Genomic DNA, 72,089 nt, shown 5'->3' on the forward strand with positions numbered 1-72,089 from the left:
TCCCAACTCGAGATTGGATCTCATTTTTGACTAAAAATAAAATTCATAACGCGTAGATTATGAATAAGTTTCTAAATGGATCGAATTACCGTTTCCAGAGAATGGCTCATTTAAAATTCCAATATCAATACATACCCTATAGTGATTTTAGTCATTCTACCACACAGCTAATTGGCCTGACACTTGCAGTTAATGCAGTTAACACTCAATAAAATGGTTTTTGGTATTAGTTTTACTGTTTGTTTTATTGTTAAAGTAAATATTGTTAAAAAAAAAGAAGGAAGGAAACATATATGGTGTAAATTATTGAGATACGGATTAAAAGGCTATTTTCTCTGGAACGCTAACTTGATCTATCTGAAAACTCTCATATTCGTAATCTACGCATCATAAACTTTATTTTAAGTCGAGAAAAAGTAAAGTCTAATCTCGAGTTGGGAAAATTTTGGGCAACAATTATCCGTACTCTTTGTATATTTATAATGAATGCTTTCCATTTACATGCACTTGTGTCGACTTACGTTAACTTAAGTGAACTCAAGTTAGTAACCTCAATACGATAAATGAAAAGCCACACTTGACCACATTTGACCACGCTTGACTCACCATCTAAGCAAAATCACTCGAAGTCGACTTGTGTCATCGACAAAAAGCGACACAAATGTAATGGAAAGTATAGAAATGATCCTAGGGCCTGTTTCGACCAAAGTTCAGATACGTTCTTAAAAAGAGACAAAGAATTTAACCGGAGGTTAAAGTTAACCGATGTTGGTAAAAACGGGCCTAGGAGTCAGATTGTGTTAACTTGCGTCACTAAATGGAAAGTAAATATATACCTGCGAGTTCTCGATGTTCTTCTGGTACTTTGCTTGGTGCCTGGATCATAGGTATGGAACCGACTATACCATTCGTAAGGCCAAGCAACCAGGAGAACAGAAGCGGATATCCCTCGCCGGAGAGAATAGGAGCACCACGTGGAATTGCGCAAAGCAAAAATAGAGGAATAAGTATGACCCGCGCGCTAGAGAAATAGAGTAACTGAGTGCGCTTCCATTCGTAAGGTATTAAAGCGAATACCTATAAAAGAAATCCAGATAATCTATATTACAATTCTGTAGAAACATTTTTTAATCTTATCGCAATCTTTACACACATACACAGACATTCGCGACTCGTCTCTTTACTTAAAAAGAAATAATAACTCTATATAAAAACGTAACTACTTTAACATTATTAATTTAACAATTTTTTTATCGATTTTCTATCTTTTTCATTTTTGCATTAATATTATTAATATATTAATATTTGTTGTATTAATATTCGAGCAATATCTATTATATTCCAATTAAAATTTCTAAAAATATTAAAATATAAGTACCATAACAATATAATTGCAATATCAGAATAAAAGTATTTTAAGAATAAGTATAAAGGTGCCTTTTCATGCTGACGCTCGACGCTCATTTTTAGCGGCAAAAGACGTCACGTGACCAAAATTGACGAATTGGTATCTTTATTTTTGGTCACGTGACGTCTTTTGACGCTAAAAATGAGCGTCGAGCATCAGCATGAAAAGGCACCTTAAGTAAATAAAATATTTAAAAAGTGTTAAACTAACCTAAAAACGTATATTTGAATACGAATAAAAATAGAAAAAAAGAACAGAAGAGCAGGATTAATATTATAAACAATTTGAATAATTGACAATAACCTTGCCGATTAAATCGGAGACATTGAAGGCGGTCATCAGAATAACCGGCATCCACGACTCGAATTTGCAGGATATTATTTCTGATACGATTCCTGGATACAAGCAAAGCGTTACGAAGTAAGCGACTCCAATGCTGGCCATGTATGGGAAGATCAATTTAGCAACTTCGAGTCTTGCGAGTAAACCTCCTAAAAAAATTATTTTAAATTTTCGCTATGAATATTAATTAATTGATCTTGTTAAAACTTGTTGTTCTGCAACAATAGTTCACCGAATCGTATAAAAACTAACACCAAATATTATATATTTGTGTATGTAAAAAATGAATTAATTATTCTCACTTTTTTGAATAAACTAAGAAAACTGCATTCTCTTACTTTTTATACCGGACCATGGTGTACTTGTGCTTTGTGTGCTTGCGTAAGCGCCTCTCATAACCACGACATCTTCGACCTTATAAGTCGGTCCAGCGCTACCAGGGGGATTCCCTGAAGGAGCGCTAGGCTCGTAAACTGGATTGCTGAACGAGAATGCAGAATACTGTCGAGACGCTAAAACAGTCCAATCATATATTGTCGTAATCTCGATATAGTGGCACTTTCTCGAGAGTGCACAATTCGAAAATATATTCTTTTATAAATAAACCTAGTATCATTCTACTTAAATCGGGATGTGGCCTAGCGTGGAAGTCGTGGACTGATAAGCAAAAGGTTCCAGGTTCGATCCTATACACCTGTGATGTGCCTCTTAAAATGTTTTTGGAAAAGGATTGTGGAAGGAGAAGAAGGCAGTTAAGGAGAGAAAAGGAGGACGAAGAAAAAAGGAGAGATGATATGTGAGAGAGGAGAAAAAGAAGAAATTGTGTAGATGTAGTAAGGAGGTCGCTTATGGCCAAGTTAAAAGGAATTAAAGAGATATTGTAAAAGGGTTAAGGCCCTGCGCACAATAGAAAAAATATTAGGAATAAATATTAAATATTAGGAATAAGAATTATTTTAAAATAATAAAATCGGAAAATCTGATATAAAAATACAAATTTGGGTATAAAGGACTCTTACTAGTTTATTAGCCCTTACTAGTCCTTTATACTCGAATTTGTATTTTTATTTATATCAGAGTTTTTTCGATTTTATTATTTTAAAATAATTTTTATTCCTAATATTTAATATTTATTCCTAATATTTTTTCTATTGTGCGCAGGGCCTAAAGGTTCTCGGGTATGCTCCTTGCAAAAACAGCGCCTTGTAACCCCAATGGGATCAAAATAAACACTATATTCTATACTTAACATGTAAAATTCATTTCTTACTTACCATCAGTGCCACTGGTGGATTCTGTTCCCAATGGACTCGTTTGGATCTTCAACACTCCATATTGGCCTTTCGAGGGATCACCGACTTGATCTAATGGGTCCATCTGAATACACAATGATATACATTAATCATACATATATGCGCATCACTGGATTATTGCACACAAAAATACGTTATAGATAAGTTCGATAAGAACTAAATAACTTGAGATAATTTCAGTTACAATTCTCTTTTCTTAAAATGTATATGTGCTTGTATGTTATAAGTTTTCTCAAATGTGTTTGTTTTCTCAAATCTTCCATTGGAAGTTTTATATAAACGAAGAATACAGTATGATTACGTACCAAACCAACATCTTCAGTTGGTTCTAAAGTAATTCGATTTCTCTCCTGGCATAATGTTATGTAAAATTGCACAAAGTCGGTCTTTCGTACTACTTGATGTAAAACGAAACATAACAGAATCGTCATATTCGACAGGACGAAGAACATGGACGTATTACCGCGCTCATCATTGAGTAACGACTTTGTTATTATTCGATTAATCGATACCCAAAAGCCAGCAACACCTGGAAAAGTACAATAAAAATTTTTTTATACATTACATGATGTGTCGATCCAGAGTTGCCGGAAAGAAATACAAAGCGTATTATTTGCAATAATATTTTATTATTCGCAATAATATATGTATAAATAATTCATAATATATAAATGAGTTTCTTTTTAAAAAAATTGAGAGAAATTATTTCTGATTTCTGAAATTTCAACATTTGATACATTTTAACGACTAAGCCGTAAATTAAAATTCAGTTAAAGTAAGTTTTTGCTGAAATTTATAAAAGTTCACTGTTTTAAATTCTTTATATCATAAAGTCTTTTATTAATATTCTCGTAATAATAATAATGAATAACCTTTTATTATTCATAGAATGCACTCAAATACTTACTTTCTCCAGTCATTACAGCTTGCGTATATCGACTGGGAAGCATTGATGTATATCCATAAAAGCTCGACTGCTGAACTGTAACATCAAACAGCAGGAATAAATAAGATCAAATTTTAGCAGTATGTTAACAATTAAAGGAATTTGCTTAGAGAAATGTTGCAAGTTTCAAATTCAAATCAGATCTAATGTAGAACGGGAAGATTAAGACAAAGAGCTTAAAAAGTTATCAATACCTAATTATAGAGTGAGTTACTATAAATTGTTTTCTAAGATATCTTTTTATAAATATTGATTTTAGACAAAGAGATTTAAGACAAAAGTTAACTAATTTTGAAAAAGCTACGTTTTTATAGTTTTAATTTTTTTCTAGATGAAGGCGCCAAAAAGTTTTGAAGGTCTTAATTAAGTTTTTTAAACGGAAAACCCTAATATTTTTAATTAACTATAATAATAGAGGATAAAAAGAATCGAACGACCTATGACACTTTGATCATAGAGTAACTTTGAAATGAAAAATCTAGAAAAGTAGGAGAAGTAATAGATAGGTGATAAAAGTAATAATTTTTCAAACAAAATGAATTAATTTTATAGCAGCTACTTGACAAAAGTTTCGTATCTGTTCCAACCGATTTAGTTGATTAGTACGTAATACAAATAATGAAACTTATATAAAACTAGCGTCCAATATCGAATTTTTCATTATCAGTTTACATTCGAATCTTGCTTTGCACGAAATTTTATTTAGTAATTTATTTAATTAATAACTTTTTAATAAACACTGAGACTAAAAACATTTCAGAAGTTATTCAGGATCATGACCTTGGCAATATATGTCAAGATCGTGACTCTGTTATAAATATATGTCAAGATCATTTGAGGTGAATTCTCGGCATATTTGTTATATTTTACATTAAATATTTGTTAAACTATATTTATTAAATAAATTATAATTTATTAATTAATCAGAAAATTATTATTTTCCCGGATATTCCTTCAATTGTCTTGTGTATTATTCAATAAATAATCAATAATTTTTTTAATTCTGTACCTGTACAACCAAGCGATACTATCGCCACGGCAACTAAATTAATAGTATAGGAAGTTGCAACACCAAAAAGTTCCCACCAAATCTCGCAGATCACCACGAAGTTTAGAGTAACAAAGGATACCAGATATCCTAAGAAAATAAAAATTAGATTATGTATATTTCGTTATATATATTTTTTTGCTATAAATAAATAAATTGTTATCGCGACGATAATTGTAGTTTGATACAATCCATTTTTGTTAAGAAATGAAGATATAAAGTTAATTTACTGAGAGATAGATATTAATATATGTATATTAAAATAATCGCTATATTATCAAATTATTTCGAATTAATGCACAAATTTAATAAAAACATACAAAAAACCTTTTATACATAAATTATGTATAAAAATTACATTCTTAAAGCATATACAAAATTTTACACATAAATAATATTATTTAAAAAATCCAAAACTCATTTAAAGCTGACAATGTTAAATTATATTATTAAAAATGTTGCATTGTCACAATGTTTATCCTAGTATCGATTAACTTTATACACTTTTAGCGCATCTTACCAAATGTAATTCGTGTATTCAGCGATAAGGTTTCGACCAGTATATTATTTGCAAAGACTGCGAAGAAAGCCATAATAATGTAAACGACAGACATATCGAATATCACGGTAGTTCCTGGATATCTCGCTTGAAAATAATCCACCGCTATAATGAAACTGTAAAGAATAATGATTACAATTATCAATTGTAAATTGCTAAGATTTTATAATAAAAATTTAATATGTGTTGATACATCAAAATTTTTTATGTATCGAAAGAGAAAGAGCCATGTGTTATAAACAATAAAATTCTTTTACAGATTAATTATTAAATGAGCTTTGCTGCAAAGGTTATTAGAAATCGCTTGCAATGAGACAAATTATAGCAATCGTCAAATATATAAGTCGACTTTGCGATCTTTTGTACAGCATTAAAAGTGTATTTACAATTTTTAAGTTTTGTTAATTTACTCATTTATTTTTTATTAAAGAAAAGATTAGAAATATGTCGATTAAAACATTGGAGAAATTTATTCTTATTGAATTATAGGATAAAATCAATTTTCCCGATTAATTGTGTTATCTACCCCTTCAAACGATTAAAATTTATACAGCAAATTCTATCAGATATATTCTTTTAATGTACACTTTTTAGAACCAATTTGGAGATAATTTCTCTAGCAAAACAAATTTATAATATACAATTTTATGAGTATTTAAACTTTAATTTTGTATATTTTTAATTTGATTTTTTTAAATAAAACTTGTTGCATTCTTTTAAAATTTATTTAAAATTAACTGAAAAATATATTCAAGATTATATATATTTAACTAAAACTTAATGACCAGAAGTGCTTTATTTTCAATTTTTAAAAACTATGAGTGCTTTGACATTTCTATCGAGAAAAGATCAATTTCAGCAAAAGAATCTATAATAGAAAGAATTCCGATAATTTTTGTTGAACTAATAAACATAAAATTATATTAATTTTTGCGAATAATTTGACTTAACACACACACACATACACACACGACAACACGAATGCACTAATTAATTAAATTATCATCAGCCAAATTATCTTCAAGCAATCCAGATTGCTGTTAAAAAGTAAATAAGCCATAGTATTGTCTGAAAAGATTTTCGATCAAATCACAACACGCACGACGGAGCATGATATGCACATATGTATAAAGCGTAATAAAATATACACAAGAGTTGTAAAGGACCTGTTGTAAGGCAGAAGAAATCCTATGCCGCCGAGGATCAGGGCCATGTAAATGAAGTTGCACTTATCGACGGGCGGCGAAAGATGCGTGAATCCATTTGAAAATTTGAACTCATTCATGCCCCTGGCCTTGCCCAACTGGACGTATCCCCGGCTCAGATTCTCGTCCATATTGCCGAGGCAAGGTGAGAAGAAAAATCGGCAGGAGAATGAATTCTCGAAGTGATCGACGACGATTTGGCTCGGGGGCTCGGACTCTCTCGATTGGTTTTTTCTTTTTCCTTATGAGTCCATGATACGCAAACGCGGACGCGTGTTCGCGTTCAGTACTCGTTTCCTGCCTCTGCCGGGGTTGTTTTAATTTTCGCACCTGCTATGTCGCTATGTTATTTATTCCCTCGTACTGCGTACGCCGGGTTCTCCTGTTCTCTTCTTGAGCGCATGCTTTGACAATATTATATGGGCATTGATTTCTGCGCGCGCCGCGAATTTCCATTTTCTTCTGGCCGAGATGCCCGGGTATTCCAGTGTCTTTTCTTTATCAATGAGAAGAGATGATACGGCGCGCGAAAACACGAATTCGTGGCGAGTTCGTAAAAAGATATATCTATATTATAACAATAAGATAAAATATACATTAGTTTATAGCCAAAAATCATTTTAAACCAGACAAAGTATTCCTTATAGATTTTTGGGTGCTAAAAACGATGCCGCAAATCAAATTTCATCAGCACGTCAGATTTTCAGGATAATTTAATGAGATTTAATGTATAAAACAATGACTTTTTTGCGATATTTGAAATTTTTTGTAAAAAAAAGTTAACGTTATCTTACTTTTTAGTCATGTTATGAAAGATTAAAGCTGAGAACTGCTCATGTGGAGATGCTCCTGAAGAAAAGTTTTTTTTGGAAAAAAATTATTTTTTCCAAAATTGATTTTACCGTTACTTGTCCTTCTTTAGATCACAACTTTTGTGTGAAACATTTTTTCAAAAATGCATTTGTTTCGAAAAATTCAAGCTGAGCAATTAAAATGAGACACTCTATGTATATGTATAATACCCTATGTATATAAATATACATTTAGTGAAATATATCACGATAAGTTACACTGTGTATGTGTATCGATAGCTTTAAACTACAAATTATGAGTATAATTATATGACTTCATTATTATAGGTGAAATGTTTGCTATCTCAGCAAAACTCTGTATTTAAATCCTTTCTAACGATTAAAAAAGTAAGATATCAAAATAAAATGCATGTTATAGGGGATGAATAATACATTTACGATATCTGATCAGAATTTTCAGATAACGTTAACCTTTTTCACAAAAAAATCTCAAATATCCCAAAAAATTCAAGCATTTTTTGCATATTAAACCTCAATTATTTCGGACCTGACGCTGGTGAAAATTAGTTCGACATTGTTTTCAACATCCAAAAATCTATATAGGAAACGCCTTGTCTGGTTTAAAATAATGAAAAAAAATTTTTTTTATAGTGTATATCTTTCATGTTTTCGTCTTTATTGTTAAAAAAAATGCCCCCGCTTATATAGAATCCGATAAAATCGGATAAAAAAGAATCACTGCTGATTTTCATTGCTGAAAGACATGTACTTAACTTCGAAATATCGCCAATAGAATTTTGCGATTATTTGCAAAAATATAAAAAAAAATTTTTCTTGTTTATATAATTTATTATACAATTCATATAATTTTAATTGCAAAAATTCTAAGACTACTATGCAGAATTTTGTTATAGCTTGTTAGCTTATTAGCTTTTTTCTAAGAATATTATATTATTATTTATTCGATAACGTTTTCCTTAGATAAGTTTAAAATCATAAAGATAAAATATAATATAAGATATAAATAGTAGATAAAAATATATTATAATATAAATAAATACATATAAATAAATATCCCAAAAGTAGCAAACTGACGTCATTAGACGTCAAAATGACGGACACTTGCTATCTGGGATAAATTTAAGAGAAGAGAGGTCAAGATAATCCTGCTTTAAATTTAACCTGAATAAAAGATTAAATTATTATAAATTATTATAAAGTTTTATATCTAGCTACTCTTAAAATAATAAAGTTTTTAAAAAGTGTTTCATATAGAATGTAAAAAATATTTAAAATATAAAAACAGTATACATTCAAACTTTTATTTTTTTATAAATCTTTTTATTTCCTAAAACCAAGAACTTTTTAAGTCGATTGTCTTAAGTTGCACAATGCATTTTATTAGTTAATATAGCACATTAATTTACTATGTATACAATGTACCTATGTATCGGTAAAAAATTCTTTATGTATAATCATATACATATATAAATTGATTATATATATATATAATTATACAAAACTATATAGGAAACATATCCATACATAATTAGTTATAATTATATATATAATTTAGATATATAACACAGAAAGATTGCAGGCATAATTAAAATAAATACAAATTAAACTAATTGGCTCATGAATAATCAATGATTAAATACAAAAATAAATTGGCAATTAGAGCCTGGCATGGACGGTCGAACGCAAAAATAAAAAACGAAAAAGAAATTAAAATTCTCACGTAACTTATATTAGATAATGTGTACAGATTAAATTACATATCCGCGGACGTTTCGGACCCATTTTTGAGCCATCTTCAGCGCAAATGACATATAATTCGTAAAATTATAACATAAAAAATAAAAATAAAAAACGGTTACTGTAAGTTACACATCGAGATACTTTCTTTTATCGTCCTGTCCGAGGAAAGCCGTGAGTTCTTATGTTAAATTTAAGGTCATCATCCATATTTGTGGGTCTCTATAGCCACATCGTTCCAAGGTTTACGCTGGGTCCACAATAGGTGATTTAAGCCCTAAGCCTTAAGAAATTGATCAATCGCAATCAAGTATGAGGAGAAAACTCGACTGTGATTGGTCAATTTCTTAAGGCTTAGGGCTTAAATCACCTATTGTGGACCCACTGTTATAAGCCAACTAACGACAAATCAGAATGCGTGATAAGTCCATCATATTCATTAGTGTCCGATTTTAAAATTCGTCAGACAGGTGATCATATTAAACGCAGTTTATTAGATGTATATGATTATTAGTGTATATAATTCGGTGTGATAAAACGGTCGTAAGAAAGAATGTTAGATTATTCAAAGTTGTTTTAACAAAGATCGTCCGTTAACTCATAATTAAAATGTTACAGTGATGCAATAAAATTAGTCTTTATTCCTCGAGAAGGGTGAAGATTTTATTTTATTGGTATTATGTAACATTTTTTGTTCTTCAAAAATTATTAAATGTATCACGTACGCTGTGGAGTTAAGGAATGTATGTTTTCTTAATTTTGTGTAACTTATTGTCAAATGTTGTTCAAACTTTTGTACGAAAAAGGAAAAGAAAAAATGCGAATTACATTATATTGTAATAAAACTAATGAGATATGAATATCTGCATTTATTTTGTTTGTACATAAATAAACATATAAATAATAGTAATTGCATATAAATATATATTTAGTATAATATTAGTCATAGACCTTATAGATATGGGGTGTAGTTCCGAAAAGCCGATACCTCCGATTGTTTTGAAATTTCGTATACTTATGTATTTTGACGCGCTGATTACGAATATGACAATGAAAATTGGCGACAAGGTCATCTTCAAGGTCAAAATGAAAGAAAAATGGCTTTTTTGTACATTTTCTTTCATAACCTTAATAAATATTTATCCTAGTAGAAAAAGTTTCAAATAAAAGTTGTACTTTTAAAAACGCAACTTTTATGTTCTATACACTATTAATGTAAAAGCAGTACTTTACGACAAAAACGCAAATTAACATTTTGAGTGTTCTATCGACTGGGACACTGTTTCTACAATTCTCGTGGAATTTTTATCTTTGAAAAGAAAATCCTATCTTCTTCTTCTTCTTTTATGGCTGCTTGAGCTTTAGGGATTACTCATACACCATTAATTGACTTAAATAATTCAAACTGCTCTCAGATCACAGATCTGAGGATTTCCAAAAAATATACTTTATGCGTAAAAACGCGATGAAACACGTCTGCACACGTCGAAGGACGCCAACGGACTAAGAAAATGTTATGATAAATAAGCATGAACTAAGAAAACTGTAGAGCAGAAACGCATTAGAAGTCGACTGATCGAATTCGATTGTGCACGTAATTCCACTAAAGGCCATTGCACGTATAAAAATTTTAATCGTAATCGTAAAGCCATAAGCAAATCGTCCAATCATAGGCCGGTATTCACAGACTACGTTTACACAGCTTCTAACTTCGACTTAATAACGCTGATGTTATAACTCCTACTTAAGGGTCGGCAGGCGACCCAGGCAAACTCCGAATTGATGTTGGAGACCTCGCGCGGTGACAACGCGAAACTCCGGTTTCAGTGTTACCAACGTTGAAAAACCAATTTCAGGTTCTATGTAGTGGTGTATATCCGTACACGTACACACTATTGCATTGCTCACGCGGACGCACGGTAGAGAGACAAGGATAAATAATCACGTTATCCTTGTTCCTCTACCGTGCTAATCACGTGACATGCTACACGCGAGATACGGCCTGAAAATGCTTTCTGGCCTTTCGTAGCAGAAGGCAGGAATGTAGCAAGGCTAATAAGCACCCACTTTTTGTAAATTTTATATATGCTTATGCACATATGTGCGTATATATAACAAATAGTATCAAAAATTTATATATATTTCTCCAAATTGTACAATGATAAATAATAATGATAAAATAATAATTCGCGAGAGTGAACTAATATACAACATGTAAGACACGGGCGCTTATTAGACTTGGCAATTTATTGCTTTTTTACTTCTACTTTTTTATCGATATTTTATGTATCGTCAGCGCGATAGAGAGACAAGGAGAGAACGAGTATTTTAATTCTTGTCTAACATGTAGTGGCAATTGTAGATTTATAGGCTAACAAATATATATTACTTAATTACTTTTTGATTATATTGATGTTACTGTATAAGAATACTTGCTCCATATAAATCGTGATGTAAAGAACATACGAGTAACATATTATAAATAGCTCAATGCAAGGTGTTCGGTCTGTCACCCTGAAGACTCAAGTTCAAGTCTATCAATATGATTTTTTTTAATAATATATTAGAATATATAAAAATTATTTTAAAAAATATATTTTTAAAGGCGATTAACTTTAAGAATTTTTAAATATTGAAAAGATCAATTATTTTACAACTATCATATACATAAAAATCCAAAATAATTCCGTGAATAAATTAATGTATCCTGTAATAAATCAATAATTAATAAATATATATATATATATATATATATATATATATATATCAGGGACCCGGACCAAAACCGATAACCGTTTCATAACCGTTTTTTTAGTAGAACAGAAACCGTAAACCGTATTGAAATTCTGATAAATTTATAACACCGGAACCATAACCGGACCGTTAAATTATTTTCGGTTTACGGTTCTTTTCGGTATTTTTTTCTGTTTTTGCGCAAATGACGGAAGTGTCATGATAACTGTCTCCTCGAAGTGCAATATTATACAATTATAATTATAAGAGTATTTTTGTGTCGCCAGTGAAGAATAAAATTAAGCAATTATTGTAAACGACCCAACTGGCTTAATGATCTTTATTAATTCGATATCATATATAAATATACAGACTACGTTTCGACCTTTGGTTCAGGTCTTTATCAAGTCTAAAATTAAAGGATAATACTATATAGAAGGAATCATTTTATAAAAGCATAGCGCAAACCAAGTTGAAAACAACAATTATTATAAAGTAAATGATTAAAACATACCTTACTTAAATTTTTTTTCTTTTTTCAACATGTTACAATTCTCTCTGTACTAAACGTTTCGTATAGATGGTAAAAAACGAACTAAGTTAGACATCCTTTATTATTCTATCATAAATAGGGTTTAAATTCTCTGTGTCTTTATGTAGGTTAATCGTGTTGTTAAATTTTTTTATATAAAACATTTCAGCTATCTCTCTTTTCCTAGTATGTGTTTCACGATGTAAAATATTAAAGGTTGTCCATTTAAAGTCATGTAAATATTCATTTCTATGTTTGCTTATAACGCTTTGGTTACATCATTAACAACTTACAATTAGTCGATCACGCTATTTTATTATCTGATGAACATTTCCATAATAAGAACTTACATATTGTTAAGGGAATCTTGTCTAATAATTGCTAAAGCAAACATAGAAATGAATATTTACATGACTTTAAATGGACAACCTTTAATATTTTACATCGTGAAACACATACTAGGAAATGAGAGATAGCTGAAATGTTTTATATAAAAAAATTTAACAACATGATTAACCTACATAAAGACAGAGAATTTAAACCCTATTTATGATAGAATAATAAAGGAAGTCTAACTTAGTTCGTTTTTTACCATCTATACGAAACGTTTAATACAGATGAGAGAATTGTAACATGTTGAAAAAAGAAAAAAATTTTAAGTAAGGTATGTTTTAATCATTTACTTTATAATAATTGTTGTTTTCAACTTGGTTTGCGCTATGCTTTTATAAAATGATTCCTTCTATATAGTATTATCCTTTAATTTTAGACTTGATAAGGACCTGAACCAAAGGTCGAAACGTAGTCTGTATATTTATATATGATATCGAATTAAGAAAGATCAATTAAGCCAGTTGGGTCGTTTACAATAATTGCTTAATTATAATTATTTTTTAAATGTTCTGAAACGTGTATGTATTATCGCAATAATGATAGCTGTGAAGATATTATATTTTCTAAAAACAAGGTTAAGAGTATTTTATTGACCAACACTGGCTAAAGCAATAATTCTTTTATTACGACGTTTCGACCCTAAATTGGGTCCTCTTCAGGCTACAAAAATTGATCACAATACAGAGTCGTTAATACATTTAGATAACACTTTTGATTTATAATAGTAATATTGTAATTAGTAGTACCTATTCTTTAATGTAACGTGGTAAACCCTATACGCACATGATGTTATGTTAGAATGTGAGTTAAAATTGACAGAATTATAGTCAGTATCAAACTGAGATATGGTGTTTATTTTTGACGTGTATAACTAACAGTAAGTCAGAGACATTGTTTTGAGAGCATTAAAAGTCAAATAATTAAAATAGAAATAAACACAATTACAATAATAAAGCTAAAGGACTCTATAAACCCATAATAGGATATGTATCGAAAGAATTATAAGTAATATTAAAATTGAATAATTAAAAGTAATTTTAATTAAAAATATAATTAAAAAATGCGTTGGATGGGACTAAAATAATTTGAGAATAGTGTCATAAATTGAATTTAAATTTTCCGTGTCCCTTTGCGAATTTATAGAATTCTTTTGCTTTTTAATAAAAATCATTTCGCTTATTTCTCTCTTTTTCAAGTTAGCTTCATTATGTAGAATCGATACATTAGACCAATCGAAATCATGATTAAGCGACGATCTATGTTTACTAATCACCGAATAATTACTTTCATGTTTTTTGATGTTAGAGTTATGTTCTTTTATGCGCGTTTCCAAATGACGTTTGGTTTGCCCAATATAACAGGAAGTGCAATTCTTACAAGAGATCCCATATACGACATTAGTTCTCTTATAGGGATGAAGTTGGTCTTTCCCTTTCTTAATTAATTTGTCTAGTCTGTTAGGAACAGTATATACGACTTCAAGGCCACACTTCCCCAATAATCGCTGTATATCTTCACTTAATCCCTTGACATATGGAAAAATGATTACATTAGATGTGTCAAAAGATTTTTTTCCCCCGGATGGATAATTATCATATGACTTAGATTGTAAAAACTTAAGTCTTCTATTAATGATTGAGTTAATTAAAGTAATTGGATAGCAATTATTGGAAAGAATCTGTTTGACCAACGAAATATTCTGTGAATGAAACTTCCTGTCCGAAAGAATAATAGCCCTATCAGTGAGGCTAAGAATAGTACTGATTTTGTATTTGTGAGGATGGTTAGAATAAAAGTTAATATATCTTCCCGAAAATGTAGATTTCCGGTACCAATTAGTTGTTAATTTCTGATTTTGCCTTATAATGGATGTGTCCAGAAAATTAATACAATCATTTGATTCTATCTCGCAAGTAAATTGTAGTCTAGGATGATAGCCATTAAATTGCGATAAAATATTGTCTATCTGATTTCTCGGAACAATAGCGAAAATATCATCAACATATCTGCAATAAACCGACAGTGAAAAAGATAGTGCATTCCGGCAGTATGACTCCAAATCATCCATAACCAGGTCTGATAGAATCGGAGAAAGAGGGGACCCCATAGGCATTCCGAAAATTTGTTCGTAATAACCATTTTCAAAGGAAAAACTCGTGGAGTCAATAACAAATTCCAACGCGTACAAAAATTGATTCAGGTTAATGATCGTATTTTGAGAGATATCTTTCCATCTATCTTTGATTGCCGAAACAACCAAGGATTTAGGAACATTTGTGTATAAAGACTTAACATCCAAGGATATCATGCATTCATTATCTTTAATATTAGCGCTCTTAATGCCTCTTCCAAACGACCAGCTATCCCTTACATGTGACATTATATTTTCTGTTTTATATATATATATATATATATATATATATATATAAGTATATATATAAAGTATATATAAATTATATTACTTTAAAAAATTATTATTAATTTTTATGACATATGAAAATATATTTATATATGTATCTATATTATATATACCTATATCTAAATATATTTTTATGTATAATATGAAGTGTTGTTTATTTATGTCATAAAAATTAATAATAATTTTTTAAAGTAATATAATTTAGAAATTAATTTAATTAGAAAAACAAAAAGTAAAAATTTTTAAAAACCGGAACCGTAACCGAAAAAATCATAATTTAAACGATTTCGGTTTTTTTATTTATCAAAAAACCGAAACTGGAACCGGAACAGTTATTCAATATTTTATTAAACCGTTACCGAAACCGAACCCTAATTTTGTTTCGGTCCGGATCCCTGATATATATATATATATATATATATATATATATATATATTGATTACTGATTTAGAGAGAGATTTATTACTGGATTAATTTATTTACCGAATTTTTTGCATTTATATATACAATGTGTTTGTAGTTGTAAAATTATTGAAATATTTTCAATATTTAAAAATTCTTAAGTATCGCCTTTAAAAATATATATTTTTAATAATTTCTATATATTCCAATAATAATAAATATAAAAATATATATATATATATATACCGATAGACTTGAACTCAAAAGTTTTCAGGGTGATAGACCGAACACCTTGCATTGAGCTATTTATATGTTATTCATAAGTTCTTTATATTATTCTTTATGCAGCTGATATTTTTATACAGTAACATCAATAAGAAATCAAGATAACACATACTTGTCAATCACATATATATATATATATATATATATATATATATATATACATATATATATACATATATATATATAAACTTATAAATATTTTAAATATTCTTTCTAAATTATACATATAATAATCCTTAAAAAATATATATTTTAATATTTAATAAATCATTGTTCTATAATTTGAGATACATAATATATGCGAGATACGGCATACAATAAGATACAATTATTGGAAGATATTGTTAGGAGCAAGATCTAAGATATCGTTATCCTCGTTTTACATATACAGAGAAACAAAGGTAATACGATAGCCGGTTCTTGTTGACATTATCTTTCAATAATCGCATCCGTGTGCTCAACATATTAGTATTTGTGCCTACATGGACGCTACTACATACGCGATGCAAGAGAGACAAAGACAGAACGATTATCTCTCTCCTTGTCAAGCTGTCAGTATGTTACCACGAAAATTTCCCCAGTTCCTTAGATCTAGTGAGAATGGTATTGTCCAGATTTCTCATCAAATAAGTGACATAGCTTCGTGATTTTTTTTTTAATATATTCTTTATATAATGAAGCAAGTCGGTAAAGAGCCGGATTTTGCATTTTCGCTCTTAAAAATTTATAATAAATTAAATACGGGCTCGCAGCTAACCCAACCTTACCCGCTGCTAGCTGCGCATTTCCCCAAGTTTTATGTAAATTTTATTTTCATCTTTTTTTCAAAAAAATAGCTCTTTACCGACTTGCGGACAATCCTACTAATTAAGAATCTCCTAAATTTAATGAGATTCATTCAGTATTTTGGCTAAAATATGGAATAAACGAATCCGTAGTTCCCGGCCGGCCGCTGGAGGTCTCCACCATGTCGCCTGCCGACCCTTAAGGGGATCCTAGTCGGATCCTAAAGTTAGTTCTGTCGGTACGGCAGAACCAACTTTATTATTTTGGGATATCTTTTTATTGACTATACAGATCAATAAATCCTTTTCCACGATTAAAGTACTTATAAAAACGGACCGCGTTAGCTATAATTCCATATATAAATCATATAAAAATCAAAAATTACAGTTTTGTTATCGGCTTCTTTCATGTCAGCTCGTAATAATACTTATTTAATAAAAATAGTTCTGCAGTTTATCTGTGCATAAAATATAGTATACGCGATAGGGTTAACATGAAGAAATATTAGTAAACAATAAAAAGTGAGATTGCAAGTCTAATAAAAAAGTTAAATATTAAAAACATTTTCACGCATATGTGTGCATACGTGCATATGTTGGATATGTGTGGTGCTAACCTATCGTGTGTATATGTGTATACGTGTATATGTTTGGATATGTGTGGTGCTAACCTGTCGGAGTTCGACCATCCGACTAGGATCCCCTTAAGATGAGTTGCGTTTACACGTTCAGACTTATCTTATTGCCATCAAGCTGAAATAGCTTAATAACTTTCGTTCTGTACGTACTATGGTATGGAATACAGAATAACCAACTCTGCAAACAATGGAGAATTAAAATATTTAATTTTTATGGTTGGCATTATTGCCATCGTTACACTGCGACCGTTTACACGTCCTTTTTACGTCGATGTAATAACCCTAAGCCTCTTCATCAAATGACTTTGAGTTACTACATCGATGTAATAACTTCGTCATAAAAGAGCGTTTACACGGCATCTACCGTCGGTAGTTATAACATCGATGTTAAAACTTCGGCTTAAATCGGGCCGTGTAAACGTAGTCATAGTCCGTTCTTATTTCAAGACCGTCTTAAGTAATGTCTTAAGATGCAAATACAGCTCTGTGATTGGTTAATCACATCTTAAGATTGTACTTAAGACATTCTTAAATATAAGAACCGACTATGAATACCGGCCATAGAGAAGAATTATCATAACGTAATAAGAATAATGCTTGACTATGATTGGACGATTTGCTTACGGCCTTGCGATTACGACTAAAATTTTTATACGTGAAATGGCCTTAAGGTCTGCTTTATGTATTGCCCATGAAGAATAGAGATAAGGAGGCCGAACTAGCATTGAGGAATTATCAAAATGTGCGACCAAATGTCGAGCCTAATTGTAGTTTATTAATGCTCCGCAAGGTTGCGCTTTTGCCTCACGGGACTCACACGTACACGGTGGACTTTTGTGTTAGTCATTCTCTATCCTTCTTGCTCTACATCCTGCAATCTATCCTCTTTCTCAAACTAACGAACATCTTGTGATTGCAATGCCATTTATAAGTACTTATAGGTACTACTATCGGGCCTCGGTCACAGTATAACTACATACAGTAGTGACAGTGCTAGAAAATCAGCGAGTAAATTTTCTTTTACGCATGCGTTAGCGGTAAGGCTAAGAACATGGCGGACCGTCACGTGATTGACTCACGGCTACATCAAAGGAGCCGACAGCTACTGTCACTACTGTATGTATCACGTTTTATATACTGTTTTATAATTTTATTAATACATTTTTAAAATATACTAACATTAAAAACAGAAAATAATTTGCATTATTATCTTTATCTTATTAAAAAAGACTTTGCGTAAGACGTTATCGCGATTCTTAATGTTCAAATGAAGCGCCCGTAAGGCTTACAACATGGCTGACCGTCACGTGATCGACTCACGGCTACATCAAAGGAGCCGACAGCTACTGTCACTACTGTATGTAGTTATACTGTGCCTCGGTTTTGGTCGCACATCCCAAACACATAGTTCGGCCTCCTTATCTCTATTCTTCCTGGTATTGCCATAGACATTAATATAGCTGCTCATAAGGTGGTGGGAGGTGTCCTCCTGAGGGAAAAAGACAGCACGAACAGTCCTGACTTGCTGTCTTCTTCTAATGATATACTGCGCATACTGGTGCGCAGATTACGTCATAAGTCACGTCCACTAGAAGAAGACAGCAAGCCAGGACTGTTCGTGCCATCCTTTACTTCAGAGGAGGACGATTCCACTGCCTCATGAACAGTCTATATTAATATGTCTATGCACAGTATACTTACATACAGTAGGGACAATCCTTTGTTCTCAAATCAGCCGCGCAGATTTGCTTGCGCATCGTAAGCGACCATTTTTATAAGTCATGCCAATCCCATTCAACATAAAGAACCCAATAACTCCATTACTGTGATTACATTTATAGTAAAATATAATCTGTAAAACTACAATACTATCATTTTGATTTCGCGTTTTATGCAATATTTAATTTTTACTCAGAAAAAATGACTATAAAATAATATATCGAAAATATTTCGCGCAAAATTGTTTTCATAGTAATGGGTACAACAAAAATATTGATACGGTGCTGCAACCTAAAGACATGGCGGACTGCTGAAAGGTCAGCTGAAAAAGATCTAAGGTTCCGACGCTGTGTGTCCCTACTGTATATAAATATACTGTGGTCTATGTGTATTGCCAGCAATGATATATATATATGTCATTGCTGGCAATACACATAGACCACAGTATATTTATATACAGTAGGGACACACAGCGTCGGAACCTTAGATCTTTTTCAGCTGACCTTTCAGCAGTCCGCCATGTCTTTAGGTTGCAGCACCGTATCAATATTTTTGTTGTACCCATTACTATGAAAACAATTTTGCGCGAAATATTTTCGATATATTATTTTATAGTCATTTTTTCTAAGTAAAAATTAATATAGACGAAGCATTCCATCTGTGGAGTGAAGCCGGAAATTGGCAGAATACGACAGAGTGAGATAGTTGTTTTGACACTCTTCTTTCTCACTCTCGTACAGAAAAGAATATGGCCGCCCTCTAGTTGTCAAAGCTGTCAAGTATACTGTCATGACCATGGAGGTAAGAAATAACAGGAGGGAGTGTAAAGCCTTTTAAGTAGGGGGGGTAACAACACCAAATGTGATTGGTTGGCCACAGTAATATGGCATTTTGTATTTTTTTTATCTTATCTAACCTAACTGAACCAAGTAAGTGAAAAACATGTTTGGCGAATAAATCGGATCTCACATTAATTTTGTTTTAAAAAGATATAAAAGTTATAAAATATTATAAAACAAAATGCCCATGCTACTAAATACATACAGATTCGCTTACAATAGGCTTGTTTTCTATTCCTGAACTGATGCAATAAGTTAGAATGAGACAATAAAGTATATTTTGTCTCACTCTAACTTATTGCACCAGTGTGCATAGTTCAGCCAGTGCAGGAATAGAAAACAAACCTTATATGGCATAGCACAATATATATATTACTATTATATATACAATATATATATATATATATCATATTTATAAATATTATTATAAGTGATAGGGCCTTAATATATCATATTTATAAATATTATTTATGAATTTTTCCTTTTTTTGTGTGTGCTTTCATCACTTTTCAAATGTCGCGCTTCGATAAGCCACACCAATATGGCGCTTAATGTTCCCCCCTTACGTCTGCTTGCCTGGCAAGGGGGATATATCCTCCCTCCTGTTATTTCTTACCTCCATGGTCATGACAGCCAAAAGATAGAGTGAGAAAGAGCTATAGAATGAGAAAGAGAAAGAAAATAGAGTGAGAAAGAAGAATGTCAAAACAACTATCTCACTCTGTCGTATTCTGCCAATTTCCGGCTTCACTCCACAGATGGAATGCTTCGTCTATAGTCTATATCATGAAGAATAGAGATAAGGAGGCCGAACTGTGTGTTTGGGCTATGCGACCCAAACCGAGGCCTGGCAATAGTACCTGTAGATACCTATAGATGGCATTGCAATCACAAGATGCTCGTTAGTTTGAGAAAGAGGAGAGATTGCAGGATGGGAACAAGAAGGATAGAGAATGACTAACACAAAAGTCCACCGTGTACGTGTGAGTCCCGTGAGGCAAAAGCGCAACCTTGCGGAGCATTAATAAACTACATTTAGGCTTGGCATTCTGTCGCACTTTTCGAAAATTCCTCCATGCTAGTTCGGCCTCCTTATCTCTATTCTTCATGGTCTATATATATATGTCATTGGTCTGAAGTACAAACTTAAATGCCCTTGCACAATGTCAGGCAACAGGCAATAGGAACAGGAAATAAAAAATATCCACCAATAAAAGCAGGGAATAATATCTATTCCCTGCTCTTATTGGTGGATATTTTTTATTTCCTGTTCCTATTGCCTGTTGCCTGGCATTGTGCAAGGGGCTTGAGATGTGATTAACCAATCACAGAGCCGTATTTGCATCTTAAGACATTACCTTAGAACATATATAAATGGAAGGGGAATAGCAATCTGAAATGTGTCCCAAGGAAGTGAGACAGAAAATATAAGCCTCTCTCTCGTGGCTTATTGCTCGAAAGTGCGCATGCGCGGCTATTTAATCACGAGAGAGAGGCAACCATATTTTCTGTCTCACTTCCTTGGGACATGTTTTTCTGTCGAGAACAATAGGCATTCCCATTCCATTTATATATGTTCTAAGGTCAATCCGAATATTCTCGTTTCTTCTTTCTCTCTAATTCGCTTTGGATGCGTTCCTTTTCACGCATGAACTACATAAAACGCAGCGCATCGCATGAGCGCATTGGCTCGTTCCCTTTTTCCCATCACTCTTACTGCGCATAGAGAAACGGAACAGACCCTTTACAGACAGTCTCCTTCCCGCCTAAATAACTCTCGCGCATGAACCACGCATGGACTACACCACCTCGGGAGCTGAGGCAGCTCGTGCGCTCTCAAGGCTATAGCACACACTTTCCGTAACCGTAAACATAACCGTAACATAAGGATTTGACCAATCGCGTTGCTTGATTCATTTGACATTGGTTGCATGTCAAATGAATCAAGCAACGCGATTGGTCAAATCCTGTTACGGTTATGTTTAAGGGGATGCCGGAGGTATGTTTTTACCGACCGAATGCGAATATTTTTTTGGGATATCTTTTTATTGACTATACAGATCAATAAATCCTTTTCCACGATTAAAGTACTTATAAAAACGGACCGCGTTAGCTATAATTCCATATATAAATCATATAAAAATCAAAAATTACAGTTTTGTTATCGGCTTCTTTCATGTCAGCTCGTAACAATACTTATTTAATAAAAATAGTTCTGCAGTTTATCTGTGCATAAAATATAGTATACGCGATAGGGTTAACATGAAGAAATATTAGTAAACAATAAAAAGTGAGATTGCAAGTCTAACAAAAAAGTTATATATTAAAAACATTTTCACGCATATGTGTGTGTATATGCGTATACGTGCATATGTTTGGATATGTGTGGTGCTAACCTATCGTGTGTATATGTGTATACGTGTATATGTTTGGATATGTGTGGTGCTAACCTATCGGAGTTCGGCCGTCACTCCAGCATCCCCTTAAGGGGATCCTAGTCGGATGGTCGAACTTCGATAGGTTAGCACCACACATATCCAAACATATGCACGTATACGCATATACACACATATGCGTGAAAATGTTTTTAATATATAACTTTTTTATTAGACTTGCAATCTCACTTTTTATTGTTTACCAAAATTTCTTCATGTTAACCCTATCGCGTATACTATATTTTATGCACAGATAAACTGCAGAACTATTTTTATTAAATAAGTATTGTTACGAGCTGACATGAAAGAAGCCGATAACAAAACTGTAATTTTTGATTTTTATATGATTTATATATGGAATTATAGCTAACGCGGTCCGTTTTTATAAGTACTTTAATCCTGGAAAAGGATTTATTGATCTGTATAGTCAATAAAAAGATATCCCAAAATAATAAAGTTGGTTCTGCCGTACCGACAGAATTAACTTTAGGATCCGACTAGGATCCCCTTAAGGTTACGGAAAGTGTGTGCTATTGCCTTCATGCGCGGCGCGACATGGCGCGGCGTTGTGGTGAGAGACCGTTCCCATGCGCGCATGAACTGCGCATGGACTGAAACGGAACGATCTCGTGCGCTCCTATGCGCATCATGCGAGAAACGAAACGCACCCTATGGCTGCGTTCGGAAACGTCACCCGAGTGCATTCCCTCTCTTTCTATATCACTGAGAGAGTAGTGATATAGAAAGAGAGGGAATGCACTCGGGACGTTTCCGAACGCAGCCTTTGACTGTTCTTTAACAGTTCCTAAAGCCCGATGTCCACGATGCTAGAACTCGGTCCAAGTTCTCGGACCGAGACGTTTGTAGCCAATTAATTTGCAGCTTTTACGGAAAAGCGGCAATTTTATTGGCTACAAACTTCTCGGTCCGAGAACTTGGACCGAGTTCTAGCATCGTGGACATCGGGCTTAAAAGAACTTGACGACACTGGTAGAAAAGTTTATTATCCCTCGTACGTTGTACGTTTGACGTAAAAAAACAATGTCGTTGAACACGGCACATACCAACGGTGGAGTTCTTCTCCATGCTGGCGAAGGGTGAGTCGCATTTTACAATTTATAGGATTTATTGCAGAATTATTTCTCTCGGAGATTCTCTAGATATGATGTTCTTTTGCAATACGCAATACCGCATATAATCTTCAGCAGCAATTATTGCCAACGTCCTTGTCGATTTTATCGGAGAATCAGTCTAATAAGACAATCATTATAATTTAGATCATTTAAGCGCTATACATATATTCTTTTTATATAATTTTTATATTTATAATTTATAATTTACATTTATATTTATAATTTATATTTCATAAATATATTTATGTTATATATATAATATATTTATATTTTATATCTTACTCATACATATATACATTTATTTTATACTTTACAAATCATGCTTATGCTAATCTCATCAGTACAAAATTACAGTACAAAAATTTTTATTGCTGATTTTTAATGTATATAATTACTTTCAGCATCATACTCTTCTGTGACAATGTTACTATGGAGTTTCACGGACAGGAGCAGGCAGAATTCATTGGGAAGAAACAAGGCAGATTATACTTGACGACGCACAGAATGATTTTCAACTCTAAGGATCAAAAAGATAAGATGCAGTCATTCAGCTTCCCCTTTGTCACATTGAGCGAAGTTGGACTGGAGCAGCCAGTCTTTGGCGCAAATTACATAGGGGGCAAGTGCCGTGCCCAGCCAAATGGTAACTGGATCGGAGAATGCAAATTTAAGTTACGATTCAAGAGCGGAGGAGCGGTGGAATTTGCCCAAGCTTTGCTGAGAGCTGCATCAATGGGTAAGATATAAAAATAAATGCAAAATATATTTTCTACATATTAACAATATGTAATGAAATTAAGCTCTATATATTTCAATTTTGTACTGTGTATAATTATATATTTCAATTTTGTATTGTATATGTATAAAAGACATCCGTATGTATTCTTTGCATATCAGATAACAATAGGATCAATATTATCAAGTATACTGATAAGAAGAATTTATCAATTTAGTTCTTATAAAAAATATGTTTTATGTGACTTTTAGCTCAACGTAATAACCCTGCCAATGACGCGCCGCCACCATATACACCTCCATTATCCGATTGGTATCCAGCGCAGCCTGCAGCTTATCAACCCCCACCAACTGGATATTATGGATGGATGCCTCCGACCAACGTATTTCCCGAGGTTCCACCAGGTCTAATATCGAGAAGCGTTCAGTTTCCAATATTTATTCGCTATTAAAATAAAAGAAATATTTAACATTATCTTAAATATATCTTACAGTAGTCATAGTACTATTTTTTTTAATAGTCAAATTTTACTTGATTTTTCAAAATAGTTGAGTAATTTTTTATTAATACTCTGAATTTTAATTACTATGCATGTTATAAATAAAACATAGACAATAATAGATTTTTGCATGTTATAAAACATAGACAAAACATAGACAATGATAGATTTTTGCATGTTATAAAACATAGACAATAATAGATTTTTATAATATATAACGAGGTTTGATAGTCAACTAATATAAAAAAAAATGAATAAACAAATCTTATTTTATGAAGTATTTAAATTTTTTCCTGACAAGTTTTATTTTTACACTTGCAAGCATAAAAGATATTTAGGTATTCACATTTATACATATATAATGCACTTGGTATACAAAATCAAAGTGCTTGTTCTCAATGGAAATTCTTCTTATATATTTAAAATATATTTTTTATATATATTGTTTAAATGTGCTTGATCTCATATTACGATGTTAAGAGCAAAAATTTTTAAATTTTGCATTATTAATGAATTTTGTACAGAATGAATCTTGTGTTCTTCGTTATTCACATGTGAATATATATTTATATTTCTTCATGACTATGTCGAAATGGCATTTGTATTAAGTAGTTCACCATATAATACTTATATTTGTTAAACTGCTCATTTTTTTCCAGGAAATACGGTCTTTATGACGGATAGTCCGCCACCGTATCCCGGTATACAGTCGGGATATGGATATGCGAGCGGACCGCCGCATCAAGGGATGGCTGGTGGTACAGTAGCGGGACAGCCAGGAGCTCCCGGATGGGCTAATCCGAATTACAACGGCCAGCCGATGTCTCAAGCAGGTGCGTATCCCGGTGGTTACGGACAACCGCCTTATAGCGGTTATTCACCTAACCCACCACCGTACTCGGCGTATCCGCAAAGCAGCTATGCACAACCTGGAGCTTATCAACAGCCGGGACATTATCCATACCCGCCTCAATACTAACGAATTGTATAACAAAGTGTATATCTGTAAATGATGTGCTTCTCGTTGAAATTTATGAGAGTTTTATGAAGAGAATATCGATATATATATATAAATTAATATATATTATAAATGTTCTATCTCGGAGATTCTAAAATCGTTACGATTTATTTGTGTGTTCCGAATATTATTTGTGTACGAATGCGCAATAACATTCGGAAGAAAGAATACATTAGATATTCTTCGAGAACAATATATTTGTTTGCAAAGTACAGATTTTTTAAAAATATATTAGCTTGTACATCTTTTGCAATTCCATTGAATATAATAATTATATTTGTATCTGTTAATTTCACGAGATTATAGTTATATTAGACGTATTATTAACGTATATATAACATATATACTTATTATTTATATATATTTATTATAATTATATATATAATATATATATAATTATATATAAAATTTTATATATATATATATACAATTATATATATGATGATATATAAAAAGTAACTTATATAATATATATAATATTAAATATGATAAATTAATTAAAGATAATTTGCTGTTTTTATTCAAACCTATCAATATAAAACTTCTCTTTATTTCAAAATGATAATAAAAAATATATATAAAAAAGAATATACAGAGTGTCCCAGAATGTTTGGGACTAAATTCGTGTGCAGGTAGAGCGAAATAAATTGAGTCGAAAAGTCCTCTACCATTTTGCAATTTTTGCAATAGTTAACGAATTATTAATTATTAAAAATCGCCGTATTAGCCCGGCCTACTATCAAATGCAAGCGCGCGGCAAGATGCGGCTGCCCAGTGATCGAGGTTGCTAAGGCTTGTAATTTTTGTAATAAACATTGCTGCTTGTAATAAACAACTCCTCGCGCGCCTAATAGGCCGGGCTAATACGGCGATTTTTAATAATTAATAATTCGTTAACTATTACGAAAATTGCAAAATGGTAGAGAACTTTTCGACTCAGTTTATTTCACTCTATCTGCACACGAATTTAGTCCCAAACATTCTGGGCACCCTGTATAAGACAGCTAAAATAAATTAATGCGGTAATCTCGTAAACTTAAAAGTTTTGAATATTAAGCAACGCGATTGCAAAATTCGTCCTTGCTTGATCTGAAATAGGATTAGCTTTCACTTTGCTCAGTTATTATCTCATAGTTGTGAGTTGATATGAAATGACTTGAACAGATAGATATAGTAGAGTTTGTGTGTCTCAAGAAGTTACTTCTTACTATGATACATTGTGAACTTTCCATATATTTTTTTATACACAAATTAGTGCATAGACAAAAGTTTTTGTTAAATTGATAAAGTAAACAATTTACATCTAATCTGATAAATGTATTAAATAAAAAATAGTGGTGAACAAAAATTTAAAAGTTCTTTAGTCAGAATTTGCCATTATAAATGTTATATTATTATATGATACATTGTTATGATTTTTAATAAATGAATATATTTTTCTAAATTAGCTATATTAATTTTTGATAAACAACCGTAGGAAAAGACAGCATCTAAAACTTCCAACAATATTTAAAATCATGCCAGAAAAAAGTAAATTCAATGCATCAAATAGAAATAATGTTTGTATGTATTTTATTAATATTTTTTAATATATATATTAATATATTAATAATAATTATAATTTTAATATATTAATAATAATGCTAAAATTATACGGATTATGCGAAATAACTTATCACCATTGCACCAAATTTTAATGACATTTGATTTTCAATTTTTTTTTTAATGATAATTGTTAAATGATAATCACTCGTTGCCATTTTTCCAATTTTTATATTAAAAAATCTGTATAACAATTTATAGAATCATTAAAATAAATATACTTGTTATTAATATCTATTTATACATTCAAACTTATTTCCATATTTGCAAAAAGCTATCTACTTTTCTTATAGTCTTTTAAAAACTGATATTACGGGCATTTCTGTTAAGAAAAAAAATTGCTTTTTAATTCCGCAAAAAACTGTCATTGAAATTTAATGCGATAAGGGCCGGTTTCACCATCTCCGATTAACTCAATCGACCGATTAAACTATATCTTTGTCTCTTTTCAGCTACGTTCTTAAAAAGAGACAAGGATATAGTTTAATCGACCGATTGAGTTAATCAGAGATGGTGAAACCGGCCCTAACAAGATGTAATATATTATTACTTTATATTCAAGTTCATTATTCGACATTATCTTTTGTTTTATTCATCAGATGCAAAGGCCGCTGAAGCTGCACAGAGCGCATATTACGATCCTAATAGACCTCAATGCGCTTACGTTCCACCACCAGAATATTATGTAAGCATTATATTTTTTCAGATATATGAGATATATTTGTAGTAAAATTTCAAAAGTTATAATTTTTTTAAACGCGACTTATGCATAAAAATTATTTTTTTTAGAACACACATAAATTATTTTTGCTCTGTTCCTTTAATACACAAAGAAAAATTTTTCTCATCTTATTCTACTATATTTTTGTCTTTATATATTGCGAGAGATTATTTTATCGAAAATTTATATACAATGTCATAATATATAATATAAAGAATATTTTTATTTTTCTAGATTATGAAGATTTGACATATACATACTATTACAAAAAAAGTATAAAATCTTTCAATATCGGCGTATATAATAAATTTTTTTCTTTATTTCAGGAGAGTCCACCGGCTTATGCTAAGAAGTATCAGTGAATATATATACGTTGCTTAAATGAATTATATAGTGTAATCTCGATATGCATTCCACCTTAGGCGAATACTGCAAAATTGTATGTTGTTGCGCATTTAATATAACAAACATATATTCACTACGTTCGTTTTATACAGCAATTCTTGAAGCGAAACGCGTAGATTCAAGGCTAAAGATGCTATCGTTTTTTTGTCGTTATAGCGCCATGCAATATTAAAGCACAGATTAAAGCATAAGTATTACTGTAAAATATTTGCAATAATACTACCATATATTAACGCGAGTATTTACAATAATTTCTTATGTACATGTTATTCTTTGAAAAAACTATTGTATTATTATGTTTCACGCGAATCTATATATAATTACAGAATAAATGTTTACACGCATGTAAATATGTAAACTATTTGTATAATTGTGAATTTACTATGAACACATGTATATCTCTTTTTCAAATCTTTATTAAAAATTACAAAAATGCATAATATTGATAACATGACACTGCAAAATGTAATCGAATATAAAAAATCGATATCGATCTCTGAAATATTTTTACAAAATTACTTCTCCTATAAAGAGAGAAAAAGAAAGGGAGAGCTGATTTTATTTACAAGAGGTAGCTTATAAAATTATATTATTATTTTTGAATAGCTAATCATTTAAAATGCGTTCAAATTTATATTTTTCTCTTTAACAATATTATTTTATTTATTCAAATGACAATAATTACAGTATTAAATAATGAAATGCTACCAAAAAGATGTGATATTTATAATATATCGTATTTAATCTCAAGGATATTTGCAAAAATAATTTTAAAAAAATAACTGCCTAGAGTCCTATCTAAGCAATTTGTATGTTACATATGTAAATATACAATCTGAGAAAAATAGGCGTATAAAACTGCTTCCTCCAAGTCTATCCATACTCGGAAGTAATTGTCAGACTAAGATTTCCGTTTTCAACGCGAGTACTGTGATACCAAATCCTCGTATCCAATAATATAATGTCCGCCGTGTCGACGGTGAATTTAAAAGATGCGCATTCGCTGTCACATTCCGGTGTCGGAGCTACACTCCATGTTTTACTACCTATTACCTGAGCTTGCCACATAAGTCTTGATATATAATCCAGCTAAAAAAAAAATTGAAAATATAAGTAACAACGGGATTAAGTATATCTTACAATTAAGTTTGAATTTATTTGCATAGTTTCAAACTTTCTAATTACTTTTCGAAAACAAATTACAAGTAGACTCAAACCTGGACAAGATATAGATTCGGACTCTCATATAAAATTAATTTTTATAAATTTTATAAATTTTTAATAAAATTTTAATATTTTTTTTAAAAGACAATTTTTACAATGATTGTATTCGACAGATCTTGTATCGCTGGGAAAATGTGTGACTGCAGGATTCATAGAAAAAGACTTATAAAAATGTGCACAGTTTTAAGGCTCCTGGTACCTTGCCGACCATGTCGGAATCGTGACGTCAGAGGCGAGAAAACACACGCTAAAAATTTTTAGATGCCATTTCTAAATAAAAACATATTTGCATAAAATAACACTTAAGATCTCTTTAATACACTTCTAAAAAACGCCGGAAACTATCCTTTTCCCTTTATAATCAATCAATAGCTGTAAAATGTAATATTATATGAGGCCCAGTCAGTCTGGTCTTTGCACATGCGCAGTCATTCCGCATATGTCAAAGTCTGATATCTCGATCATTTTACGGTTGTTGATTGACTGTCAAGGGAAAAGAATAGTTTTCGGCGTTTTTTAGAAGTGTATTAAAGAGATCTTAAGTGTTATTTTATGCAAATATGTTTTTATTTAGAAATGGCATCTAAGAAATCTCAACGTGTTATTTCTCGCCTCTGACGTCACGATTCCAATATGGCCGCGGTGAGCACCCAGGAGCCTTAACTTCATTCTTTTCCTCATAAGTAAAGGTACGAACTTTATGAACGATGACCTGCTGGTTGCAAATTACATTTTCTTAAAAACACCACCAACAACTGTTTCTTTATACTAATTGATTTCTCTCATTATTTTGTGCGTAAAAATATTAAGGTGAGGTCATCAAAAAAATAAACATTTTTTACGAAATATTTAGTTTATCTAAAATTATCCGTTAAATTAAAGTACGAAGTATTATCTCGTAAACTATTCATTTTTATAGTCATTCTGCTCTTTTTATGCTGAATATTGTGAGGATTCGATTTATATAAAAACAATTAATTTCAAAAACCTTGGTTAATCTTTAAATGACACTTAAATGACCTTGACCTTCGTACCTTTGCTTATGAAATATCTCGTAAATTATTTATTTTTTGGCCATTTCACCATTATAACTTTTTATGCCAAAAATTGCGCGAAATCAATTATAAAAAAAAATATAGTGGTTCCATTTAAAACAAACAATGACCTTGAAAAGCGCTCTTTAGAAAAAAATCAGCGCTATCTTCTGCCCCCCTTTAAATCAAACAACTTTTATTTGAAACATTTTGTTGTACAATCAAAAATAAAAAAGTTTTTGGGAGTGATCGATTAAAATGGGATACCATTTTATATACAATAGAAATGCGCGTCACTTTTATTTTGACCAAAATAGTTTTTATTTTTGGTTGAAACTAGGTTATTGCGATATTGCTTTTATTCATTATTCTTAACAAAATTGTAAATAAATGAACGTCACATTCTCTTATTTAAAAAAAAATATAAAAATGTTACATACGACCTTTATGATAGCGATGATATATATATTCTAAGATATTGAACTTGATCTCTCATCTCTCTATATTTATATATAAAAGCAATAATACGTATGATGCACTTTTAAGAATTCACGTTTCGCTCTTCCTCCCTCCCTCTCTTCGGATAAAAAAAACTCACGTGCATCACGGCACCGTCCTCGTAGCCTATGAAAATATAGTTGCTGTTTGGAATTTCCGCGTCGTCCGGCAAGAAATGCGGCGCGCTGTAAAACCGCTTCATGGCATCCAAGATCCGAGGGTGACAGTTCTTCCAGCCGACGTACCAGGGCTCCTCGCCTTCCCTGTACGCGTATCGCGCCTCGCTCATCGCGAATACTTCGCGCAGATTCGCGAAGTCGCTCTTGAAGCGCAGAAACTGACATTCCTCCTCCAGCGATTCGTACGCGCCCTCGACGCCCTCGTACAAATTCCGAAAGAATTCCAAATTGTACTTGTCGCGCGCCGGCCAATCGCGGGCCGCATTTTTTACTATCATAGGCCGGGACGAATAGGAGTAAGAGCGACGAAACTCCTCCTTGGTCAGGTTCAACAAAATTAACGGCGCCTCGATGTCGCGGCAGTAATCGCAATTCGATATCGATCTCGTGAATTCCCATACGAGATAATTATTCGGCAGCAAACATCGGATCTCACGAAACTTCTTCATTACATTCGTGTTAAAGTGTCCGTTAAATATACCGTACAGAAAGAGCACGAATAATAACATCGCCAATATTCTCTTCGAGTACATGAAGGAGTTCCTATTATTCTTGGTACTTCTCGCATCGATTATTGTCAGCGTGATTGATTTCAAATCGTTTATCGTGGCCCCGTGTTGGATATAATTTTCGGTTAATTTAAAAAATGCTTTTCGTATAAACTCTACGTTATTTTCCGTCACCGCCATTCTAATAATAGTATAATAATTTAAATATAATTATTGCGATACTTGTGAATCGGCTAATTTGCCTTTCGTTTCATTTGTAAGAAGCTATTCATTGTTTTAGCTCTACTTGTAGTATATTGACTTCTTAACAAGTAGATATAAGCTGAATTTATTTCTCATTTTGACGTTACTGCGAAATAAATCAAATTTTCAATACGTAAGGTGTCCCAGACTTACCGTATTAATGAGAGATTCCTAAAGTTATTTGAAAACGATTTTTCCTCAGCAAAAATGTCGAGAGAAAGGTCATCATTTTTTGCCATCATATGTATCTTTATAACTAATTGTAAGCCTTATTAAATTAAAATTATATGAAAGTAAACTCTATCTGAAATTAATTAAAAAATGTAGTTTTGTTAATATTTTATTTTCGTTTAGTTTGCGAAAAAAACCCCTATTTTCAATTGCTTATAACTTATAACTCGAAAATTGGTATCTCGACATTTTCGCTGAGAAAAAATCGTCTCCAAATAACTTCTCAGGAATCTCTCATTAACAGATGGTAATTTTGGGACATCCTGTATATTCCATTCTTGTATTACACGTGATATTTGCAGAGATATGCATTATTTGAAATGGAAAATGTGCTTATTTTGTATTTGTATTAAAAATTGTTTTAAAAATTATTTTACATTTCCATTTAATTTCGATTTCAAATGCATTTTTCTTACAAACTAAAAATTAATCGATATTGATATGTACAACGCAATGCCACTGATATTATATCGCGTCTTCATTCTAGTTAGTTCCAAATTATGAAACCTTGCAGAGAAGGAAAATGAAGAACTTCCTCATCTTTAAAAAACTGGTTTTTCTGAAAGCACGTTTCACTTGAGCATTGCAATCAAAAAATGTCATTTTAAAAGAATAACTGAATGTCTGTAAACAATATAGGAAAACATTTGTTGTAATCTCATATGTAAATATTTATGTAATTATTAATTCAATCTTTGTAATTCAACTTTATATTAAAAGAATTTAAGTATAAGAAATAACAGAGAAATATAAATAATAAAAAATAAGAGTAAATATAAATAAATATAAAAATGTATATAAATATATTTTAAAAAAAGTTTATTTTAAAAAACCATTTTAAAAATGCCTATTTCTCATTTCCTATTTTAGGGATATTTAAAAAGCATTTTGCATTTTACATTTTCAAATGGAATTAAAATTCTAATTTTGCATTTTACATTTTCAAATAGAGTTAAAGTTCCAATTTTACATTTTCTATTTCAAATGGGTTTGGATACTCATTTTGCATATCTCTGGATATTTTTTATATAATTTCAATTGGGTTTAATAAAATTAATGAAATAATATTACGATTATGATAGCCGCGTTCTTCATACTGCTAACGTGTGTATCTATATACTTACGCTTATCATTTCTCCTTTGACAAATATATATGTTTGTATTGTACATGAATCATTGCTTTATTTAGAACTTAACACGAACTGATTATTTACATTGTATCGGAAGATTGTAGAACCAATATCTAAATTAATAAGTTCAAAAATTCCGAACAATGTTTTCGTACGTTATTTATTATCACGACAGTTCGGCACAGCGATTCTTAAACGTGGAGACAGATCATGTGATTCTTAAAAACACTATTAAATAATAATAATAATTATATATATATTATATATATATATAAAATATAATTATTAATATAACAGATTATATGATTATTTTATAAAACACTATCAAATAATATATTAAGATATATAATACAGCAGCTCATAGTACGCGCAACGTTTTGCTCGACCTTGAGCTACATATACACGCGACTGCGAGAACTGCAAAACTGCTATTGATTATACAGCAGAAACTTTCATCTCCTTGGTCTTGGTGGGGATTCTCCTCCCAACGGCATTCACAGCTGCCTTACGAATGGAAGCTGCAGCTAAGTACTTTAACAAGACGTTTCCTGCGTAGCGTGTTCAACAGATGTGTTCTTCCGTCTCTAGTAGAAAAATAGCTTACACGTGGTGTGCGCGCGCACACACACACACTATATATACGCACACTTGTGCACGTTTAGGAGTGTTTTTCACTTAGTATCAACAAAAAAATATATATATATAATATATATATTATATACATATTTTTTTTTGTTGATATATATATATATATATATATATATACGGTTTAAAATTATATTCTACTATTATTTTTATGTAATACCTTATTTATTTAATTATGAAAAATACACCCAACTTTAATATAATTAACACACTCAATAAATGTGAATTGGGCGTAGGGATGAGTATTCGTCATCAAAATTGAATACACTTTAACACTTAAATTTAGATATACATGGAGCATTAATTAAGATTTGATTCAAGTTGTGGATTTAACCTTCAATTATAAGTGTAGGTTGGAAATTAATTGAAAAATATATATACTCGCAATTTTGATGATTAATATTCAAATTTGAGTTTTAACGCTCAAATTTGGGCGTAGGTTGAGTTTCTGTCATTAAAATTGAGTATTAACATTAAATTTTGGTGCATATATTGAGCACTGCGATATTAAGGTTTGATGCAAGTTGTGGATTTAACCTTCAATGATAAGTGTAGGTCGGAAATTAATTAAAAAATAAACTCAATTTTGATGATTAACATTCAAATTTGAGTGTTAAACTCGGACGTAGGTTGAATAAGATTTGTTATCAAAGTTGAATATTTCAACATTAAATTTTGGTGTATATATTTATTTTTTAAGCGTTTATTTATACTATATTAAAGTTTGATGCAAGTTATTGTAGGTTCAACCCTCGACTCAATATGATAAGCGTAAGAAAATTAATTGAAAAATATACTCAAATTTGAGCGTAAAAGTTGATGAGTATTCGTCATCAAAGTTGAGTATTAACATTTGGTATACGCAGTGAGTGTAAAAAGTATTCGTACATTAGGAATTTTCGCAAAGAATAGTTTATTTCTGTGTACTTATAAGTGATAAACAAATAATTATTTATTTATATTATAAACTCGTTCTTTCTTAATATCTCAAAAATAAAACATAAATTATAACATTTTATACCTCAAAACAATAAAAAATAATGATATTCGAAAGCACACAAAGTATTTGTACACCCTAATTTTTTTAATAATAAAAACAAAATAAATATTTTTTCGGGTATCCCTTGGAGTCGATCATTGTCTGTAGTTTTCGTAACATCGAATCAATGAGATATTTCGTAACGATAGGTGAAATATCGTCCCAAAATTTTAATAAAATCTACACGATTCGATTTGCCTCTTCCTCACTCCATTTTCGAGAATAATCGTGGATTATAAGAGAATATTTGTGGATTATTCTCGAAAATGGAGTAATAAAAGGAAAAGGCAAACATTAAAATTTTGGAACGATATTATTTCATCTATCGTTAGAAATATTCTCATTGATTCGATGCTACGAAAATTACAGTGATCGACTTCAAAAGAGATACCCGAAAAAATATTAATTTTTTTATCATTAAAAAAATTAGGATGTACGAATAATACTTTGTGTGCTTTCGAATATCATTATTTTTCGTTACTTTATTGTTTTGATAAAATGTTATAATTTATATTTATTTTTGAAATATTTATTATTAAGAAAGAACGAGTTTATAATATAAACAAATAATTATTTGTTTATCACTTATAAAGTGTACACAGAAATAAACTATTTTTTGGAAAATTATTCCTAGTGTACGCGAATACAGAGAGACTCTCTGACGAATACTTGCCATTAACTATTATAAGGTTTGATGCAAGTTGTGGGTTTAACCTTTGATGATAAATGTAGGTTGGGAATTAACCGAAAAATACACTCAATTTTGATATTTAACACCCATAAATGTTAATCATCACAGGGCGAGTATTCGTCATCAAAGTTAAGTGTTAACACTTATACAATTAGATTTGGGTGTACATTGAGCATTGACTATTAAAGTTTTTGATATGTAAAAGTTGTGAATTTAATCTTCATCAATGATAAATGTAGGTAGGTTGGGAATTAATCCTTAATGATGAATAAGTTGTAGATTGATCACCCTTATCGTTTGATGTTAATTTTCAATGTTTAATATCGATTTGATCTTTGATCGCGATGATCCCCTCATCAAAAGGTGCCTTTTCAGCTGACGGTCATGTTTAGCGTCAAAGTATAGATTAGTAGATCATCTGATCAAAGTTGACGCTACATTGTGAAAAACGCTTGAAAAGAGTTTAACATCAAATTTATAGCGGCAGTATTATATCGATAGGCTAAAAGTTGAAAAAATTCAGCTTTTTTTTCCTGAATCGAAATCACGTGACCACGTGCAACGCTGAAACGAGCATCCCATGAATTCGCACCTTTTTTTAAATCTGCAAGTCGATTGACAACCCTATTGTTAATTGAGTAACTAATGTAACTATATACAATTGCATAGTATAATTGACTGATGAAATAGTATTGTAACAATACTATACCCCAGATAGCCAAGCGTTCCTTGGCATAAGAAAGAAAATCGTTGCTTGACACAAGTTTTCATTCAGTTGTCATTATGTTGCTATCATCGAGCTAATAGAATTTCGTTTAGGTTAACATAAAGGCATTATACGAACAATAGTTGCCTACACTAGTTGTTAAAATTTTAGGTGGAAATTGTTTTCGTCATGTTGCTCTGTGATTTCCAATAACTTTTTATTAAGAAAGCAATTGTTGCTCTCAAGTTGCTCACAATTGTCGATAGCAATAACAATCGACAATTTAATAGATAAAATCGGAAGCCGCTTTCCTCAATATTGAAAACAACTTAATCAAAGCAATTTCAAGTAAATTGATCGGCAACTTGCTATCTGGGACAATGTAAAATAAAAATAAAACATAAAAGGATAACAAAAGTAATTATTTCAAATTCCTTTAATAATTTTTTAATAAATATTTATATTAATTTTCAACATACCCGTAATTATAATTGAGATTTAAACACTCTATTTAATTCTCTAATTCTCTTATTTTCAATTGGGTCTTGAATTGTGATTAAAAAGATTAAAATGCATTGAAAAACAGTTTCAGAAGTATTTCTATTTTATCAAATCACACATAACGTAATGTACAAGTCCTATTCAAACCGACTTCCAAAGCATATCTCTCTTTTAATTAGATAGATTTTATTAATTGCACACATGAATTACCACCATTTTTATTTTTCTTATTCGCGCAATTCTCTTACATAAAAGGTATAAAACTTACAGCACTTACAATATTAAAGAGCATATATAAGTTTTTCATATATAGTTCTCACAGATCATGGCATAGTAATGAATTGATTCGGTTTGATCTTTTGTGGAGACACTTGATATTTTTTGCTACTAGATTTAATCATAAAATGAATTTTTTAATTTAATTATAAACGTGAAATATTCGTTGTTACTCTATATTGAAACGACAACCTTGTTAATCCATTTTTTTTTATTCACGAGAACTGCTTTGATTGATGACAAAATAATATGTTGTAATGTATAATAAATTTGTATATATGAAATGTGTAATAAACTTGCATTATTAAAAAAAGAAATATATAATATACAGAATGTGTCTTACTTAATCTGCACTAATGGCAGAGTTGTAAAGTCACACATTTGGAGATGAAAATCCTACTAATATTAAATATAGTTATATTTATTAAAATCTTGTAAATGAATAAAAATTATTCCATATAGAAAAAAACCATGTATAAATTTGGATTATGTTGTCCCATGTAAATCATATAATTACTAAAAAAGTCTTTAAAATTCAGCAAAAAGAGTGTGTTTGTTGCAGAAACAAAAAAAAAATAAATTTAAAACTTAACATGTACCAAAAGTAGACTTCATACAGAATTGTATGGAAATATTTATACAAGTATGATCATATTAAATTATATTCAATACATACACAAACTGAGCAAGTTATATAAAATGAACGAATGAATCATAGGTTTCATTAATGATTGCTTCAAAAGTTTACTTATAAATGTAGTATTAAAATTTTGTCTTTTGCTGGAACATCCTCATAACAGAAAGCACTATACATTTCTAATGGGTGGCATTTTCTGTGCAATTTTTAAGCATGAAAATGGCAGAAAAATATTTCTTTATTATACTTACTACATATATTCTGTGAAGAATATATGGTCTTCGTGAAAATAATGGCGCATTTATTGGAGGTACATACACATACATACAAAGCATACATACTCACACAGACATAACTGTAGCAAAAGAATTAATTGATTGATAAAATAGAAATTTATAAAAATCTCTTATTAAATAAATAATATATTATTGTTATTAATATTTTCCTTCGATTAATATTTTATCTCAATTATATAACTTTTATATCATAATATCCAGATCAACTTAATATTTTTATTTCAAAAAAGTTTTATCAATAGATGGAATCATACACACAACACAAACACACACACACGCGCATAAATCATTTTTACAAATTTTAAATAAAATTGCAGATTTCAAAAATTTATAAATACGACATTTTGATAAAATAAAAACAAAGAATTTAATCATATATTCAAAGACGCATATAATATTATCACAACACATTAATTATGGAAGTTCCACTAATCACAGTTCTCGTGTAAAAGACTGTCTAACTTACATTCAGCTGTGTAGAAAATTCAGATTACACTTAAATCTTGACTATGAAAATATAAAACATTGGCATATAGTGTGTTTACATTTTTTCTCCCAATAAAACAAGATTGTCACCTAAATTATTTTCTTAGTAAGATAGACTATGTTTATTGGATATTCTTGATGATGTAATGCAACTCAAAATAAATTATTACTTACTGTTAAAAATGTGTGTGACTAGCTGACAGTTTTTATGTCAATGGAACAGCAGTGTTTGTATCAATGTTTACACTTGATTTAGTTTTGCTCAATTTCTGTGAGTTGCAAAATTGTGATTCACAGAAAATGAAATTTCCAGCGAATCAGAAATAACACCACTTGCCAAGAATAGCGTCTTTAATAGCAGATATGTACTGTGCAGGAACCCAATATATCCAGTATCTTGATGCTTCTGTAGTACCTAATTGTATTCCCTACAAGAGTTTAAATATTATTATTAGATTATTCATAAAAATAAGATCATTAAATTTGCAGCATAATATTAAAGACAATATATATACCATAATATGATACTCAGGATGATCGTGAATAGGTTCACTGTGAACACCTTTTATTGAATTCATAGGTATTTTGTCTGTTCTTTCTTTTGTGCCAATCCAAAGTTGATCTTGTTCCAATTTAAATGTTAATCTAACTTTCCCGCCAGACTTGTTTAACATTCCAGCTAATGGAAATTCAGGCAAAGGTTCCTATATATGGAATTAGTTGTAGTATAAGTTTCATTATAGAAATATATATAAAATAAACTATAGAAATTATACAACCTTGCTATCTAGTATTCCTGGCATCACATCCTCTGGAATACCTTTATCTAAGACCTTCCTATGCACTTTCTGCTGTGAAAGGGGTTCTTTGCTTACTGCAGAGACAGTTTCATCTACGAGATCTTGTTTTGTTGGAATTGACACAGCTAAGACGTCGTCTAATTTCGATCCAACTATCATGACTTTGGCACCTTAGATATTATAAGATAAAGTTAAAGAACAATTTTATATGCCAAAGAAATAAATGTTTTGTACAATTCTAAGATATACGATATAAATCTTAATTTATCACCTTTTGTTATTCCCAAATTCCTAAGAGTCTGATCATCTTTGGCTAATCCTTTAAACATAACTTTCTGCATCGCTTGTGGTACTGAGATAATTTTCTGCAAATGTGTTTTTAATTCGGCAACCGTACCGTCTAAAGCAAAATTCACACTAATCTTCTGTTTGTTGTAAATCACTGTGAAATTTATATTCTCCATGGGCGGTTCTTGCAAGGCAGTTGCAGTTGCATTTTGTGATGTTCCAATATTGTTTTCCTGTTCTGTTGTAAGTTCTTTTGCATTTGTTTCAAAGGTTTCTGTGGACTTTGGATTTGATGCGAGTTCTGAACACGGGGACGAGTTGCAACAACTGTCATTGTCATCGTTCTTTACAGTATCTGGAAAGATAAAAAGAGAATCAAAATTGTAAATCCTCATGTAATGCAAATCTTTTCTCGCAAGAACTTCTGCAATCGTTTTATAATAATTAATAATTATTTTATTAATATATATATAGTAACACTGATTAAATATTAAATATATTATATACACATAATATTAAATATTTTTACTATATATATATATATATATATATATATAACTATTGAATATACATATATGTATTATTAACTATATTAACTCAGATTAACTAATTTATATGAATTAAATTCAGTGTCTTATTTATTATAAAACACCCACATACATAAATAAAGTACAAACATTCTTTTTGCGAAAATACTGAAAGGTTAACGCGAGTTTCGAGTTGTATCTACTTGAAAAAAATATATATTTTGCGAAAACGTACACATTATGTTGCATTGAAGAATCCAATGATAATCTAATCAAATGCACATAGAGAAACTTTCGATAAAAACAAGAGCATAGAAAGAAAGAGAGAGAGAGAGAGAGAGAGAGAGAGAGAGAGAGAGAGAGAGAGAGAGAGAGAGAGAGAAGCAGGTCATAAAATTATCTGCCATACACACAACGCATGCAATAATGCATTTCGACGGAACATCGCGAACATCGATCTGTCAACTACTTCTGTTTTTTATACGATTGAAAGAAAAGAGCGAAAGGGAGGCTGAAGAATATGATTGTGTGGGAAAAATTTTTATGAGAAAGCACATGAAAAATAAACAGGATTTAGCACGTACCAACGTACTCCATGTTGAACTGTGTTCCGTTGGCCAATCAAAATTATCACAGAGAGCGTTGTGCATCGTAACATCTGTGACGCAGGCTTTTCAGAATGACTTTCGAATTTTTGAATCTATATATTTCCAAAGTACGACGAAGCATGATATGAAATGCATCAAGAGAGAGACAGAGAAAGAGAGAGAAAGAGAGAGAGAGAGAGAGAGAGAGAGAGAGAGAGAGGGGGGAGAGAGAGAGATAGACATTTTCGTAGGAAAAGAAGATTTATACAAAGTGGCCTACGTATAAATAAGTGTAAACACTTATTATTTATACGTAGACCATCCTGTATAACAAATCAATAACTTGAAAAATATTTATCGAATCAAAAAGATGTTCAAGAGAAAGTTTCATGTATTCAAGGGCCTTTTTAACTATGTAAATTTAAAGTCGTCTCCACTCCTCGGGAAACAAGGAGGAGTATAATTTTAGATAGAACACTTTCCATAAAATTGGTACATATTATTTCGATTCTGCGGAAAAAAAGAAGTAAATTTTACATGGAACATTTGTTTGAAAAATGTTTCTATCAAAAATTATAAGCATTTAATTTTTAAAGTAAAATGCATTCAAAATTATTTAACGATAAAATTATGAAAAGAATGAAAAAACAATTGCACACGATACAGTAGTAATACAAATAAGTGAAAAAGTTCTCGTAGAGGGAGATTTTAATTTTCTCTAATTTTTAATTTTAATTTTTTTATAATTAAATATAACTTTTCTAATTTTCTAAGAAATAAATTTTATTTTATTTTTTTCTAAAAATAAGTTTAATTTATTAAATTTTCCTAGAAATTAATTTAATTTTCTATTTTCTAAGAATAGTTATTTTAATTTAATTTTTAAAATTTTCTTAAAAATGAATTTTATATTTTTTTTTAATTTTATATTAATTTTTTTATTAAATAAAGTAGATACCCTAGTAGCACAATACATTGGTTAGGCTGGGTCTACATTGGTCGTAGAATCGTAGATCGTAAGAAAATTGACCAACCACAGTTAAATCTTTTTTAAATAATCGACTGTGGTTGGTCAATTTCCTTAGGCTGAAAACCCATGCAGCGGAATAGCAGAACGCGGAACCAGCGGATCGCCAATCACCGAGTTATTCCGATAGAACCCTTCGTCGAGCTCTATGGGAATAATTCTGTGATTGGCGATCCGCTGGTTCCGCGTTCTGCTATTCCGCTGCATGGGTTTTCACCCTTACAATCTACGATTCTACGACCAATGTAGACCCGGCTTAAGACATTACTTAAAGCCGGGTCTACATTGGTCGTAGAATCGTAGATCGTAAGAAAATTGACCAACCACAGTCGATTATTTCAAAAATAATTAAGGGTCGGCAGGCGACACGGTGGAGACGCCTGTCGGCCGGCCGGGAATTACGGATTCTATAATCCAGATTTTAGCCAGAATACTGAATGAATCTCATTAAATTTACGATATTCTTAATCAGTAAGCTCGACTGTAATCAGCTAAAGAGCTATTTTATTAAAAAAAGGTGAAAATAAAATTTTTTAATAAACTTGGGGAAATGTGCAGTTAGCAACGGGTAAGGTTGGGTTAGCCGCGAGTCCGTATTTAATTTATTATAAATTTTTAAGACCAAAAATGCAAAATCGGGCTCTTTAGCTGATTGCATTATTATATAAAGAATATATTTAAAAAAAAATCACGAAGCTATGTCACTTATTTGATGAGAAATCTGGACGATACGATTCTCACTAGATCTAAGGAACTGGGGAAATTTTCGTGGTAACATACTGACAGCTTGACAAGGAGAGAGATAATCGTTCTGTCTTTGTCTCTCTTGCATCGCGTATGTAGTAGCGTCCATGTAGGCACAAATACTAATATGTTGAGCACACGGATGCGATTATTGAAAGATAATGTCAACAAGAACCGGCTATCGTATTACCTTTGTTTCTCTGTATATGTAAAACGAGGATAACGATATCTTAGATCTTGCTCCTAACAATATCTTCCAATAATTGTATCTTATTGTATGCCGTATCTCGCATATATTATGTATCTCAAATTATAGAATAATGATTTATTAAATATTAAAATATATATTTTTTTTAAGGATTATTATATGTATAATTTAGAAAGAATATTTAAAATATTTATAAGTTTATATATATGTATATATATATGTATATATATATATATATATATATATATATGTGTGTGATTGACAAGTATGTGTTATCTTGATTTCTTATTGATGTTACTGTATAAAAATATCAGCTGCATAAAGAATAATATAAAGAACTTATGAATAACATATAAATAGCTCAATGCAAGGTGTTCGGTCTATCACCCTGAAAACTCGAGTTCAAGTCTATCGGTATATATATATATTTTTTTATATTTATTATTATTGGAATATATAGAAATTATTAAAAATATATATTTTTAAAGGCGATACTTAAGAATTTTTAAATATTGAAAATATTTCAATAATTTTACAACTACAAACACATTGTATATATAAATGCAAAAAATTCGGTAAATAAATTAATCCAGTAATAAATCTATCTCTCTAAATCAGTAATCAATATATATATATATATATATATCAGGGATCCGGACCGAAACAAAATTAGGGTTCGGTTTCGGTTACGGTTTAATAAAATATTGAATAATTGTTCCGGTTCCAGTTTCGGTTTTTTGATAAATAAAAAAACCGAAACCGTTTAAATTATGATTTTTTCGGTTACGGTTCCGGTTTTTAAAAATTTTTACTTTTTGTTTTTCTAATTAAATTAATTTCTAAATTATATTACTTTAAAAAATTATTATTAATTTTTATGACATAAATAAACAACACTTCATATTATACATAAAAATATATTTAGATATAGGTATATATAATATAGATACATATATAAATATATTTTCATATGTCATAAAAATTAATAATAATTTTTTAAAGTAATATAATTTATATATACTTTATATATATATATATATATATATATATATATATAAAACAGAAAATATAATGAGATGTGATTTGCCAGTCGAATTTTTAAACAAGGTATAAGATTTTATTGACCAACACTGACTAAGATTAATTCTTATATTATAAGACTTAATTTGGGAATAATCTCAATTCGAGATTTATTTCCCGACTCCCCTCTAACCCCCCTATAAAATTATAGGCGAGAAAAATATAGATCCGAAAATCGCTGAATCGGGAAAGGATTCCCGATTCAGCGATTTTCGGATCTATATTTTTCTCGCCTATAATTTTATAGGGGGGTTAGAGGGGAGTCGGGAAATAAATCTCGAATTGAGATTATTCCCAAATTAAGTCTTATAATATAAGAATTAATCTTAGTCAGTGTTGGTCAATAAAATCTTATACCTTGTTTAGAAAATATAATATCTTCACAGCTATCATTATTGCGATAATACATACACGTTTCAGAACATTTAAAAAATAATTATAATTAAGCAATTATTGTAAACGACCCAACTGGCTTAATTGATCTTTCTTAATTCGATATCATATATAAATATACAGACTACGTTTCGACCTTTGGTTCAGGGACTCGATTCTTGAATTCATTCGCAAGAGAAACATATACGCAAATTCGGCTCTTACAGAAAAGTTGCAAGTTGATTGGCTATCGCATGGGTTTTAGCTAATCAACTTGCAACTTTTCTGTAAGAGCCGAATTTGCGCATACGTTTCTCTTGCGAATGAATTCAAGAATCGAGCCCCAGGTCCTTATCAAGTCTAAAATTAAAGGATAATACTATATAGAAGGAATCATTTTATAAAAGCATAGCGCAAACCAAGTTGAAAACAACAATTATTATAAAGTAAATGATTAAAACATACCTTACTTAAATTTTTTTCTTTTTTCAACATGTTACAATTCTCTCATCTGTACTAAATGTTTCGTATAGATGGTAAAAAACGAACTAAGTTAGACTTCCTTTATTATTCTATCATAAATAGGGTTTAAATTCTCTGTGTCTTTATGTAGGTTAATCGTGTTGTTAAATTTTTTTATATAAAACATTTCAGCTATCTCTCTTCCTAGTATGTGTTTCACGATGTAAAATATTAAAGGTTGTCCATTTAAAGTCATGTAAATATTCATTTCTATGTTTGCTTTAGCAATTATTAGACAAGATTCCCTTAACAATATGTAAGTTCTTATTATGGAAATGTTCATCAGATAACAAAATAGCGTGATCGACTAATTGTAAGTTGTTAATGATGTAACCAAAGCGTTATAAGCAAACATAGAAATGAATATTTACATGACTTTAAATGGACAACCTTTAATATTTTACATCGTGAAACACATACTAGGAAAAGAGAGATAGCTGAAATGTTTTATATAAAAAAATTTAACAACACGATTAACCTACATAAAGACACAGAGAATTTAAACCCTATTTATGATAGAATAATAAAGGATGTCTAACTTAGTTCGTTTTTTACCATCTATACGAAACGTTTAGTACAGAGAGAATTGTAACATGTTGAAAAAAGAAAAAAAATTTAAGTAAGGTATGTTTTAATCATTTACTTTATAATAATTGTTGTTTTCAACTTGGTTTGCGCTATGCTTTTATAAAATGATTCCTTCTATATAGTATTATCCTTTAATTTTAGACTTGATAAGGACCTGAACCAAAAGTCGAAACGTAGTCTGTATATTTATATATGATATCGAATTAATAAAGATCAATTAAGCCAGTTGGGTCGTTTACAATAATTGCTTAATTTTATTCTTCACTGGCGACACAAAAATACTCTTATAATTATAATTGTATAATATTGCACTTCGAGGAGAGAGTTATCATGACACTTCCGTCATTTGCGCAAAAACAGAAAAAAATACCGAAAAGAACCGTAAACCGAAAATAATTTAACGGTCCGGTTATGGTTCCGGTGTTATAAATTTATCAGAATTTCAATACGGTTTACGGTTTCTGTTCTACTAAAAAAACGGTTATGGAACGGTTATCGGTTTTGGTCCGGGTCCCTGATATATATATATATATATATATTATATTAATTATTGATTTATTACAGGATACATTAATTTATTCACGGAATTATTTTGCATTTTTATGTATATGATAGTTGTAAAATAATTGATCTTTTCAATATTTAAAAATTCTTAAAGTTAATCGCCTTTAAAAATATATTTTTTAAAATAATTTTTATATATTCTAATATATTATTAAAAAAAATCATATTGATAGACTTGAACTTGAGTCTTCAGGGTGACAGACCGAACACCTTGCATTGAGCTATTTATAATATGTTACTCGTATGTTCTTTACATCACGATTTATATGGAGCAAGTATTCTTATACAGTAACATCAATATAATCAAAAAGTAATTAAGTAATACATATTTGTTAGCCTATAAATCTACAATTGCCACTACATGTTAGACAAGAATTAATACTCGTTCTCTCCTTGTCTCTCTATCGCGCTGACGATACATAAAATATCGATAAAAAAGTAGAAGTGAAAAAGCAATAAATTGCCAAGTCTAATAAGCGCTTGTGTCTTACATGTTGTATATTAGTTCACTCTGCGAATTATTATTTTATCATTATTATTTATCATTGTACAATTTGGAGACATATATATAAATTTTTGATACTATTTGTTATATATACGCACATATGTGCATAAGCATATATAAAATTTACAAAAAGTGGGTGCTTATTAGCCTTGCTACATTCCTGCCTTCTGCTACGGAAGGCCAGAAAGCATTTTCAGGCCGTATCTCGCGTGTAGCATGTCACGTGATTAGCACGGTAGAGGAACAAGGATAACGTGATTATCGATCCTTGTCTCTCTACCGTGCGTCCGCGTGAGCAATGCAATAGTGTGTACGTGTACGGATATACACCACTACATAGAACCTGAAATTGATTTTTCAACGTTGGTAACACTGAAACCGGAGTTTCGCGTTGTCACCGCGCGAGGTCTCCAACATCAATTCGGAGTTTGCCTGGGTCGCCTGCCGACCCTTAACTGTGGTTGGTCAATTTTCTTACGATCTACGATTCTACGACCAATGTAGACCCGGCTTAAAAGACGGTCTTGGAATAAGAACGGACTATGAATACCGTACAGTCTTAAAGGCCATTGCACGTACAAAAATTTTAGTCGTAATCGCAAGGCCGTAAGCAAATCGTCCAATCACAGTCAAGCATTCTTATTACGTTATGATAATTCTTCTCTATGATTGGACGATTTGCTTACGGCCTTACGATTACGATTAAAATTTTTGTACGTGCAATGGCCTTAAGCCTAGTCTACAATGGCAGTAAGCAGTATAGAGTAAGCAGTAAGCAGTAAGCAATATGAAATGGGAATTGCCCATTTCGTTACTCCCGGTCTTTACATCCATTAAAAACAGTATACAATGGCAATAACAAGGCTGTAGGAATAGAGAGTATACTGTTTTTAGTGGATGTAAAGACCGGGAGTAACGAAATGGGCAATTCCCATTTCATACTGCTTACTGCTTACTGCTTACTCTATACTGCTTACTGCCATTGTAGACTAGGCTTTACGCTGGGTCCACAATAGGTGATTTAAGTCCTAAGCCTTAAGAAATTGACCAATCACAGTCGAGTTTTCTCCTCATACTTGACTGCGATTGATCAATTTCTTAAGGCTTAGGGCTTAAATCACTTATTGTGGACCCAGCGTTAAGGGCTAGTCTACAATAGAGTCGTAAGGTCGTAAACGTAAGAAATTGACCAATCACAGTTGAATTCGAGGAGAATAATCGACTGTGATTGGTCAATTTCTTACGTTTACGACTTTACGACTCTATTGTAGACTAGGCTTAAGGCTGGATTATAGAGGCCGTAAATTTTTTCCGTAACCGTAAATTTAAGGATTCAACCAATCACGTTGCCGAATCAAGCAACGCGATTGGTTGAATCCTTAAATTTACGGTTACGGAAAAAATTAGGGCCTCTATGGCCTAGTTTACACCGATCGTTTGATACGCGTATCAAATAGTAAATAACTATTAAATTTGTTTATTTATTGGCTGCTCAAATGCACTACTTGATACGAGTATCAAATGATCGCTGTAAACTAGGCCTATAATCCAGCCTTTAGGCCTAGTTTACATCAAGCACTTGATACGCGTATCAAACAATCGGTGTAAACTAGGTCTGTGACCGGCCCTAATAAATTTTGCTATAATGTATTTTTTATGCAAAAAAGCTGTTTAATCTGTTTGTTTGTTTCTTTTTTATTATAATTTCAATAAACATGCAATTTTTAATGCCGATGAGGTAAACAATGCAAAGACATGTGATGAGATGCGACTTTTCCCAAATAAAAATAACAATGGCCTAGTTTACATCGTGCACTTGATACGCGTATCAGGGACTCGATTCTTGAATTCATTCGCAAGAGAAACGTATACGCAAATTCGGCTCTTACAGAAAAGTTGCAAGTTGATTGGCTATCGCATGGCTTTTAGCCAATCAACTCTTGCAACTTTTCTGTAAGAGCCGAATTTGCGCATACGTTTCTCTTGCGAATAAATTCAAGAATCGAGCCCCAGGTACTATATTTGTACCAAATTCGTACTAAATATTTAGTACGCACGATGTAAACGCTGCCGGATCAATTTGGTACGAGCGTATCAAGTAGGAGTATCGTACTAAACTATACGCGTATCAAATGATACGAATGACGATGATGTTAGTGTTGCGCATAACCTTAATTAAATCGAGTATATTGTAAATTTTGAAACATATAAAACTTGTACACTTTGGCACACTTATTTTATTCATATTTTAGTACATTCGATGTAAACGTACCCGTACTAAAGCTTTGATGCACACCAAATTTAATACGCGTACCAACGTTTCGACGATGTAAACTAGGCCAATGAATATATATCATCCCTTAAATGATTTCCAATCGATTCCGTTCTAAATATTTATTAAACATAATTGTTATCTGCTAACTTGACGTTCGATAAAATTACAAGTTTATTTAAATTATAAAAAAGTGACTTTTCGCAAATAAAAATAACAATGAATATATCATCCCCAAATGATTTCAGATCGATTCCGTTCAAAATATTTATTAAATATAATTACTATCTGCCAACTTGACGTTCGATAAAATTTTGTTATAAAAAAAATATTATTTCCCAAATGTTCAAATGGTTTTCCTAAACTTCCCCAAACGATTCCCAAATTATATGAAAAAGAATAATTAGAAAATATTCAATTCATCTGCTAACTCTACGGCGGTAAAGGTTCCATCCCAGATATTTCCTACGTCCATGTACTGTGTCCATTTGGGCCTCTTCCAGTTCATGTACATTCACTGAAGTGGCGCTTCGAATACTCTTTCAAAGCGAAATACAGGAGTTAGCTATCTATTTTCCTATCTCATCTGTGATTTACGCATTGCTGCGTGCTGTATGCGTGTTATATGACGTTTTTATGTATTTACGTAATTATAATTACGTTCGATATCTGTCAGGAGTGATAAATTATATCGCTAAATCATGTTGGTGAAATGTCAGAATTCACTCGATCTCATCAGATGCATTATTTGTTCGAGAAATGTTTTTATTAAATGGTTTGTATTCTCTTTCGATTATTCTGTGCTTAAATAATTGTCTTTAATTTTAAACTTGCCAATTGAATTCAGAATACAATTTCAGATTCACGACGATGAGTACCTAAAAAGAGTACAATTATATATTAGCATAATTTATAATTATCGCGCAACGATTACAAGATGGTAAGTCTAACCTATGTAGTTACCTTGAAGAAAAAGTTGATATGCGTAAAATAGAATGTATTTAGAAAATTAATCAATTTTTGTACCCTCTCTAATCAAGATCTTAATAATATGCAAATCTCTATATAATTACATTGATGATTCATATTGTATTACTATTTTTTTGTATAGGCAACATTGAAGCATGATATTGAATTACCAAGCAATATTCCAGAATTATTAATGGAGAAGCATGCAAACTATCTCATTTCATATGGGACCAACAAAGATGAATATGTAAGAGTCTATTTTAACAGTTTTGTTATCTACAAGGTGTTTTGAAAGTCTAGAAACGATCGAATATCTCATAAACAATTTTAGAAAAAAATGTTTCAAATAAAAATTATAGGGTTTAAAAATATCTATTTACAAAACTTATCACTTTGGCCTTGACTAGTGTTGCCAAGGTAAAAACAAGATCACCTTAAATTTTTTTAATGGAACTACCATATTTTATTTTTATATAAATCGATTCTCTATAATATTTTGCATAACAAGTTACAAGGTAGGATGATAAAAAAGTGAATAGTTTATAAGATATTTTATACTTTAATTTGACATAATCTTGCAATGCAAGTATGTAAATTGCAAGGAGCTATATATTTTTTCTTAAAAACAACTATATTTTCTTTACATCAATTAATTCCTCTCATTATTTTGTGCATAAAAGTATTTAGGTAAGATCATCCTAAAATAAATATTTTAAAAGATTTTCATAGTTTATGTAATTTAGTTATTTCATAGGCCGGTATTCATAGTCCGATCTTATATTTAAGATCGTCTTAAGTCCGAGCTTGAGATGCTACACAGCCATTTGATTGGTTGAATGGGGTCTTAAGTCAACCTCTGACCAGACTTAAGACGATCTTAAATATAAGATCGGACTATGAATACCGGCCATAGTTCATGTAAAAGATAATGTCAAACTAAACAACTAAAGTATAAAATATCTCGTAATTATTCATTTTTTGACTATCCTATATAGTATATAGAAATCGGTTTATGTAATAAAAATAGAGTTCCATTTAGAAAAACTAGATTGATCTAGGTATAAATCTTTAAAAAACGTCACACGTTGAAAAAATTAAAAAAAGAAAATTTAAGGCTCCTGCATACTCACTGCAGCCATCTTGAATTGATGACGTCAGAAGCGAGAAAATATACCATGAAAATTCTTGCGACTTACGCTAAAATAAAAATGTTTTTCAATAAAATAGGGTTTGTAACCGATAGAACCGACTTGTAAAATATACCGAAAACTCTCCTTTTGTTTGGGTAAGCAATAAATAACATTATATATGTCGAATTGAATTGAGCCTAATCAAGGACGAAAACCAGCTGTTTGACAGGTATCGAAATGAAATAAATATTTGCTTTTACATATTAAATTATAACAAAATGAGAGCTTTCAGTATATTTTAACACTATAACACAATTACTTTAAAAATAGAAACACTGCACTAAAATGATAAATGACGCTGTAAGTAGCAAGAATAATTTATGTCATATTCACGCTTAATAGTTTATAGTTTTGCCAAATGTGGCGCTGTCGTACAAATTTTACGGACTTGGCAATCGAGTATGCAGGAGCCTTAATAGTGTTTGAGTCAATTTTAACGGAATTATTTTTTTGTCCTGAATGAGATTCCTTCGATTATTTAAATAAAATTTGTAACATTTTAGACTTAAAAATAAAATTTTTGAGCTACTAGTGAAGAGAGGATTCAAATATTTTCAATTTTTCAAGACCATTTTACGATTTTTTTTCAATTTTTTTTTAAATCGCACTTTTTGGTATTTTATACCATTCCAATTAAAAAAATAAGTATTTATAAAATTAACAGGCACTTATTTCGAAGTTTTAAGGGTCAGGAAAAAAGAAAAGTCCAATATTTTTAATTTTTTAAATATATTGGAAAATTTTCGTTTTTATTTTTTAAATTGATAGGAGGAATAGTGTAAAATACTAAAAAGTGCGATTTAAAAAAAAATCGAAAAATGATCTTAAAAAATCGAAAATATTTAAATTCCCTCTTCGTCAATAGCTCAAAAATTTTGTTTTTAAGTCTAAAATGTTATAAATTTTTTTAAAAATAATCGAAGAGATTTCATTCAGGAAAAAAAATAATTTCGGTTAAAATTGACTAAAACACTATTAAATTTTCTTTTTTTAATTTTTTCAATATTTTTTTCGAAAAATACATTTAAAGACAAAAAACGACCATCTTATTTATGACAATATTAGTATTTTTCTTCAAATTATAAATATTTAAAATTTTTTAAATCAATTTTTAAAAAAATGTGTATCTCGGAAATTGATAGAGATAAAAATCTAAAAAAATTCATGGAAGCTACTTTCAATAGATACAAAAACATGAAAAAAATGCATCAAATAAAAAATGGTCGGGGAAAAAAGTCGTTGATTTGATATGGAATACCCCATATATAAATCAGTTGTAGTGAAATAACTGAAAATACATTTATAGCTGTGTAAATTTTTATTGTGTCACTCTGTAGAGATACATTTAATATTTTAAATGTATAAATAGTAATGGGTTTAATCAGAATTTTATATATTTTGTACATTTATTCAGGACACTTTTTTTAGGATTAACATATTTTTATTTTTTAGAACTATTCTCAAACCGAGCACATGAGGATGTCTGGAATGTATTGGGGTCTTACTGCTCTAGATTTAATGGGAAAGTTGGAGCAAACTAATAAAGAGGACGTGCTAGAATTTATTGGACAGTGTCAAAGTGACAGTGGTGGTATTAGTGCCAGTATGCAGCACGATCCGCACTTACTTTATACACTCAGTGCTGTTCAGATACTGTGTATGTACGATTCATTGGACGTAACAAATGTTGACAAAATTGTAAATTATGTCAAAGAAAGACAACAGCCGGATGGAAGTTTTGCCGGTGATCAGTGGGGTGAGGTGGATGTCAGATTTTCGTTTTGCGCTGTCGCAACTTTGTCACTTTTGGTAAATATCGTAGTGACTCAAATAGCTAATTTGGATGCCTGCAAGGACAAAGTATATTAAAATAGGAAACGTTTAATTATTCAAAGGAAAATCAATTCTTGAGATAGAATAGATACTTCTTGGAAACATTACTTTTCTGAAAATCCTTAGGCTTTAATGGATTTAAGGATGATTGTCAGATCAGCAACATCGTTAAATACATCTTAGAAAAAATTAATTCTTGAATTAAAAAAATTAAAATAAATTCTTTATATTATCACTAATGTATTTCAGAATCGTTTAGACGCGATAGACATCGAGAAAGCAGTGCAATTTGTTTTGAAGTGTATGAATTTTGATGGAGGATTTGGTTCAAAGCCAGGATCCGAGAGTCACGCGGGTTTAATTTATTGTTGCGTAGGCCTGCTTTCGATAACAGGTATATAACATACAGAATGTCCTGAAAACATCAATCTGACTTATTAAAATATTTTTCCAGAGCATCTGCATCTAATAGATGCTGATCGTTTAGGATGGTGGTTATGTGAGAGACAGTTACCTTCCGGTGGTTTAAATGGCCGACCCGAAAAGTTGCCAGATGTGTGCTACTCTTGGTGGGTATTGTCGGCGCTGACAATCCTAGGCCGTCTTCATTGGATAGATAAAAAAGCTTTGGTAAGTAAATATCTTCGAATAACATTTTTTATTGGATTATAAATAATTGTCAATCAATTGATATTGTTTAGATTAAAAAACATTCTCTCTTACGATTTCATTTTGGTGCCTCTGTGTTAGCCAATCAACGATCTAAAACAAGCAATTATATTGATATCAATTTAATTAGCTAATACAACTATTTTCTTTCCATTTTTCATTACAGATAGATTACATTTTGACTTGTCAGGACGTCGAATCCGGCGGTTTCAGCGATCGACCTGGAGATATGGTCGATCCTTTTCACACTTTGTTCGGTCTCACCGCATTATCATTATTAGACAAGAACTTTTCGTTAAAATCAATTAATCCTACGTACTGCATGCCGGAATACATAATCGATCGTTTAGGTCTTAAACCGTCGAGGCTCGATGCATGATTATATATCCGACGTATTCTAAATTGTATGTCAGTTCATTCATTTCTTCATTAAAAATACACGGTTATAGATTTTTTTACAAAACATCTTTTGAGTTTTATGTATGTACTGTCCTAAAACATCCTCAAGAACATGCTTCGATTAAATCTTCTGTTTTTTAAACAATTTTTTTTATTAAGATTATTCAAAATGTTTCAACAAATTGCGTGTCTTTGGGTCCCATATTATTAAAGTTTCGTAAAGATTCAAAAAAATTTCAATTACAATAGATATTCATAATGTGCATATGAAGAGAAAAGAAGCCGTCCATGAAGAGAAAAGAATCCATCAATTCATACGTTGTTGAGTATTCGCTGTCACCCGCATTAAATATTCTCTTTTCTTCGATCCACTTCCATCAACTAAACTCTCTTAATTGTTGTGCGCTCTAATTAACACGATCTCATGATTTTCTTATCAACTGTACCCATGATTTTTGCGCTAATACCGACATCATATTTTATTCTCTATGCAAACTTTATTATTTTATGTAACAATCAACTGCAACGCGAAATAAAAATTCTAATAAAAAAAAGTTGACTTTTATCTCTGCTTGCTTTTTCTTTTATTACCATTCATTTCCAACGCTACTGCATCGAACGTGTAGTTTTGAAATCGATCCGCATACTTATTTTTGTACAGATTATTTTCACTATTTTTTAGCTAACAAAAGATTATTTCTATACTTTGTTTAATGAGAGAACGTGTATCGGATCGGACGAAGACTCGTTCGTTTCGGGCAGGTCTCCTCCTCCACTGCTTGTGTAAGGCCCTGCGTACAATATAGAGAAAATATTAGGAATAAGAATTATTTTAAAATAATAAAATCGAAAAAACTCTGATATGTACAAATACAAATTCAAGTATAAATAAGGGCTCTTATTAGCTTATTAGCCCTTATTAGTCCTTTATATCCGAATTTGTATTTTTATATTAGAGTCTTTTCGATTTTATTATTTAAAAATAATTCTTATTCCTAATATTTTCTCTACTGTTTAAAGTTAAATGCTTACAACTTTTGATAGAAGCATTTTTCAAACAAATGTTCTAGATAAAATTTACTTTTTTTCGTCGAATCTAAATATAGTAGAGCAAACCTGTGTATAATGGTCCCCCGGGGTAAAATGGTACCCTGTACTTATCTCTCCGATTAGTGTTGTTATCTACATGTAGAATTTTATATTACTTCTATCTCTGTCCTGCCATCATGTGAACGTTTATTGAAGTGATTGGATATGTTTAACAATAAGATAAAAAAAATTCAATTTTTTAGAGATTTGATATAAGGTAAACTTCCTGTTTTGTTTCATTGTACGTCCTGTGATTAAGAGAGATTCTATATAAAGTTATTATACTAATAAGATATAGTTTCATACTATATATTTTAATGAGTTTAAAAAGTCCACAAGATGGCAGTCTTTTCGTAGCCTTGTGGCGTTCCTGTTCCGATTCCTGCCTTATTTTAGGAACTTTTATTGTTACCAACCTCATTCAATTAATTTGTTACTAACTTCTAGTTATATATTAATGAGGCTTAACAACAGATTATATTTTGGTTATAACATTTATTCAATTATTATCCTTTAATAAACCTCTCTTTAATAAATTTCTCTTGTACACATCTTTCTTGATATAAAAAGATTTAAAAATACATCCGAAGTCTAGTTATTTTACATAAAATACCCACAACTGGTGACCCCGTTATTTTGGATTATACGGCATATTTAAAATCAGTGATCTACGAGAACTTCGAGTTTTCCCAGTTTTTCTGCTGTGATCCTTGTACGGTTTCTCCTTGTGAGCTTCGAACCGACTAGATTTTTGAGTCGTCGAGTTTCAAGGATTCCAAGTTTCTGGACTTCGTGTACTTCAGAAGAATTTCAAGATGCCTTTGGATCGATCTCCGATTGCGACTCCTGCAACGGCAACAGTTCCAATTAATGAAGAGGATATGGATATTCGACAGCATCAGGCTACTGCGTCTCAATCTCTCTGTTTTACTGGTGATAATCAGCACTTACAAGGTCAGTCACACGAGATTCATTTCAACGAATTCCGTCTTCTCAAGTTGCCGAATTTTTGGCATAAGCAACCTAAGTTATGGTTCGCTCAATTAGAAAGTGAATTTTCTCTATATAGGATTCGTTCCGATGATATTAAATACAACTCGGTGATTAGACATCTTGACGAACAAGCCTTAGTTGCAGTTTCTGAGATTATAGAAAGCCCTCCTGAAAAAGATAAATATTTTCATGTTAAAAACTTATTGATTAATCGATTTACTGATTCGGAGGAAAAACGATTACGCCAATTATTAGCTGGAGTTGAATTAAATGGTAAAAAGCCATCAGATTTACTAAGAGAGATTAAGCAATTAGCTGGCGGTGCTATTTCTGACAACATTTTACATTCAATTTGGTTGCAAAGATTACCTTATCAAGTTCAAGCCACTCTGGCTGTTGTCGAAGAAAGTCCTTTGATTAAATTGGCAGAATTAGCTGATAAAATTTTGGAACGTGATAATTGTCTTCAAGTTGCGACAATTGCTTCTTCCGAAGATAAAAAAGCTGTCAAAATCTCTAGTCTTGCGGTTCTTGAAAAACGAATTGCTGCTCTAGAAGTTCGGCGTCCACGTAGCAAATCTAAATTCAGATACAAAGGAAAAAGATTTAGATCATCTTCTAGAAATAAAAATTATAGTAAAGATAATAAAGAGATCAAAAATATTTGTTTTTACCATAAAAAATTCGGTGCCAAAGCGTATAAATGTACTATTCCTTGCGATATGTCCAAATCCATTGCGGAAAAGGAAAACTAGTTGCACCGTTGGATTTTGAGACGGATAAGAACGGTTTACCTCATAATCGTCTCATTGTCTCAGATAAGTCCTCTAGTATAAACTTTTTAGTTGATACGGGAGCAGATGTTTCACTTCTTCCCAAAAAGTTTGTACAGAAAACTTAAGTTTCTTCTCTCAAACTTTTTGCAGCCAATGGAACCAAGATCGATACCTATGGATCAAAAACATTAATTTTAAATCTAGGTTTGCGGAGGAGCCTTAAATGGAAGTTCTGTGTAGCAGACATACAAAGACCTATTTTAGGTGCAGATTTTTTAAATCATTATGCTATTTTAGTAGATATAAAAAATAAAAGACTTTTAGATAGTGTTACCGGACTAACATTTAGAGGAAAACTATCTAAAGTCAATCATTTGTCTGTTTATACAACTTCTCCTGCCTCACCTTTTAATAAGATCCTGGCTGAATTTCCTGAGCTGACACGTTTTGCTCCGATTTCCACGACGAAGATCCATCAAGTCGAACATCATATCGTCACTAAAGGACCACCAGTTGCTTCTACTCCTCGCAGATTGTCACTCGAGAAATTGAAGTGTGCGAAGGATGAATTTCTTTTCATGGTAGAGCAAGGAATTTGCAGACTTTCTAGCAGTACTTGGGCAGCCCCGCTTCATATGGTTCCCAAGGTTGAACCAAACACATGGCGGCTTTGCGGAGATTACCGTGCTTTAAATGCGGCAACGATTCCTGACAGATATCCGCTTCCTCATATCCAAGATTTTACTGTTTCTCTACATGGAAAAAACATATTTTCTAAAATAGATCTTGTTAAAGCTTATTATCAAGTTTCAGTAGCTAAAGAAGACATACCTAAAACAGCTGTTACTACTCCGTTTGGTCTTTTTGAATTTCTTGTAATGCCTTTTGGATTACGTAATGCTGCTCAGACTTTTCAGCGTCTCATGAATATAATCTTGTCTGGTCTTGATTTTTGTTTCTGCTATTTAGATGACATCCTTATAGCTTCTGTTGATGAAGAGGAACATGCTCAACATCTTCATATCATTTTCTCAAGACTCAAGCAATTTGGTATGACAATAAATTTATCCAAATGTCTTTTTGGAAAAGATGAAATTCCTTTCCTTGGTTATTTAGTCTCCAAGCTAGGAATTAAACCAACATCTGAAAAAGTTAAAGCAATAATTGATTATAAAAAGCCTAAAACAGTACATGAATTGAGAAGATTCATAGGAATTATTAACTTTTATCGGAGATGTTTAAAAAATGCAGCAGCTTATCAAGCAAAACTTACAGATTATCTCAAAGATAGTAAGAAGAGAGACAAAAGACCAATTATCTGGACTGCTGAATCTGAAGAAGCATTTGATAAATGTAAGGAAGAACTTTTGAAAGTCACAACCTTATCCCATCCTGCTCCTACTGTGCCTCTTATCCTTTCTTGTGATGCTTCTGACTTCGCTGTCGGAGCCTCTCTGGAACAAATAGTAGATGGAATAAATAAACCAATTGCCTTCTTTTCCAAAAAACTAGATAGTACTAAAAAAAACTACAGTACTTATGATCGAGAACTTCTTGGAATTTATCTAGCCATCAAACATTTCAGATATTTGTTGGAAGGACGACAAATTATTATTCGGACTGATCACAAGCCTTTAATTTATGCCTTCCAACAGAAGTTAGATAAAGCTTCTCCCAGGCAGATTCGTCATCTGGATTTTATTGCTCAATTTTCAACAAATATAGAACATATTTCTGGAAAAGATAATGTTGTTGCAGACTCTTTTTCAAGAGTTGAATCCGTATTGATGCCAATTATAGTTTCTCTAGAAGAGTTAGCAGAATTTCAGAAGGAAGATGATGAATTGAAATTACTTCTTACTGATTCTTCTCTTAAATTACAGAAACTCATTCTCACCGGTTCAACTACTCCCATATTCTGTGACTGTTCAACTGTAAATATTCGTCCATATGTTCCTCATCAACTCCGAAGGAAAATTTTTGATGTTGTTCATGGAATGGCTCATCCTAGTGCACGTTCTTCCTGTAAGATGATACAACAGAAATTTATTTGGCCGTCTTTAAGAAAAGATATTAAAGAATGGGCTAGAACTTGTCTTGCTTGTCAACGAGCGAAAGTAAGTAAACATACCAAGAATTTTCCCAAGAAGATTGCTGTTCCGGATCATCGTTTTCAACATATTCATCTTGATCTTGTTGGACCGCTTCCTCCTTGTAAAAATTTTAAATACTGTCTTACTATGATCGACAGATTTTCCAGGTGGCCTGAAGCAATTCCTTTGACTGAGATTTCTGCAGAGACTGTTTCCACAGCTTTTTATTCACATTGGGTTGCAAGATATGGCGCTCCACATACTATCACTACCGATCAAGGACCTCAATTCGAAGCTGCACTTTTCAGAGCTCTCACCAACTTATTAGGTTGCGAGCGAGTTAGAACTTCTGCGTATCATCCTGCTTCAAATGGAATCCTGGAAAGATGGCATCGTATATTAAAAAGTGCCATCATGTGTTACTCTAATAAAAATTGGGTAGAAATTTTACCCACTGTTTTACTTGGTCTTCGCACCTGCTTCAAAGAAGATTTAGGCGCTTCACCAGCAGAAATGCTTTATGGTTCCATACTTCGAATTCCTGGAGAATTTTTCATTGAAGAGGATTTTCCATCTGATCCTGAAATATTTATTGAAAAACACAGAATTTATATGAGAGAAATTAAATCAAGACCTACTGCACATCATTCTAAGAAGACACTTTTCTTTCACAAGAATCTTTATGATTGCACTCATGTTTGGGTTCGCGATGACTCTGTTAGGAAATCCCTGCAACCTCCTTATTCTGGACCGTTTCGTGTTCTTAAAAGAATTGATGATAATTTGTTCACTGTTGATGTTTCAGGAAGGAACGTTAATATCACTACCGAACGTCTTAAACCAGCCTTCTTACCACGAGAGACTGATTTAGTTGTCGTACAATCTCCCTCTACGAGTTCTAAACCGAGTTCGACACCTGTTAGTTCGACATTGAATCAAACTACTGCTACTACAACTTCATGCGGAACACTCAGAACATACTCTGGTCCTAGAAGAGTTAAATTCGCAACGTAGTACGTCGCTGGGAGGGGAGTACTGTGGCGTTCCTGTTCCGATTCCTGCCTTATTTTAGAAACTTTTATTGTTACCAACCTCATTCAATTAATTTGTTACTAATTTCTAGTTATATATTAATGATGCTTAACAACAGATTATATTTTGTTTATAACATTTATTCAATTATTATCCTTTAATAAACCATTCTCTTGTACACATCTTTCTTGATATAAAAAGATTTAAAAATACATCCGAAGTCTAGTTATTTTACATAAAATACCCACAGCCTTTTTTTATAAAAATGGAATGGACGGGGTAAAATGGTCCTTGTTTCTTTTTAAGAAATCACTCTGTCCCAAAAATTTTTAAATGCATTACTCTGCGTTTTTGTTGCAAATATAGTACAAAAATGCCTAGAAATCATTCTCGCATAAAATCACAACAAAGTTGAAGCCCAATTAAAATTTCAGTGCTATATTTTGTTAATTTTTATTTGCAACATCAAGTTAATATGCACTATTTGATAAAAAATTCTTAAAATACATTTTTGTTACATAAATTCGAATTATAAATATAATTATTTAATCGAAACTATTACCTGTATCAAAAATATTTTTGGGGGACCATTTTACTAGTCCCTGGGGTAAAATAATCACTATGGAGGCATATAGAAAATTTTTGACTGCAGAAAAGTTTGAACTAATAAATAATTTGTAATCATTCCACTAAAAAGAAGAAGAAAATGTCCTTTCAATTTTGCAAAGTTTGAGAGAGAAAGCAAAATTAATATAGAAATTGCAGCATTTTTTCCTTAAGGTGACCATTTTACCCCAGTCTCCCCTATAACATTTTATAGAAAGGGAGAGGGGGTTCCATTTGAAATTATGAAGTTACCCTTCACTCCCTTTAAAGGGAGAGCGAGGGTGAATTTGTTTACGTAATTAGAAAGGCTTCTTGAATATATGAAACTTTCTCATGAATAACTTTTTGATTTGTCGACAAATATTTTTAGAATTATTTGTCTGTAACACTTTACGTGGACCATTTATATGTGTGAATTACATTTTCCCTAAAATTCGTAATATCTTAATTATAACAGATTTAAACTATTTGAAGTAGTTTTTTTCTGTTGAGCAAAAGAAATCTTATCGCATCTTCCAATTTCTAATACTGGAAAGATTCCCATAAATTTTAACTGTCAATTATGAAGGCACTTTTGACGAGAAACACGAGAAAAATAATTAAAAAATTCTAAAATCAATAGTTTTTAAGATATTAGCAACAATATAAATGATTTACAAAACAGGTAAAACTAATTATATAGAAAGAAGACAATTTCATGTATAACCTTGACATTGATATATGTTGTCAAGGTTATTATCCTGAGTGACCTTGACCTTGAAAAAGTGATGGTCACGATCCGTTCAAAAGTTATGAAATATTAAAGATTTTGTTATCGTTCGATAACCACGCGAAAAGCGAGGTTCAACTCAAACCTATGTGTCTAGTTTTTTAGTAGTGGAACTACTACCCCCCGTACTGTCTCCACGTAGAGACCCTCTAATAAGAGTCTGGTCATTAGGGGGCCACTTTTGATTGGTCCGCCATGTTTATGCAACTCCCGCTTATATTCAAATTTTAATTACTCTATTTTGAATGTTAATATTTAATAATAAATATTATATTGATTATAATAATAAATTTTACAGTATTTCTATTAATAAACGTTATTTTTATACAATTTTTAACTCAACTCAAGGTGTAAACGCATATATTTATGTCACACTCGTGTTAAGTGAAATCTAGAGTTCCTGTCTATATTGGCCCTTTATTTCTCTCTCTCGCAAGATTCTGCATAAACATGAACGAAACCCGCTTTTCATATACTTTCACTCTGTTGACCAGACTCTTATTAAAGGGTCTCTATCTCCACGCATACACTTTTTAATGCGAGAAGTGAGGTTCCATGTGGGTTTACAACTTTTCACGCGAAGCAAGGTTTCGCATGGGTTTATAATTTTATAACTTTCCATGCAATATCGAATTTTGTATTGTGCAAAACGGAAACTTTAATGTTTCATAATTTTTGAACGAATCATGACCACCACTTTATCTTCAAGGTAAGAGTCATTCAGGATGATGATCTTGATAATATATGTCAAGGTCAAGGTCATATATGAAGTTGCTCTCTTTCTATAAAATAATTTGCATGCAATTACATATATATAATTCAGTATTACTTATTTATGATATCTATTGGTTGTGGAATTTTAAAAGTATTTTTCCTGCGTTCCTCATAAAGAATGCCTTCATAATACACAATTAAAACTAGGCGCCAAAATTATGGGAAGCTTGCCTTAATACTATCATATCTTTATGAATCTTTTGAAATTTTGTCAACACATCGGCTGATACAAAATTTTCTTTTTTATTTAATTTTAAATTTAGTGCAAAAAATAAAATTCTTATAAAATTGTTTAGTATGGAATAAATGTGTACTAATCTTATTTTAAATACTATATTAAAATTACAAATGGATACGTGTGCAAGATACATACATCATACAGACCTACAGCACCGAATTCCCAATAACTCTAAACTTAGAATTCAAAAACCCAAAAATTCCAATATCCCGAAACCCAAAAACACAATAAGTTCAAAATACAAAAAGTATGCATTTGTAATTTTAACATCTTTAAAGTGGTATATCTCGGGAACAAAATATCGTAGGAGGACGATTAAAAATGGATTTTAAAGGAGAAGACTAAGTACTATGCGATGACATTATCAGAAATATTTAAAAAATTGATGTCTCTAAAATAAATGCATGAAATTGGTCAAAATCATTATTTTTTACACCTTATCTATCTTGAAAATCTGACGTGATGGGCAAATTATGAGGCCAGATTCGGATTTAGCGCACAAAATTACGTAGGAAACGTTTGCTGAAACATTAAAACCATGTAGGCCGCAGGCCTGTGTTAAGGGTGCTTTTCACGATGCTACTTTTATTCGCTTTGAGCAAGCTTCTTAATTCGTCAGCGAATTCGCTGATAAAAACTTCTTCTAGACGCTCGTTTTTTATTCGCTAGCGTCTAAAATTTTGAATTTGCGGCGTCTAATATTCGCTGCGTCTGTCTGCGCTAAAGTTGAACATGTCCAACTTTAACGCTCTCGTCAAGCGAATAACTGGGCGACTTTAGCAGCAGCGTCAAAAAACGCTCCGTGTAAAGATGGTAGCGAATGAATAAACAGGCGAGTAGCGAATAATTCGGCATCCTGCGCATGTGCTAGATGGCCAACTGACGTTTTATTATCCAGGAGACGTACATACATGCGTGTGTTTGGTACAATAATATTTTCTTATTATTTGTGGAATTTTGTTCTCTTTCATTTTTGCGTCCAAAATGCCCCAAAAATTACCAAGATTGAAAAATAACGAAATATGTACGTTTCTGGAGATTTTGGAAAATTATCCAATTATTTGGAATATAAAATTAAAAGAATATTCGAACAAACCCATGCGAGATGGACAAATAGCAATGATGCTCCTCGACCTCGAAAAAAAGAATTTGAAGATGTGCGAAGAAGAATTCCGAGGTAAGTTGGTATTTTTAAATAAATAACTATTACAATTTAATTTAATAATAATATATATATAATTAATAATAATAATAATAATTTAATAATAATAATTTTTAATAATAATTTTTAATAATTTTTTTAATAATAATAATTTATTAATTTATTTTTTTAATAATAATTTAATTATATCATATTCTTCTTTTTTTCTTCTGGTTTATTGCAGAATTATAAATTTCTACTTGAAGAGCTCGAGCACAAAGCACAACAGCGGCTTGAAATAAATCATTCCGAGATGCCATGTTTGTTGAGGCTGGCCGTCCCCAAAAACAAAATTTTTGCCAAAACGCTTGCGACTTTATTTTTTTTATCAGCAACGTGTAAATGATTTAACGCTAGCGACTTCGTCAGCCAGAAATTCGCTTTGGAAGAGCGAAAAGCTGGCGACAAAAGAAGCCAGCGACAAGCGTCAAAAGTAGCATCGTGTAGAGCACCCTTTATACATACATATATTGCACCTAGCAACCGTGTAATAATGGGATGTCTCTTCTTGCCTCACGCTTATACTCGTGTGGGGGGGGGGGGGGATTGGACAATCTTTCTTATCTTCGTAATAATTAATTTCTCATTAATTATTACGAAGATCGCAAAACGATAAAGAACTTTCCTACTTAGTTTAACATACTCTATCTGCACACAATGATTGGGACGATTATTATTGCACAGCCTATATATTGCGAATTATCTATTGACATTATGAATCTTTTTGTGACCATCCAGACGTGATGCGTACCCTTTTGAAAATACCTCTGGATGACTTGTTCATGAATGTGAAGCGTAGTATGCATGTGAATAACGAGAATTGCCATTTTGTCGGTGAGGCACGAGGCGTAGCGACACGCCTCTTGCCAACAAAGTACGAGCAAGGAAGACGCTTTGCTCCGATTGGCGTTTATCTTTTCCCACCCCTTTCTCTTCTTTACCTTTAGGTTCGTCGCTGGTCAAGATTAGATTTGATCATATTAGAACTATTAACTAGAAAAAAGATCTTATATGTCTCTTCGATAAGCAATATACAATATCGCTAATAATTAAGAATATACTAAGACGGTGCTAATATTCGCGTGGTTGATCGAAACAAAGTTAAGAATAAGGTGCCACTTTACCAGTCAGATATGATTGTTGGGAACCACGCGATAATGTTCGTAACAATTTTTTTGCTTGGCTTTATTATCGAAAATTAACCCTTGCTCAGTAAATCTCGAGTTACTTCGAAACCGGTATGTTCACTTTGTAATTTTAAATAGCAATGCCGCTATTGTTATGTCAGAGATTTGTTAAATTGTTTTAAAAAAATATATATATGTATATATATATATATATGTATTTATATATAAAATTATATAATATATATATATATTTGTCAAATGAATTATTCTTTAAAATAGATTAATAAAATCAACAAATTAAAAAATAAATAAGTGAACAAATATGTGTAAAATATGTAGAACCATAAATTTGAAATTAAATAATGACAATTGATCTCGTACAAACTAAAGGAGAAAAGAATTCAGTATTATTTTGTATATCGCTGAAGAAGTTCCTAACTCTTCATTTCGTCATCTTTGATTATCTTGAGGACTTATCAGGGATGCAAGACGAGGATATGAATCGAGTGATATTTTTTTTGTGCTAATTGATTCCTTGAAGTTGATCCAAAGGAAGTATCGTTCACATCAAATAGAGAAGAATTTAAAAACAAGTTTGTTGTGTCTCATTTTCTTACACCTGGCTCTCTGATTAATCCGTTTTCTACCTGAATTAGTATTTATATAGTTTATATATTAGAGTCTTTTTGGTTTTATTATAAAAGAATTTTCCTCTAGCTATCCAAACACAGATCCAGATACTGTTGTCTCAATACGAGAGAATTAGACTCAACGCGAAATTACTCCAATCCTCGGAAAGTTCCGCTGGCGGATCGATCCACGACGCGCGGAAGACAGGGTCCTCTTTCTCCGTCCTACCCGATAGGATAGTAGTAATGTACCCGGTACTGTACTTGGGCGATGTGCATACACGGTATATGCACACGGTGGACGCGCGCGCGAGGTCGATCGCGAAACTCGGATCGGATTGGTCGATATTCGCTGTTCCATCCCATACGTTCAAGGAAGGTGGTCCGAAGTGGCGGTGCTTGAGGGAAAGACCCGCCCTCGGCATTCGCTCGAATGGATAGACGACGCCCTATTCGCGTTACGGAAACCTCCCTCTTCAGAAAGGTGGGAGAGCCGCCGCGCCATTGGACGGTGGTGTTCGTACAAAGCGGGAGGGGAAATCGGCTGAGAAATGCAATCAGCGACCGCCTCCAATCCGGGACACAGCGGTACCATGAGGTCTCAGGGTGGGGGAAGCTCGTTGCGGGGGTGTGGGTATAGATCGGCCGCAGTATCCGCGGAGACGCGATCGCGGATACTCGGCGTGCCTGGGCGTGCGCTCTCGGGGGGTCTTTTCCCCGAATTGCGGAATAATCCAATCCAAGGATTCGTCGGAAACACCGAAAAAACAGTGTTTAAATCCGAATTCGTCGTTGTCCGGATTGTTGTGATATACTGTGACACGTGCGCGACAGCAAACTCCAGCGTAGGCTCAGGCCTCGGCCGACCGCGGGACCCCGTGGTTGGGTCCGATGGAGATCCTCGTTCCCACGGGAAAGCAGCTACTATTCTCGTGCTCCCATCGCCGGTTCGCGATCTGGAAAATGCTGGCGCGCGAGTATCGGCGAATATTTCGGAAAGTGTCGAGCAACGCGTAGCAAGAGCAAACGCTGCTTCGTTCCAGACGGACGGGTGGTGACATTAGAGACACTAACTTGACTCCTCGAAATCGCGTCGATCCATCGGCGCACGTCGATGATGCCGCGACCCTCGCGCGATACCTACGGTGATCAGAAACCGCCGTACTCCTACATATCGTTGACGGCGATGGCGATATGGTCGTCGAGGGACAAGATGCTGCCGCTCGCCGAGATTTACAAGTTCATCGCCGACCGCTTCCCGTATTACAGAAAGGACACGCGACGATGGCAAAACTCTTTGAGGCACAATTTGTCCTTCAACGATTGCTTCATCAAGGTTAGTCTGTCCGTAATCCCCCGATTCATTGTTCCGATCGACGTTGGGTCCGGAGAAATTTCTCCGATAATATTCGTCGACTCGATAATATCAGATTGCCAAATATTGTTTGTCTATTATAAGCACAGTCTTAAATGAGCTTACTGATTAGATTTTTGCAAAAGAAAACTTATTGTTAGAAAAACTCCTTTTTATGATGAAGAAGAGCAAAATCGATCTGCAATCTTTCCTTAACAAGAATCAACGTAATTCTATTTTTTCGCCTTTATTTAAACGACACAACCATGAACACCAATTTAAATATTGTCAAATGTCGGATAGGGTTCAATATATACTTGAAAATCCGAGTCGAATCTAATAATCAAGTTTCATTTTCTAGAGAGATGACTCGAATAATACTCATAAAAAATAATATTTCATATATTGTACTTGCTAAATACAATTGAGTATCTGCAAGGTTCGAAATAGTACTTATAAGTGCTTTCTATCGTAAAGAAATGAATCTTTTACAAGTAGTTTGAATTGAGTAGCTTGAATTTTAAGATCTAAGTCTAAAATCTATTTATAATACTTGCTACACAATCACACACGCACATTATCCATCCCACACTCATTCACCTATCCCTAATTTCTCATAAGTACTCACAAAAGATTCGAACTTGATTTAGGTTTGAATGTACTTGGAAGTACTGCTTTTGTTTTTCGAGGTATTTATAGAGAGTATGAACCTATCTCGTCCAGGTTCGAGTCTACTTGAAAGTACTGGTTTATTTTCGAAATAATCATAGAGAGTTCGAAATCATGCAAACAAATTCGAATCTATTTGTAGAGATTAGAGATACTTAATCCCCTCATTTTACAACGTAAAATTTCTCATAAGTATTCATAATAGATTCGAACATACTTGATCCAGGTTTAATGTACTTGGAAGCACTGCTCGTGTTTTTCGAGGTACTTATAGAGAGAATTCGAAACCATGCAGAATTCGAATCTACTTATAAGATACTTAGGATTTGTTATTCTTTATTACTGCATTGGTGAACATTGGTGCAGTAAGTTAGAGTGAAACAAAATATACTTGTCTCACTTTAGGTCTGTTCTTTTTTATTCCACATTGAAAGGAAAAAGATAGAAGACTAGTGCAGCTAGTTCAGCTAAAAAGAACAGACCTACAAACTTATTGCACCAGTGTGCACTAGTAGTTCACCAGTACAGCAATAAAGAACAAATCTTTAATCTAAAAACAAACAAATTCGAACCTATTTGTAAGATATTTAATCTCATTGCTAAAATAAGTGACACCTCAAATCGCGATCGTCGAAGTGTCGTCCAAGATATCGCGAATAGTGTAGCGAATGGAGCACAGAGAACGGATCTTACCTTTTATGACTGACGCGATGTGCCTTTTCAACACGAATGTCCGGGTTCGTCCCAGGAGCGACGACGCAACGCGCAAGGTGTCTGGTTGTTGGTATTATCGGGCCATCTGTTTCGCACCTGCCAACACGCGTGCGACCGCGCGATCACCCGTCATGGCGCGTTTTACACGCGGTTCCTCGAAATTATACGAAAGAATGCCGGCTTCTTTCGTCGCCTGCCGTCTTCCGATTCTCGGAGGGTGTCCTAACGAAAAAAAGTAAAACCGTTTCGGACATATCTCGCGCCTTGTGTCATAATGCGAAACTCATCATCCAATCTAAGAGACGCAAGTGTATTTTCTCAGAGAACATTTCCAATCTGCGATTTTGAAATGCTGCTATACTTTAAATCCTTAAACGTAGTCTAAATTCGTAGTCCAGATTTTTGCGAACTCTTCTTCATAGCGCTTTTACATGATTTTATTTGTGAAGATCATGCGTGGAAAAATAATCAAATATTAAGAGAGACGCGTAATAATCAATCATAGATATAATTGTGACAGTCACAAATCAGTTTTAAATCTTTATATTGTACTTACTGCCTGTATTCTCATTATGACACAGTAAGTAATTTAATTTTATGATTAATATATATTTGTTTTGTTATATACATAATTATTGATTTATGAAGATTTTCATTATAGTATGTAAATTGAATTATAACAATGAGTATTATAGAATATAATTAATTATTGAGAATTTTTAGAATATAGATTTAAAAATTCCTTCAAATATTGTATGAATTACAGGCAATTATAGGTATTAATTATATAATTGTAGATATTAATTAATTTTATGATTATTATTTATAAAGGTTATTTTATATATTTTTTTCAAGGTTATTAAAAGATTAGCTTTAAGCCCGCGCTACGCGCGGAAATACATCAAAATTGTAATTTTTTTTTTGCAATAGACGGGAAAAATTTGTTATATACCTCCGGTGTTGCGGAGGAGTGTCGGACTCTCACTCATTTTAAAAACCTTCTCTGTACACGATCTCCTCCTCGATATCTCAAAGTGCGCCGCGTTTCGCACACTCACGCTCACGCCAAGAAATAAGAAATCGTATTTTATAAAATAATACAACAACTTTAATAATTATAACTGTAACACAACAACGGATTCAAAATATTTATCAATTAACACATCCGTCGGAAAATATATTCTTGACTCATTCGAACATCTATACGTTTCAACGTCGATTTCAGGGTACCGATCTTTTTACTCTATCCTGTCCAAGTTATTGAGTGATTCGCCATAATGAATCTAATCGACTATCAACATTTCATTTTAAACGTCCTGGTATCCCTTGACTTCTTGACGGCATTCTGGGGGTTTTCGGACAAAAGGGGGGTATTTTCCGTGGACCCATCGTCCCTGAAGGGACTCCTTAAGTCCCTGCCTCGGCATTCGCCCTACGAATTACTGTTCTCTACTGAGAACTCCACTCTACTGTTCTTAAAAAGAGACAATGATATAATTTAATCGGCCGATTGAGTTAATGAGAGATTCTGATTTCTTTGAGTGTGAGTGTGCGAAACGCGGCGCGCTTTGAGATATCGAGGAGATCGTGTACAGAGACGATTTTTAAAATAGGTGAGAGCCCTACACTCCCCTGCAACACCGGGGGTGTATAACACATTTTTCTGTGTGTGTGGGGGTGGGGGGGTGGGATTGGTTATTAAAAGATATATTTTACATATAAAAGTTTGATACACATAAAATTTAATTAAAACTGCGTAAAAAGTCTAGACAATTTCGGCTCTGAAATTTATTTATTTATTTAATATTGACTTTTATTTTTATATATGTAGAAGCTTAGAATACAGATATATGATTAAAACTGCCTTTTTCGAAACGGCAAGTGTCAAGGCAGACTTTTAATTTAAAGCACTACTTTTATTAAAAACTTAAAAAATACAAAAGTTATATAAATTTCATAACATACAATTAATTTTATATTTTAATTTTATATTTTATTATTAGTTTAGAATTAAAAAATCTTACATTGTGGAGAAAACAATAATGTAATCTCAAACAAATCAATTTGAACCAAATAATCTTTAAACAAAAGACGCGGAATACTTTTATCAAATCATATTTTCTTTGTTTTCTTAGATTGGACAAATTTTACCCTGTATATGACCCTGTTTGCAACGAATAATAATTATCGTCGCTAGAAAGCGTAAAACCATAAACGGAAAGTAATAATGTCTTTGCGAGAAATTTTCGAGAAATTTTATTCCGGAAGAGAGAGGCATTATTGTGAATTAACTAATGAAATTATTCGCGTAAACGCACACACAAACCTATTATACATAATAGTTGCCGTAGATTTATTTATTTGTTTCTTTTATTCTTCGGTTTTAGTTTAAAGTTATAATTTCTTCAATTTGATTTTATAATTTGACAATTTTTTTACAAATATTTTTTTGGATAAATTAATAAGATCATATTTTTTACTTAATATGAAAATGGTTTTATTTAGAGTAAGATTATTTAAACTAAATTTGAATGTAAAAAAATCAAATCAAATTTTCGACATAAAAACGTCTACTACAAGTTGGTCAAATAATTCATAGATAAAAAACGATGTATTTCAAATTATAATTATTATTGCAATATATTTCAAATTATAAAATTATTGAAGATAAAAGAAATAAATTTCCTCTATTTCTTTAATATTATAGAATATGGGCTGGATAAAATTGGAATTGGATAAAATTACATAAATTTTGAATGTGTTTCTATCATCTTATCTGCACTTTAAGCAGCAGATTAAAAATATTTGTTTCAAGATAAGGTACACATTCCGGTAGAAATTTATAATTATTTACTTAGTGGCCATAATGACATATCATGTCGAATCATGTCGAAATTATATTTTATTTTATTTACGAAAAGAGTATATAAATCAAAGAAAAAATAAATCTATAATATCTGTCTATAAATATAAATATTCGTTTCAAGATAGGGTACACTTTTCCGATATTTATTTACTGGCTATATAATGATATTATATCGTGTCGAATCATTATTATTTTCAAATATTTTATTTATGAAAAAATATATATAAATCTATAATACATATCTATAATACAATATCTGTAAGCGCTTTATGTTTGTATAGAAAAAAATTCCGATAACGATAACTTAAAAACGTGCACAACTGGGTTGTCGAACGTAATGTATAGAGTATAGAGTAAAAGGAGTAATATTTAAACAATTGAAACCTTGCAACTTTTCTTTGCATTTTTTCAAGAGTACAGAGATGCCACTTTCAAGCTCGAGATTTGCCGTGGTTTAATCATAAAGAAAGAAAAGTGATGAAAAAATATATGCGAACGCGCGTAGCTCGCCGATCTCTCGTCTCGACCTCTCTTGTCGAGGCGTGGTACTAATAATAGCGCGACGGCAATATATTTCCCTCCGTACGCGCGCGCGCAAGAGATCTGTCCGGCAACAGGTTATGCCTTTCCGATCGAATTAACTCGGCCGATCGGCAGATAATCGTTTCGCGTTATTAAATGTAAAACCTGTTCGTTCCTGGCAAAATAATGAACCCTACGGCTCTCTACAGCTCATCAATCGCCGCTAAGACCTGCGCCTTATATCGGCCATATCGCGGTGGACGTACTAGATACTTTTCCGTAGGGATAAAGGGGAAAAACACGAGACTCTATATACTCACCTGAGTGTGTAATACGAGCGGTCGTGCTTTACGAGAATCGCGTAATTGCCTCAAACATCGTTTTCCCACCGACGGCCCCGACATTCTCATCAGAGATATCAATTAAGGCGCGATTCTTCACAAAAGCGTCATTCCACCAAAGCAATGTGGATTCTTCCAATGT

General features: G+C 31.8%; 6 protein-coding genes and 1 long non-coding RNA gene across 11 annotated transcripts in view; 3 read left to right on the forward strand and 4 right to left on the reverse strand.

Annotated features, from left to right (window-relative positions):
* The window catches only part of Ent3 (equilibrative nucleoside transporter 3), a 12,233-nt gene extending 5,025 nt beyond the window's left edge, over positions 1–7,208 (reverse strand). The window contains exons 1-9 of the mRNA XM_083047643.1: positions 6,783–7,208; positions 5,578–5,732; positions 5,019–5,147; positions 3,971–4,045; positions 3,369–3,592; positions 3,025–3,127; positions 2,089–2,262; positions 1,712–1,899; positions 837–1,077 (exon numbers count right to left, since the gene is read on the reverse strand). Of these exons, the coding sequence (XP_082903769.1) occupies positions 837–1,077; positions 1,712–1,899; positions 2,089–2,262; positions 3,025–3,127; positions 3,369–3,592; positions 3,971–4,045; positions 5,019–5,147; positions 5,578–5,732; positions 6,783–6,952 (1,459 nt within the window). The 5' untranslated portion in view covers positions 6,953–7,208. The remainder of the gene's footprint in view (positions 1–836; positions 1,078–1,711; positions 1,900–2,088; positions 2,263–3,024; positions 3,128–3,368; positions 3,593–3,970; positions 4,046–5,018; positions 5,148–5,577; positions 5,733–6,782) is intronic.
* A 16,288-nt stretch (positions 7,209–23,496) lies between these two features.
* On the forward strand, positions 23,497–29,187 carry Wbp2 (WW domain binding protein 2). Of its 3 annotated transcripts, XM_083047818.1 has the most exons (6): positions 23,499–23,668; positions 24,106–24,440; positions 24,692–24,844; positions 25,599–25,772; positions 28,159–28,244; positions 28,607–29,187. In XM_083047818.1, the coding sequence occupies exons 1-6, from the start codon at positions 23,613–23,615 to the stop codon at positions 28,640–28,642; spliced, it is 840 nt and encodes a 279-aa protein (XP_082903944.1). In that variant the 5' UTR covers positions 23,499–23,612; the 3' UTR covers positions 28,643–29,187. The 3 variants fall into 3 exon arrangements, with proteins under 3 accessions (XP_082903943.1, XP_082903944.1, XP_082903945.1); XM_083047819.1 differs by lacking the exons at positions 28,159–28,244; positions 28,607–29,187 and adding an exon at positions 28,012–28,089; XM_083047817.1 differs by lacking the exons at positions 28,159–28,244; positions 28,607–29,187 and having other exon boundaries at positions 23,497–23,668; positions 25,599–26,271.
* Positions 29,188–29,339: 152 nt separating this feature from the next.
* Positions 29,340–34,168, reverse strand: LOC145941632 (uncharacterized). 2 transcript variants are annotated; one of them, XM_083047816.1, is made up of 4 exons: positions 34,086–34,152; positions 33,728–33,961; positions 31,542–32,478; positions 29,340–29,774 (listed from the first exon to the last, which is right to left on the reverse strand). In XM_083047816.1, the coding sequence occupies exons 3-4, from the start codon at positions 32,307–32,309 to the stop codon at positions 29,559–29,561; spliced, it is 984 nt and encodes a 327-aa protein (XP_082903942.1). In that variant the 5' UTR covers positions 32,310–32,478; positions 33,728–33,961; positions 34,086–34,152; the 3' UTR covers positions 29,340–29,558. The 2 variants fall into 2 exon arrangements, with proteins under 2 accessions (XP_082903942.1, XP_082903941.1); XM_083047815.1 differs by having other exon boundaries at positions 31,542–32,310; positions 33,728–34,168.
* Positions 34,169–37,395: 3,227 nt separating this feature from the next.
* On the reverse strand, positions 37,396–41,323 carry LOC145941884 (ubiquitin domain-containing protein UBFD1). Of its 2 annotated transcripts, none has more exons than XM_083048270.1 (5): positions 41,210–41,323; positions 40,082–40,453; positions 39,790–39,980; positions 39,526–39,714; positions 37,396–39,438 (listed from the first exon to the last, which is right to left on the reverse strand). In XM_083048270.1, the coding sequence occupies exons 1-5, from the start codon at positions 41,220–41,222 to the stop codon at positions 39,328–39,330; spliced, it is 876 nt and encodes a 291-aa protein (XP_082904396.1). In that variant the 5' UTR covers positions 41,223–41,323; the 3' UTR covers positions 37,396–39,327. The 2 variants fall into 2 exon arrangements, with proteins under 2 accessions (XP_082904396.1, XP_082904397.1); XM_083048271.1 differs by lacking the exon at positions 41,210–41,323 and adding an exon at positions 40,861–41,184.
* Positions 41,324–49,644: 8,321 nt separating this feature from the next.
* Positions 49,645–54,719, forward strand: Betaggt-ii (geranylgeranyl transferase type-2 subunit beta). The gene is made up of 7 exons (XM_083048134.1): positions 49,645–49,869; positions 49,955–50,034; positions 50,206–50,310; positions 52,706–53,062; positions 53,336–53,480; positions 53,541–53,716; positions 53,922–54,719. Exons 2-7 carry the CDS (start codon positions 50,032–50,034, stop codon positions 54,132–54,134), a joined length of 999 nt encoding a protein of 332 aa, XP_082904260.1. The 5' UTR covers positions 49,645–49,869; positions 49,955–50,031; the 3' UTR covers positions 54,135–54,719.
* Positions 54,720–54,796: 77 nt separating this feature from the next.
* Positions 54,797–57,270, reverse strand: LOC145941810 (uncharacterized). Its single transcript, XR_014426221.1, has 5 exons — positions 56,911–57,270; positions 56,606–56,815; positions 56,195–56,404; positions 55,271–56,089; positions 54,797–54,945 (listed from the first exon to the last, which is right to left on the reverse strand). It is a non-coding gene; the product is annotated as an uncharacterized LOC145941810 (long non-coding RNA).
* Positions 57,271–66,147: 8,877 nt separating this feature from the next.
* The window catches only part of LOC145942330 (uncharacterized), an 11,418-nt gene continuing 5,476 nt past the window's right edge, over positions 66,148–72,089 (forward strand). The window contains exon 1 of the mRNA XM_083048942.1: positions 66,148–66,817. Within this exon, the coding sequence (XP_082905068.1) occupies positions 66,596–66,817 (222 nt within the window). The 5' untranslated portion in view covers positions 66,148–66,595. The remainder of the gene's footprint in view (positions 66,818–72,089) is intronic.

This window comes from Prenolepis imparis, unplaced genomic scaffold (genome assembly GCF_030444845.1).
Source record: "Prenolepis imparis isolate NDT839.2.m4 unplaced genomic scaffold, iyPreImpa1.0 SCAF_10, whole genome shotgun sequence".
In the NCBI taxonomy this organism is placed as follows: domain Eukaryota; kingdom Metazoa; phylum Arthropoda; class Insecta; order Hymenoptera; family Formicidae; genus Prenolepis; species Prenolepis imparis.

Coding starts and splice junctions, on each gene's coding strand:
- Wbp2 (XM_083047817.1), top strand. CDS start 23,613: ATGTCGTTGAACACGGCACATACCAACGGTGGAGTTCTTCTCCATGCT. Junction 23,669..24,105: donor CTTCTCCATGCTGGCGAAGG/GTGAGTCGCATT, acceptor AATTACTTTCAG/CATCATACTCTTCTGTGACA. Junction 24,845..25,598: donor ATTTCCCGAGGTTCCACCAG/GTCTAATATCGA, acceptor ATTTTTTTCCAG/GAAATACGGTCTTTATGACG.
- LOC145941632 (XM_083047815.1), bottom strand. CDS start 32,309: ATGGCGGTGACGGAAAATAACGTAGAGTTTATACGAAAAGCATTTTTT. Junction 29,775..31,541: donor AGGACGGTGCCGTGATGCAC/GTGAGTTTTTTT, acceptor TTTTTTTTTTAG/CTGGATTATATATCAAGACT.
- LOC145941884 (XM_083048270.1), bottom strand. Junction 39,715..39,789: donor CAGGAATACTAGATAGCAAG/GTTGTATAATTT, acceptor TTCCATATATAG/GAACCTTTGCCTGAATTTCC. Junction 39,439..39,525: donor ATCCTGAGTATCATATTATG/GTATATATATTG, acceptor AAACTCTTGTAG/GGAATACAATTAGGTACTAC.
- Betaggt-ii (XM_083048134.1), top strand. Junction 53,063..53,335: donor TCGCAACTTTGTCACTTTTG/GTAAATATCGTA, acceptor AATGTATTTCAG/AATCGTTTAGACGCGATAGA. Junction 53,717..53,921: donor GGATAGATAAAAAAGCTTTG/GTAAGTAAATAT, acceptor TTTTCATTACAG/ATAGATTACATTTTGACTTG.